This window comes from Macaca mulatta, chromosome 14, assembly GCF_049350105.2.
Source record: "Macaca mulatta isolate MMU2019108-1 chromosome 14, T2T-MMU8v2.0, whole genome shotgun sequence".
Classification (NCBI taxonomy): domain Eukaryota; kingdom Metazoa; phylum Chordata; class Mammalia; order Primates; family Cercopithecidae; genus Macaca; species Macaca mulatta.
This window is the reverse complement of record NC_133419.1, coordinates 46,230,624-46,302,712: the sequence shown is the minus strand read 5'-3', so window position 1 is coordinate 46,302,712 and position 72,089 is coordinate 46,230,624. Positions and strand designations below refer to the sequence as shown.

The window sequence follows — 72,089 nt, the reverse complement described above, 5'->3', positions numbered from 1 at the left end:
ATCCTTTTCCTAAGGCCAAGATTTTGACCCTGTCAGAGTTTTTGTTTCATTTTTGTTTTTTTTCTGTCAGATTGTCCCAGCGTTTTTGTCACTGAAGCAGAAGGCATCAAGGAAAGGCAAGAAGTGATTTTTGGTCAGGCACCGTGACATGAGCCTGTAGCCCCAGCTACTTGGGAGGCTGAAGCAGGAAGACCTCTTTTGCCTAAGAGTTTGAGTCCAGCCTGGGCAACATGGCAAGACCCCTTCTCCAAAAAGCAACAACAAAAGCCTGATTTTTGTTTCCATTTGTTTCTTTACATAAGACTTTGGACAGCTTTATTAAAATTTTAAAATTGCTTGTTATAGTTAAAAGTTGGTTTTCAACAAATATTTCTATTGTTAAGTCAAGAATGAATACTTATTTTAAAGCTTCCATGAAAGGAAAGTTATATTTGTAAAACATAAAGACATTCTTGGCATTTCGCTGCAATCTCTGTGGAATGAGAGTGATTAGAGGTACTCAGAGGAGTTCCTCTTTGTTTTGTATGGGGATTGTGGTCTGTCTGACTCATGGTCCCGACAGCTTGTGCTGTCAACTGGGAGGTGTCTATCTCTCCTCCCTTGAGAGTTAACCTGCTCCAGTCCTATACCCTCTTCCCATAGTAATCACGTGTGTTGCAATGTCTATGTGCAGACGTCACCTGACCCTCAGGATGGGGTGGAACCAAGGAGCCAAACTCATGATCACTATTAGTATGTGTAACAAAATAATCCAAACAGTGCCAGTCGTCAAGGAAAGATAGACAGTGCCTCTCCAGAGCACCCTTAAAGCATCAGCACACCATTCCTTTAATCCTGAAGTTTCTCTTTCTGTTTTCCCTTCCCCAAACGGCAATGGCTTTGTGTTTTCTGATTATAAAAGTAATAGACACACTTATTTTCTTAAAGCATATAAAGATATAGAAAAGAGAGTAAAAATCAACCAGAATCTCACTATATCCTTCCAGATATTTCACTATTATGTTTCCCTTTTCCAGACCTATAATGTATCTGTAAGTACAGAGGCCAATATTTAGCAGGTTAAGCAAAAAGTTAGTTTAAATAAGAAATGATGATAATAATAAAATAGAAGTGTACTTTAAATATTTTATTTTAACTTAAAATATGTCAATGTTTTAATACACTCTTTAATATAGACTCAGTCTGCTGAAGGGAGTTCACCTTTGTATTTCTTACAAAGATATCATAATATTTTGTTTTCAAGTTCTTGTTTTGGCTTCTTTCAATAAGAAAGAGAACTTAAAAACATTTGTGAAGCACTCTGAGAGGGGAAACTTGAATTTTTATTATCTTACCTCCATCCTTTTTAGCCACCTTACCTACTACCCACAAGATAATAGCTATTGAGTTTAGTTCTTCAAAACATTCAACTTAGTTTTTTTTTAATAGCTTTTTTGCTCTTATCTCCTTTTTTCAGTGTATATAATATTTAACTATGTAATTACAGTAGCAAGTAAATTGGCATAAGGAGAACTTCATAGAGAACTATACAACTGACTCCTACTAAGCACACAAGCTCCCTGCTGGGAGCAAAAGTGGGTAGGTGCGAAAGCTCACAGCCTTCCCTCCAGAGCCGTCCATGGGCCTAAGCATCAGGCTTTCCAGGTGGAATGGAGAAGACTGACTCAACTGTTGAGTCAACTAAGTGGTTGGAGGTCAATTAGGAGAGTTCACATCTATATAAATACATATACACCCAAAATAATTTATTTACAAAAGATGGGATTGCATGTTACATGTAGCCCATTTTTGTTTATTATGTTATTGACATACCCATGACTATAACTGACATAATCACTTTAAATGATTGCATATATTCCATTGTGTGAATATGGCATCTTTACCTAGACTCCAACTAAGATCTGTTAGACTTTTTGTTTTGTTTTGTGCTTGTTTGTATTTTTATATACTTGTTGGATTATTTCCTCAGGATAAATTTCTAGTAGTGGAGCTGCTGCATTAAAAGTTATTCATGTTACAGCCAGGCACAGTGACTCATGCCTATAACCCCAGCACTTTGGGAGGCTGAGGCGGGTGGATCACTTGAGATCAGGAGTTCGAGACCAGCCTTGTCAACATGGTGAAACCCCATCTCTGTGAAACATACAAAAATTATCCAGGCTTAGTGGTGCATACCTGTAACTGCAGATACTCAGGAGGCTGAGGCAGGATAATCACTTGAACCTAGGGGGTGGAGGTAGCAGTGAGCCGAGATCGTGCCACTGCATTCCACCCTGGGTGACAGAGCAAGACCCTGTCTCAAACAACAAAAAAGAAGTTAATCATAGTATTAAGATTTTTGTTGCACATTGCTACCAATTCCCCAAGAAAATGTGTCCTAATTTACATACCTCCAGTAATAAAACCCCCAAATTTTCCTGTTAACCTCATGGCTGTTCCCCTCCTTGCCCAGCTTCCTGGTGAGTAATAAGGACTCTCCGTGGCAAAGGTTTGGAGGGTAAAGTGAGGCCCCCCCAATAGAGGTGCTAAATGGGCTGAACTGTGCTACTTAAATGGTAAACTCATTAGAGACAGAAAATACTGGGAGTGGGGAAGGAGTGGAGTGAGACTTACCTCTTTCTTTCCTGGAATCTCAGTGCAGCATGGTGTGGCAGAGAGGGCCAAGGATGAAATTCAAAGAGACCTGGGTGTGATGGATGGCTCTGTCATTTATATATAAATTACCTTCGGGCAAGTCATTTAACTTCTTGGAGCCTCAGTTTCTTCACCTATAAAATAAAGTTATCCTCTGTTAGAGCATTTATCCCAGTTGGCCTCACATTACAGCAATACATGTTCTAGCCTGACCCTCAGCATGGAATTGTTGTCTTAATGTGGGGAAGAAGCTGACCTTGGACTTTGTTCTTACAACCTGGGTCTTGTCTAGTTCCTAACAACAAGTCCTTGATTGCTATTACAGTTTGGGTTTCTGCCTTGCGCTTGATAACCACATTGCCCAAATTGTCCTATCAAGTGGGTCTAGAATCACAGCTGGAGACTGTGCTCTTCCACCAATGGCAGGGAAAGAACAAGTGATGAACACCTGTTCTGTATCCAGCATGGTCCTAGAAACATTATATGTACCGTTTTTACTTTGCACTTAAGAGTAAGAGCTATGACAACAGACAGGGAAATGGAGAGAATCATGCCCTAGTATGAAGGTACTATGTTGACAAGATGGTGGTTAAAATTGTGTTGACAAGATGGTGATTAAAATGGAAGCACACTGTATGAAAGCATGACTGAGACACAGAGGTGTTAACCAAAGGGCAGAGCCTCTCAAAAGTGTATCTTCCTCCACAAATGATAACTCCTTTGATCATGCAGTCTCAATTCACACTGCATTCTCTGAATGCCAGTGGTTCCTTGCCACATCAGTTATGGTCCCTGGTAAGCACACAACTTCCAATCTTATCTATCCTCTTTGGTCCCTATCCCTTAGAAACTTGTGCATCAGTGGAAGTCATCTTCCTGATCTCTCAAAAACCTGGAATTTGAGGGAGTGGTTCTTGCACACTTTCTTCCTGGCCTTCCCCAGCTCCCTTCAGTATCCTTTTTCCAAATATGATAGCACTAGAGCAGGCAAGCAAGTCTGAGACCTAGTGAGTGTCCAGTCAAGGGATGGGATGTGAGTCTCCCCTTTTTAGTAGTCATCAAATATTTCTATTAGTTATTGCCTACAACCTCGAGAGGCAGAGGGGGCAAGTGTTCTACTCCCTTCTCATTTCACAGAGAAGGAAGCTGAGTCTCAGAACATGTCAAGATCACACAGCTGGTCTGTAGCAGGACCAAGCTTGCAACCAGATCCTAGTAAAAGCAGCCAAGCCAGAGTCATTTCAGGCACCAAAATGTTGAGGGAGTATCTTCTGACTTCAAAGGCAGGAATGAAAAGAGGAGACACTTTGAAATCTGGGAGGGGAATTTATAGTATTCACTTAGAGTCTTTTTGGCAAGAGTCCATAAAATACCTGTGGAAACAGGGATGGAGTTGCCCCTGTTCCTATCCTAAGTTGTCCCTGTTCCTGCACATGCATTTGAAATGCATATATAAAGTGTACTGAGGTTTAGAGTTGGGGAAATACACTTCCTATCAGGGAAGACTTTCTAGAGGGGTGCATTTTCAATAATCCTCAAAGGATCAATACAAAATTGAACAGACAGAGTTGAGGGTGCCTGGATACCTGGCAAGTGTATAGTCCTGACATCAGGTCGACACATACTAGATGGCTATTATGAGCAAGGCAAGATAGTAGTGCACAATTTACATGCTTAGTGATGTGATTTTTAAGCTATCCTTACTGAATATTTAGATTGTGTTTGCTTATGTTATTTTATTGGGTGAATAAAGGGAAGAATTACCATCTAGCAGGGGTGTCCAAGGGAGAGAATACAGTCATGGGTTCTTAGTTTCTGTTTCTGGTTGAGTCAGTAAAGCCCCTTCTTCAGTCCTCTTTTCTGCTTATCACTAGACACAGAAAATAAAAACTATGGCTTCAGGCTGCTAAAAGCCTAAAACAAAACAAAACAGAACAACAACAACAACAACAACAACAACAAAATAAGGTAGGTTGGACAAGCTTGATAAAGTTCAGACCTAGCCTCACTCACCACTCTGAACCTGACCTTCACAATCTCCTTGCAATAGAAGCCCTCTAACTTTCTAAGCAGAAGTCTCCCAGACAGTCTCCCCATGAATTCCTGTTGGGAACATAGCTTCTTTATTTAGCTGTCTGCTTTAGGATTCATAAAGTGTTTTCCATCCATTATGTCATTTGATCCTCACACTGTCCCTAAGAGATAGATGTGCTTGTACTATTCTTATTTACAAATGAGGAGACTAAGAGTTCAAGATAGGGGTGTCAAATAGGGTTAAATTCACAATTACTTCCTGAAACACTATATTAAGGATTCTGGAGTCAAGTCCAGGGGTTTAGCAAAAGTTAGTGCTGTGACCAATTAGCAATGTCTTCCTTAGGCACAGAAAAGGAGGAGAATGGCACGCATGCTGGCAAGTTAAGGGACTCAGGTTTTCTGATTCCCTGCCCAAGGTCTTTTTCTCACTGCTTGTTCCTCACAGAAGGCTTGTGGGAGGAGGCACGGCTATGTAGATCAAGGTGAGGACATGGCACAGAGTAAATGCTCAGTGTGGTGGAGTAAAAAATGGCCCTCCAAAATACATCCATGTTCTAATCCTGGAATCTGAGCATTGCTTTATATGGCAAAAGAAAGGGGATGAGTCTTTGCGGATGTGGTTAAATTAAGATTCTTGAGGTGGGGACATGATTCTGGATTAACCAAGTGGGCCCTAAATACAATCATGTGTATACATAGAAGAAGGAGGCAGAGAGGGATTTCACACACAGAAAAGCCGATTTGATTTGAAAATGGAGCAGAGGGATTTGGAGATGCATCCATATGCTAAGGAATATGGACAGCCTCTAACTAAAAGTAGGAAAAGACAAGGAACAGAGTTACTCCAGAGCTTTTGGCGGGTGCACAACCCTGCTGACACCTTGATCTTGGCCCAGTGCTACTGATATCCGACTTCTGGATGCCAGAACTGTGAGATAGTATATTTCTGTTGTTTTAAGTCACCAACTTTGTGGTCATTTGTTACAGCAGCCACAAGAAACTAATACACTCTGTAAATATTAATTTTCCCTCCTTTCACAATCTTTCTGAGTTCCATAAAACACACACTCATACACAAACATATTGTATTAGGCCATTCTTGCATTGCTACAAAGAAATACCTAAGACTGGGTGATTTGCAAAGAAAAGAGGTTTAATTGGCTTATAGTTCTGTGGGCTGTACAGGAAGCTGGCATCTGCTTGGCTTCTAGCAAGACCTCAGGAAACTTACAGTCATGGCATAGGGCAAAGGGGGAGCAGGCATATTGCACAGCAAAAATAGGAGCAAGCAAGAGAGTGGGGGCAGGGTGCACACACTTATAAATAACCAGATCTTGCAAAAACTCACTCAACACTATGAAGACAGCATTAAGCCATGAAGAATCTGTCCCCATAACCCAAACACCTTCCACCAGGCCCCATCTCCAGCACTGGGGATTACAATTCAACATGAGATTTGGGTGGGGACAAATATCTAAACTATCACACCTTATATAACAAATAATATGTATTTCCATATATATTCCATTAATGATAAGAAAAACCTCTATGATGAGTCGATATGTTTTAAGTAGAAACCAATGCTTACTAAGAATGTGCTTAGATGCTTGCTATATGAAGATGTTTACTCTACATGGGTACTAATTAAGAATCAATCTGTCTGTTCCATTTCCTCCAAGTACAGTTATTTGTCCAATGCTTTCTTCAGTTCATTTTCAAGCCAACGGATAGAATAGCAGCATCATGAACAAATGTGAGCCTTTCATTCTAAGAGAAAGGCTTTGTCTCCATATCCTGGAGGAGGTTTTTTGTTTATTCATTTGCTTGTTTTCATTTTGAAGGTGTCAGGGCTGCAGTTTTCTTCCTCTAGGAAGAAGCTGGTAAATAAGCAGAAGTTTAGTGTGCCATAAAATTAGTACACAGGCAGAACAGTCCAAGGCCAACAAACTGAAAGCAATAAATCATGTAACCTCAGCTCATTGCCTATGGAGCCTGAGTTAGAAAAGAAAATCCATTATGAAAAATGACATTCTTAATAATGATATCTTATTCATGGATGGATAGATGGATGTTGGGGAAGCTATGAAATGTGGCTTCAGAGAGGCTTGGAATGTTAATATCTGAGGATTCAGGAGATGGCTGTCGTAGATAATCACAATACAAATATTAGATTGTGAGTCACTGGGCCACTTGGAAAAAAATATTCTACACACGCATTACTCAGTAGAAAACACCCGTTGCAAAAAGTCACAGAAGACATGGAGCTGTCAGAAAAAAAATCATTGTCAGAAGAGCTTCAGTGAAGATTTTTACCAGTCTAGACATGCTCGATAGCTAGTAGTTCTTGGTGCTCTATTTGAACTGGAAGATATGTTAAAATGTATTTAACCCAACTCTTCCTCACCCCCCACCCCACTTCACAGATGAGGAGACTGAGGCTCAGAGAACCTCAGTTCAGCAGTGTATAATGAATTAGTGTGCGGTAGAAACTTTACTCCTGGACCCATGCCTCTTCCCATTCACCATGCTGCCTCCTAGAACATCCCTCAACACACACACACACACACACACACACACACACACACACACACACCTGCTCACCTTGTCAGAGCCAGTATGGGCCTTATCTCCAGCCTTCCTTGTGTACTTGCTGAATCAAGTTAATCTATACCAGGTATTTATTGTGTGGAATTGAGAAATCTAGCCACTTTACACTTGGCTGGATAAGAAAAAAGTGCCATTTAGAGTGTGTTTATCTGGTTTATTAGACTCTACCCATTACTCTTGGGAAACAAGCTTCAAGTTGAATTGGGGCACCAGGACATATGGAAATGAAAGGACTTCAGTGGTCTTTTGGTTGAACCAAGTCTTCTCTGGTCTAACGTAACTTCAAATCACTCTTGCCTTTATATACAGAAACCCTAAAGGAACCTCACTTGAGCTGAAGCATCACACACCTTCATTACTACCTCAACCTCAACATGATCAAACTCCTCAGTCCTAAGTAAATGCAATAGTATATCCAACATGTGGGTGGGTATCCTGTTTTTGAGACTGGGTGACTTATTTCAGTAACTGCAAAGTCCTGAAAACAACGATGGCTACTTTTTCAATGTGGTACTGGCAAGTCCTGGGGTAAGTACAGCCGATGAAGTCCCTCAGGTGGGTACAGAGCAAGTGCTTAGCAAGGATCTCATGTAAGCAAATTAACATTTTGGCGGGGGGGGGTGCGGTATCTCAGCAAGTGGTCACCAGTGTCCTCCCTGCACTAGGTGGTGGGCCTGGTGACGATGCTTATAGTGGAGAGCCTCTACCCTGCTGCAGCTCCAAACTCCCCAATAAATGATCAAGTGGTAGAGGAAGAATGAGCAGCGTTAGTGACTTTTTATTTGTTGTTTCATTCATTCAACCAATCCTCCTGGGAATTCTCCTTTCTCCTGGCTTTGCGTTTTTTGTGGAGGGAGTTTGAAGTAACGCTTCTCTCCTCTCCACTCTCTACTTCCCCCTCCCCGTTTTTCTCCCTCACCCCAAAAAGAGGAGAAAAGACTTATAACAGAGTTTGGGAGACAAGCTTTCATACTCAAATCAGCCTTCTGTTTTTCCCTCTGAGATCTGCCTACCTTTTGCTCCATTCCATGCACTCAGATGCTTGCAGTGGTCCAAGACTGCTGGAAAATGTGATTGGGTAAGTCTCCAATTAAGGGGGTGAAGTATTAGAAGCCTATTGGCTAGAAGACCTAAGCCCCTTCCCTGATATCAGTTTTCATCACTAATGAAGTTGGTATTTTTATCTCTTTGTGTCTGACTTGTGTGTGTGTGTATCCTAATGGGTTCTGAATTTGGGTGGAGAAAAGAAGATATTATTTCTTCACCCCCACAACTCCAAAAACAATGAAGCATGTGCTTCATGTAAGAACTGTGCAAGAACAAACATCAGATTGAGCAGAACAGGATCCCATATTTCCACCTCTCATTGAGGGACAAAGAAAAATAGGGTGACCATCTCGCTTCGGTTTTAGCATTGAAAGTCCAGTGTCCCGGCCAGGTGCAGCAGCTCATGCCTGTAATCCTAGCACTTTGGGAAGTTGAGATGGGTGGGTTGTCTGAGCCCAGGAGTTTGAGACCAGCCTGGTCAACATGGAGAAACCCCATCTCTACTAAAAATACCAAAAATTAGCTAAGCATGGTGGCGTGTGCCTGTAATCCCAGCTACTTGGGAGGCTGAGGCATGAGAATTGCTTGAATCCGGGAGGTGGAGATTGCGCCACTGCACTCCAGCCTGGGCGCCAGAGTGAGACTCTGTCTCAAAACAAACAAACAAACAAACAACAACAACAACAAAAAACCCTAGAAAGTTTGGTGTCCCCTGTTTCAGGAAAACTGTGATGGTTGGCCACCTACAAGGTGAAGAGTTCATTACAGAAAAATGCAATAATGTAATAAAGGAGCATGCAGAACCTGAAGGGGGAACAGAGAAGGAAGTCATGACTTCTTGGAGAGATCAGGGAAGCTTCCAGATGAAGTCCTAATTTACCAGGGCAGGGATGCGGGGGTCTAAGTGGGAGAACTGGATTGAGTAGAACTAGTTACTACCCTGGCTAGCTCTCTAGTATACCCAAGAGGTAAAGTTCAAAGAAGGTGGGCACTTTTTTTTTAAGGTCACATGATGAGTTAAGCAACCTGCAAACTAAATCCACACCGCCAATTCCGTAAGCCAAGCCCTATAACTCTCAAGACCCAAAGCCAGTTTTCTAATTAAAGAAATTCCTTCTAATTTGTCAATGGATGACGAAGAAATCCTACTTTATTCCTGTTACTCCTTCCAGGAGTATCTCTGACCCCTGGAATTAAAATACCGTAGCCTTGAAAAAACAGAAAAAAAGAAATTCCCCATAGTCAACGTATATAATCTGTCCCAGGGACTGACTGGTACAGATGTATGAAGCTCACCTCCTTTGCCTCAAGAACTGGCAAACTCTGTGGTTCAGCTGACACTCCAGAGCTTCCAGTGGCATCAGGCTGAGACTAGATTTGGCCTGAAATCACATCCTTGCTTTGGTTGTTTGTTCTCCCTTCCCTGTATTAGTCACGATTTTACAGAGAAACAGAACCAACGTGAAAGACAACAGATGTATTTTCAGAAATTGGTTCATGCAATTGTCAGGACTGGCAAGTCTGAAAGCCATAGGGTAAGTCAGTGGGCTGGAGGCTGAATATTCAGGTAAGAGTTGATGTTGCAGTCTTGAATATGAAGGCTGGAATTTCTATGGTGCCCTCTGAAGGCAGAATTCATTTCTCTCTGGGAAACTTCAGCCTTTGCTGTTAAAGCTGTCAACTGATTGGATAAGGCTCATCCATACCATATAAAGTATCTGCTTCACTTTAAGTCAACTGGTTTTAAATGTTGACTAAATCTCAACTAGTGTTTGACCAAGCAGCTGGTCACCATAATCTAGCCAACGTGACATAAAATTAACCATCACATTCCCTCACTTCCTAGCAGGTGTTCCTAAGAGCACTTCCTTAATAAGGCATTTGCATAATAATCCTCATCTGATGCTTGGCTTCTAGGGAGTCTGCACTGAGACAAATAGTGCTTGGTATCCTGGTTTGTACCTTGCTTGCCTATGGGCTTGCTTTTGTATTACTTCTCATTCCCTCTAGAAGCAAGCTGTTGGAGAGTGGATTTTTGTCTGTCTTGCTTACTACTATTCCTCCAGTCCCTAGAATGAGACCTAGCACATTGCACAGGGGGCTGTCTTTTGCCTGATTACTCTCAAATTTCATTTCCACTGCTTTGTTCTGCTATGGGTTTTAAGGAGGCTTGGACACTGGAATTACATTCTCTGGATTCTCTTGGCAACTGGCTTTCAGATAGAAAACCAGTGAGGCCTTCTATAAGCCTAATAAGGCACTGGTGGGAAACTGGAAGACAAGAGGAAGAGAGAAGAGGCTCTTTTCCTGCTTCAGACTTCTGTTAGCAACCTTCCGACAGGCACAGAGCACAGCGGGTGTTTTGGGCACTTCTAGCACCCACCAATGGAGCTACTTCCTCAGAGCCTAAGCAGATCTCCAGTCAACATGCACAGTGCCCACCATGGTCTTGGCGCCAGCCACCTGTGGTCAATCCACCAGCCCAGGCCTCCTAACACGGTGTAAGCACTTTCTTATGTTAAATTCCCTCTGTTTAAAATATCTAGAGAGATATATGTTCTTATGACTGGAACCTGTGAACCCTGGCTAATATTTAGGCCCTCAATAAATACTTGTTGAATAAGCAAAATTTAGCCCCAAGTTTATATTCTTAGAATTCAAAATAGTTCAAAAGAAAGAAACTTGGCTTTTACAGCATCAATAGATCAAATTATATGAAAGGACTCTTTTTGCCCCTGTTTTGGGCACATGCTCCCCCCAACCTCACCCCTACAGTCCCCCTGGACAAAATGATGGTGTACCTTGAATGGTCAGGCCTGGCTCAGGGACTCAGCCTTATGGCTCATAGCAGGCAGGGTACTGAAATTGACAGTCCCACCTAAACTACTTGGGGTAACGGAGAGGCATTTCCCCAGTGGAAGATGGGCAGACAAAAAAAGAAATTTTCCCACCACAATGAACTTTTAGTCTCGGGGGAAATAGATTAAAAAATTGTCTTAATATAATGTGGTAAAGCACCAGGTGTTCTGGGAGCAGGGGGGAGCATTTATTCTACAAAGTCCTTTCACATACATGAAACAATTTGTTCCTCACAATGCCAACCACTATGAAGTTGGCATCCTCATCCTCACTATGTAGAATCTTTGGCTTCCTATGATCTGTCTTTTCTCTTTTTGACTTCAAGTCCCTCTTCGTCAAGCTCCCTTAGCCAGGCCACCCCAGCCTCAACTTTCTTTTCATTCCCGGATATCTCAACCTCATTCCTTTTTTTTAATGTAGAATTCTTCTGAAGTGATGGCAAATAAGTTGTCCCTGGTCCCATAACAATATTGTCACCTATTAATATATAAAACACCCACCTTAAGGCTAACACCATACCATATGCTTTACACGCATTCTCTCATTTAGTCTTCTTAACAGCCTTACAAAATAGTAGTAGAAATGCAGAAAGATTGTGTGACTAAGCCAAGGCTACTTGGCAAGAGCTGGGATATAAAGCTAGCTCTGTCTGGCTCCCACAACAGCAGCATTTCCTCCACTTGGTTTCCACACAAATTGAGGGATGGTTGAAAGAGCTGGGGATGTTTAACCAGGGGGACAACACACTTAGGGGTACTGTTATCCATTCAAGTATCTAACGGGCTGTGATGTAGAAGAGAGAATTCACTGGAATTTTTGTGGCGCCATAACCAAGAAAAAAGGACGGACTATAAACATAAAAGAGGGATGGTTGGCCCGGCTCAGTGGCTCACTCCTGTAATCCCAGCACTTTGGGAGGCCAAGGTGGGCGGATCACGAGATCAGGAGATCCAGACCATCCTGGCTAACACGGTGAAACCCTATCTCTACTAAAAATACAAAAAAAAATTAGCCGGGTGTGGTGGCAGGTGCCTGTAGTCCCAGCTACTGGGGAGGCTGAGGCAGGAGAATGGCATGAACCTGGGAGGCAGAGCTTGCAGTGAGCTGAGATCGGCCACTGCACTCCAGCCTGGATGACAGAGCAAGACTCCTTCTCAAAAAAAAAAAAAAGTGAGGAATAGTTCTGTTCAATTTAACCAGTATGATAGAAGACAGTGAGTATCCCGCCACTGTGGATATTCAAGGAGATAGTGACAACAGCTTTTAAGGGATGTGGGAGAGTGAGAGAACTCTGACTCAGGGAGCATATTGGGTAGAGGATTTCTAAAGATCCTACAACTATGAAATTACTCCTTGTTTTCTGCTAACCTCATTTCCTGAAGTTAGAATCCTTGCAAGTCTGACTCAAGATTCTGAATCAATTCCAGAGGGTAAACTGATTTTTTTTTTTTTTAAGTTAAGCCCTGTCACAGTGGCTCATGCCTGTAATCCCAGCACTTTGGGAGGCAGATGTGGGAGGATTGCTTGAGCCTAGGAGTTCGAGACCAGCCTGGGCAACATAGTGAGATCCCATCTGTACAAAACGTTGAAAAATTAGCCAGACATGGTGCCTGTAATCCCAGTTACTCAGGAGGCTGAGGCTGGAGGATCACTTGAGCCCGGGAGGTCAAGGCAGCAGTGAGCTGAGACCACTCCACTGCACTCCAGCCTGGGCAACAGAGTGAGACTCTGTCGCAAAGAAAAAAAAAAGTTAAGCCAAAAGGCACATTGGTTGGAAACAAAACAAAACATGTTGATAATATGAATATACCATAGGGACATTTTGTACATTTTTATGTATCTTTAAGCATTTTAATCTGTCTCAGACATTTGCAGAGTTTTTAGTTTCATGTTTATCATTTTTAAAATACTCCGTTTTTATCCAATTAAGATGGCTCCGCTTGTTTGAAAATATTTTTACTGATTTTAATATTCTGCCTCAGACTCTAAGTGAATTACAACAGGAGCTGAGCTTGTGTTTGGCATGTGGGATCAAGCCCTAACAGCACCACCTTGTTTGCCGTATGTGGCCTTGGCCTGTGTGCAGCTCTGAGGCTGGGCTCTTATATGAAATGGGAGATAAAGCGTTCCTCCTTCCTTAGAGGTTGTCCTGGGAGAGCTTGGCCAGTGGGAGTGCTGCATGAAAGAAAGGACCCGGCTGGGGCATGACGTGAAGGGCTGACAAGAGGGCGGAGTGCCCATGCTCTGAGAGGTATCTTGTAGGTATTTCATTCTGTCTCCCTCTACCTCGCCCATGGGTCTATCACCCCTGACTTTGTGCTAAGGGAAAGATGTGGAACTGTTCCTTTCTTTCTGAGCAGGAGTTCAACTGTCCAATAGGACAATCTGCTATAAGTGTCCATAGATGTTTGGAATTGGGATCAAACTAACTTGGCCTTGGAACTGAGGACTCATTTCTTTCTCATCTGTGGTATATGAGGAGCTACTGTGTCCCAAGTTCCATTTTGCAGGTGAGGAAACCAAGACTCAGAGAGGTTCTCTGTCTCGTCAGAGGCCAGGCAGCTGGTCATGCTGTGTAAAGACTTGAAAGCTGGGCCTCCCGATGCCCAGCCCAGTGCTCCTTTCACTGGTCACACAGCTCTTCCTCCACGTGCGACCTCCCGTCAGGCTGGTAGAGGACGAAGCTGAGCCAGGGAAAGGCGGGTTCTTGCCATGGGCCTTCTGTGGGTCTGTAATGTGGCCCAGCTCTGATCACATCTGGAGGCCTGGCCTCTGGTGCCCTCGAGCCAGGTCCCTAGTGACACTGTGTCTTGAAACTCCTTTCTAATCTGCCCCATCCTGGGGACAAATAAAATGCACACCATGGACTCCTAACCCAGAGAGTAACTGTGGTTCTTAAAATATCTCATGACTAGATCTTGGTGATCTGTATATAAAATGAGTTTTTAATTTTTCATTGTTGAAGCTTTTTCATGAGTAGAAGACAAGAGATTGAGCAAGACTCCTAAGTAATCCCTGTCCATCTCCCAATCCCCAGCCCAGAGCATCTGTGAGTTGGGTTACAGTTAGAAAGCTTAGGCTGCCCAAAGGCTGGCAAGAGAGCCATAGGGGGTCAGAAGAGTTGTCCCAGCCCTATATTCACCACTACTTTGGAAAGTGCATTGTTCAAGTCATTTTCCCTCCCTGAGCCTCAGTTTCTCTTTAGGTAAATGAAGTTGGGGAAGTCCTTTTGAGCTGGTTTTATGACTTTCTGAAGAGGACTCTCTACGCCACTTATCTCCCCAGGCTAAAGTGGGTTCCTGTATTATATTCTTGGCACTTTTCCTTTTTAGCACTTGCCATTGTCTCTAGTTCTTTTTATCTATTTATTTATCTCTATCAGTATTTGCCTCCCTTGGACTGAATTCCAGAAGAGCAGAGGCTGTGGTGTTCACCACTTTACTCATATGTTTAGCCTGGACCTGGTGTATGTTCAGAGCTCAACAAACATTCACTACCTAAAGGACAGCAAGCACTCACACCACCCAGCCCTTCTGGCTTGGTACCGCAGAGCATCAGGATTTCATACCTGGTGTTTGTGAGAAGCCCTCTGCTGACAGATGTGTGGGGTTTTGGGACATTCCAAAGGGTTGTTTTGTTGCCGCCATCAAAATTATTACAACCACAAGTCCCTGGTTCAAAAACCACCCCTGTCCTTTCCAAGCGTATGGAAGAAGCGAGGCCAGAATCAAAAGTTTAGTCAGAACAAAGTCAGCTGATGCTCCTATTTTGACAGTGAGGATTAGTAAACCTTAATACGGAATTTTTTAAATCCAATAGTGGTTAAGCATTGTGAAATCAGCACATCTTAGAGTGATTTATAGAGTTGAGCTGCCTTTAATGTCATCTTATAAACCATTTATTTCAATTGGACTCATTTGTTTCTTCATTTATTTCAAAAATGCGTCTTTTTAGCCTTTACCGTGTGCCAGACCTTGTGCAAAACATAATGAGGACAAATGGATGTGCACCAGCAGCCAAGTGGAGGCTGAGTGAAGGAAAGAGGTGGCCAAGTGGAGGAAACAGGATCTACTTAAGAACTGCAAGGCTGACTATAAAAAGTAAATATTTGTGAGCCCATTTGATGAAAGTCTGTCTCTTACTGCTACACACTAGAGTAAACCCCAGGAAGCCACGAAACAGTTTTTTCTGTCTTGCTCAATACTGAATCCCCAGTGCTGAACAGTGCCTGGTCCATAGAAGGAACTCAATCCATGTTTGTAGAATGAGGGAAACAGTGTCACCTAAAAGAGACTTAAAAGTGCTGGGGGAACTGGAAAGGTAAAGTTTAGTCTCAGCTGGGAAATGACATCATCAGAGCTGAGAGGAACTGTAGAGTTTAGTGCTTCCAGCCTCTGTTCTCATCCCTATTTTACAAACAAATAAATTGTCATTAGAGAGGGAAAGTGATTTGCCCAGGGTCGCACAGTGTAATGAGCTGAATTTTGTCCCCCTTAAATTCGTATGTTGAAGTCTTAACCCCCAGTACCTCAGAATGTAACTTTATTTGGAAATAGAGTCTTTAAAGAGGTAACAATGTTAAAATGGGTCATCAGGGTGCCCGCTTATCCAGTATAACTGGTGTCCTTATAAAAAGAGGAAGTGAAGATATGGCTACACACAAAGAAGGAGACCATGTGAAGACACAGGGGAAGATGGCCATCTACAAGCCAAGGAGAGAGGCCTCAGAAAAAACCAACCCTGTCAACACCTTCATCTCAGGCTTTTAGTCTCCAGAACTGTGGAACAAATTTGTTTAAGCCACTCAGTCTGTGGTACTTTGTTATGGCAGTGCTAGGAAACTAATACACACAGAAAGTGATGGCAAATCTTGAATTAGAAGTCAGGTCTGCTGAATCTCTATCCTTGGCCCTTGGCATGACAGCACCCACCTGGTACTGTCAGTGCCCTCCCCAACACCCACTCCCAAGGATGACAATGGCAATGGTGAGAATAGCTAACATATATATTGTGCCTAGTATGTACAGACCCTCCTCTAGGTACTTCACATACATTAGCTCATTTAATTCTCTTGACAGCACCATGAAGTAAGTACTGTACTGTTATTATCTCATTGTTACAGATGAGGAAACCTAAGGAAGGAAACTGAAGGAGGAAAACTTCGTAACCTGCCGAAGGGCATGCAGATACTAAGTGCTGGAGCTGAGATTCTGGCTCAGGCAGTAGGCTCCAGGAGCCTGCTTCTTCTCCCATCATACTATTCTAGTGGGGTATGTCTACCAGCAAAGGTGTCTTCAAAGATGAGAGCTATTGCTGGCAGTTAGAGGCTATCACTGGGTTTGGTTTCATATAGCCATTAGACATGGATATGCTTGATGTGAAATAGTTCACTGGAAGCATAAAACATGAACGGAGGGAAACCAGGAGCCTGGCTAAAGAGTGGGGTGTTGGGATTTAGTTGCTCCAAAATCTTCCAATGTGTTAGGATATCAGTGCAGAGGCATTGAAACAGATTTTAAGCTTCCCTCAAGTTCTACAACATCTTTTAAATCAGTCTTTGAAAATGAAAGAAACAAACTACTTCAGCCAAAATGCTTGCAGTAAGAAACCTGGGTTTGAATACATTCTTTACTACTTTACTTGCTGAGTGACTAGGGGTTTATGGAATCAGCCTGAACCTCAGTTTCTCCTCCCAGGAGTTGGGGAAAATAACGCCCATCTCGTGGATGAGACATAATGTATGGAAACTCTAGCACAGTGACAACAGATTGTAAGTGATGAATAAAGAAAGCTCTTATTAGTTAAGCAAGATGACCAAACCCAAACATTCTTTCTTCTGTGAATCCTCACCCAATGCCTCATCCTAACCTGTTGGAATTAATTGCTTTTTCCCCTGGCTTTCGGTGGAAGTTGCTTGCACTTCTACTTGTCACTCCATTTGTCCGTGTATTAATGACACACCTGTACATCCATCCATCATTCATTAAAATTGTGCTGAGCATTTTCCATGTCCCAGTGCTGTGTTAGACACTGGGAGTTCAGAGATGGATCTGACATGGTTCCTGTCCTCAAAGAGCTTGGGCTTTTGGGGGCAAGCCAGGGCTGATGTACCCGAAGGACACAGACACTAAATCAACAGTAACACATCTACGCTTTTATTGTATCATAGCAATATTTTTCATGAGAAAACTCAGCACTTTGTTGGACTTCTAGATATTTATTTTATGATTTAGTATTATTTTTATAAAATAAGGAAGTCATAATGTTTTCAGATCGTTTTCAAATTAGCTTCCGGAAGTCTTAATCTGGTTCCACTTGGCAACAGACACATCTAAGGAACCATTACAAAGAACTGTGTTCAGTGCTGGGCTAGAAAAACCCCAGTGTTTACTCGGGGCTGAGGTAGGAGAGCCCCCACTGCCCCATTGGAGCGCCCCAGTTATCCCTAATGCTTGCTTCATAGACCTTCAAGCTGGACAGAGCTTAAAAATGCCAGCTCCTCCAGTGCCCTCCACAAAGGGTCGTGGAGGTCGGGGGAGGTGCACTTCAAGTGGGAGGCTTTCGCCCACTCCCCGTCCAGCCTGCGCCGTAGAACTCATTTTTTGTTTCATGTGAGGAAGCAGAACCCCAGCCGGTAGAGGTGACTTGCCCAAGATCACACAAATGGAATGGAAAACATTTAAATAGCTAACATCTATTGATTCCTTTTTATATGTGACGCATTGGCTGAGAGGTATTACATGAGTTTTCTCATTTAATCCTCCTGATAATTCCATGAAGTAGGTACCCTTATTTTCCTCATTTCATAGATGAGAAAACTGAGGTAAAATAAGAGACTTTCACAAGGTCATCTAGCAGTTAAGTAGCCAAGTCCAGATTTGCTCTCAATAGATGGTGGTTGACGTTGGAATAACAGTCTGATCCTGACCCCGGGCGCACATCTGGGGACCGTGGCACCTGGGGCTGGGGCGCTTGGTCCTGGGCTGGGGCTGGGGGAGCGACAGGCACTCGCGGGCTGGAGGTGGAACCTCTGGCTAACTATTCACAGCGGGTTTCCCTGGAGGTGAGAAAGTCCCGCCCCTAGGCGATGGAGCGCTGGGATTGGTTCTCCGGGACCGATTGACGGCTCAGGGCACGAGCGGGGACCGCAGCGGCGGAGGTGAGGGCGCCAGCAGGAAGTGGGAGAAGAGGCAGCCCAAGGCGGGCTGGCGGGCTGGCGGCAGTCGCTACTTGCCTAGTAACCTCAGCCGCTGTGGGTTCCTGGGGAGATGGAGGGGCCGGGGCTGGGCTCGCAGGTGAGTGCGACCGGGCGGTGGCTGTCCTGGGGGCCAGGAGAGCGACTGCAGCTGTGAAGGAAAGGACGGTGTGGGTGAGAGGCCGCTCGGTGAGGGGGTTTCGGGAGCGGCGGGGCCTGCGTCTGGGAAGCGGGAGCCTGGAAACACCAAGAATGATGCTGGAAATTCTCTCTGAGGTGACTGGGAAGGAAAGGCAAGGACTGACGGGTGAGGGCCCGAGCCGGCCCCTCCAGCCTCCATCCCTGGCCAGGGCGCCCCCTGGGGCCGGTACCCGGAGCCTGGCGGGGACTTCTGTGGGCCTGGGGAGGGGAGGATGGCCCTTCCCGGGAGAGGTGTCAGGTTACACACCTGATTCGGACCCTGAAGTCGGAGCGGTTCTGTTGATTTCTTTTTCAGCCCTGGCGCCTTGGCACCCGCCTCCACCCCACCCAGTCCAGTTTTCGCTTCTGTTTCCGTATCCTTGCTTACTCCTTGAAAGAATTAAGGCTGCTTGTTTAGGATGGAGGAAAGGGGCGTGGAGAGGGGAGGTACACATGGGGATCTGCAAAATCTCAAAGGACAATATTCCGTGGAGGAGGTGTTGTATAAAAGCCAGACGGAGTTCCAAAGAAGTGAAGCGGGCCGATCGGGGAAGTTACAGGAGGTAGATGTTGGCTCCAAGAGAACGAGATTTTTGTGCTTTTTGCTTATGGCCCTTTCCTAGTGCCTAGAGTACTGACTGGTATATTGTAGACGTTCACTTAATATTTATTGAATAAATGCAGAATTTCCAGATTCAGCCAGTTTTAGTGAGTGCATAAACCGTGCCAGATGCTTTCATATGCATTATTTTATTCCAGAATTGAAGCATCCTTAAGATATTATCCCCATGTACAGATGAGAACACTGAAGCTCTCTTCAGTCGGAACGAGTTAGGCGGTAGATTCTCAGTTTGGGATAATTGGATTAGTTGATCTGTAAAAACATTTTTCAGTCCCGAGAGTGTTCCTCATGCTCTCCCTTTCCCTTCTTTCAGCAAGGTCTTGTATAGGTTTAAGTGAGGGACAAGATGTCTGGGGAGATGTCAAGGTGTTCTTACTGGTTGTTCTTGCATTTTGACAGGAAAATAAATAGTTCTCAGGCAGACTGGATTTTACCAAAGGGTGTTGAATCTTCACATGGAAACAGCGCCTCATTCTTTTTCTCAGAGAGGCTCAAAGAAAAGTTGGTAGAAGTAACTATTATGTCTTAATTACTGCCACTTATTTACAAAAGCCTTCAAGTGCTTAAAGTTCCTCTCTCGTGCTGAAGGGAAGATTAGCCTTGTCCCAGTTCCGTGGCCTATAGAGAGAGAATGATTCGGTGGTTGAATTTAGTAGGGAAAGGTAGAGACATCATTGTTGTTGTTAATAGTAATTGCTCTTGTTAACTTTTTCAATAATGTGAAGAGCTTACCTATATATACTGCTTTGCAGTTTGCAAAATACTTCCCCATTTTTGATCCTCACTATAATCCTTTGAGGTGGGGAGAAATGATTATTCTGATTTTAAAGATGAGAACTGGATTTTAAAGCTCAGAAAACTTGAATCACTTGCTACAAGTCAAATAGCTGCTAAGTGATAGAGCCAAGACTTCAGTCATTCATTCAGCAAATGTGTTTTGAATGTCTGCCTGGCACCGTTTTAGGTGCTGTGATAAATTAGTGAACAAAACGGACAAAAACATTACTGTTCTCATTGAATTTGGTTCTTTTGATTCCAAGATCAGTGCTGTTGGATTTTTGCCAGGATTTGCCTATAGGATCAGGTCTCCAGTTTCCTTTCTGACCTCATCTTTTTTTTTTTTTTTTAAGACAGTCTCTGTCACCAGGCTGGAGTGCAGTGGCACGATCTCAGCTCGCTGCAATCTCCGCATCCCAGGTTCAAGAGATTTCCCTGCCTCAGCCTCCTGAGTAGCTGGGACTATAGGCGCGGACCACCACGCCCTACTAATATTTTGTATAGTAAAACGGGGTTTCATCATGTTGGCCAGGATGGTCTCGATCTCCTGACCTCATGATCCGCCTGCCTCAGCCTCCCAAAGTGCTGGGATTACAGGCGTGAGCCACCACGCCCGGCCTGACCTCATCTTTTACTACTTTCATGCTTGCCCCGTCATCCCCAGCCACACCAGCCTTACTATTTGCTCTGCCTGGAATGCTGTTTCCTTGTGTGCCCACTTGGTTTATTCCCCCACCTCTTTAAAGTCTTGACACAAGTGACACCTCCGTGTGGCGTTCTGTGACCCGCATATTTAAAATTGCAAACTTTTTCCATCATCAGCACTACCAGCAACGCTCCCTGGCCTCCTTCCTTGCTTTAGATTTCTCCTCAGCATTTAACACCATTTAATGTACTTATTGGTCTTGTTTATTGTTTCTTTCTCCTCCACTGAATGTTAGTGCTATAAGGACAGTGATTTTTATCTGTTATGTTCACTGTTGTGTGCCTGGCATCTGGAACAATGCCCAGCACTGGTGAGTACCTGTAAATACTTGTCAATGAATGAACTTGGAAACTAAACTCTGGAACTTCTGTTAATGAGAACTTTAATGACATGAGAACTTTTAATGACTGTCACATATTTCTCTCTCAGTCGCTCCTTCTCTCTCACTCTCTTTTTATTTGATAATCTGGCAGGATAATGACTGTCATTGGAGTTTGAGTGTGGTTTTCTAGATCTTGATTTTGGCTTAAATTAATGCCCACTGTAACTTTAACAATTCTTGTATATAATTTAGAAAAATAATCGCATTTGTGACATCTCTGTGTGAGAAGTATTACACGATCCCTCAGAACTTAAAGATGCTGTAGTTATCTATTGTGTAAGAAACCACCCCAAAACATAGTGGTATGAAACAGCCTTTGTCATGCTCATGGACTCTGTGTGTCAGGGACTTGGACAGACTGCAGCAGGGTTGGTTTGTTTCTGTTCCACCATGTCTGGAGCCTCAGCTGCAAAGACTCATAAGCTGGAGATGACTTGAGAGCCGGTGCTGGTATCTACGAGTCTTCACTTACATCTGGCAGTTAAGTTCCAGTAGAGACACCTACACGTGGCCTGTGCCTGTGCACAGTATAGTGGCTGAGTTCCATTAGTGACCATCTAATGGAAGAGCCAGGAAGAAGAAACTGCCAGTTTCTAAGGCGTGGGCCTGCAAACTGGAACAACATCACTTCAAAATATATTATTAGTGAGGTAGTCACAGAGCTCAGAGTCAAGAGGAAGGGACATAGACCTTTACCTCTTGATGGAGAAGTAGCAAATAATTTTGAGGCTATGTTGTAAAAATTACCACAAATGTATTCATATGTCTGTTAGATAATTTTCATAATATCTTGTTCTGCTTTTCACTCTTCTGTGGAGGACAGTGAGCTAGCTACATATCTCTTTCTTGTCATCCCTCTTTTTTCCCTCTTTAAATTTTTTTTCCCCTGTGTATCTTAATTAAAACAACAACAATAAAAAAAAACATATTATTCTACTATCTTGAGGCAGTTGTAGACTGGAATCCTAGGAAGACTAGAGGAAGTAAAATGGAATGGAATCATAGAATACTTGGAGCTGGAAGGCTTTTCAGTATTACCTAATTGAGAGATTCTTAAACTGGCATATAGGATAAGCTTCAGGGCATTAGTGAATATCTTGGAATTAGTGAACATCTTGAAAAGTTAGTTTACATGTGCAGTTGTGCATTTCTCTTAAGTAGAGAGGCCTTAATTTTGGAAACATTTTCAAAAAGGTCCATGACATTTGGAAGGTTTGAGAACCATTTATCTAGTCTAGCCCTTTAACTTTTCCCATGAATTCAAGACTCAAAAATAATAACTTACTTTCCAAAGGTTCATAGCAAGTTAGCAGAGCCCAGGTGTCAGGGCTCCTGATGCAGTGCATTTTCACTGCTACTCAGCCATGATAGGATCTTGTTTGATTGTTTGCTGCCACTTGGAGTCCACCCATTCTTTAGTTCAAGGTCTGAGGAGTAGTCTGTATTTTACTCTGCTCTGAAAATGGAGAAGGGAGTATATCCCTAAGTAGAATATAAGTTCCTTGAAAACCAAGGACCTTGTCTGTTGTTCATTGCCATATCGCTGTGTCTACAATAGTGCCCAGCACATAGTAGGCATTCAGTAAATGTCTAGAATGAATGAATTATGGAAGGAATTGTGTCTTATTCATCTTTTATCCCCGATTACCTACTTCTGTGATTTGTATAGGTGTGCTTTATATTTCCCTGAATGAATAATTAATGAAAACTCTTGGGAGTTGGCTGGCATTGTAAGAATTTGCTTAGTCTGTTTTGTTACCTTAACATTGTAGGCAGCTATGTAGCAGTTAAACTTCTTTATCCATATAGTGTGTTCATGCAGTACAGTCTTTACCAGTTCCCAAGTCAATAATGACTATTGTAACAGCTTGGCTTAGGACCATGTAACATGAGACTACTTAGAAGGAGCTTTATGGGTGTATTGATCTGTCTCTTTCCTTTTGCAAATGTAGAAATGAGCCAAAAATAGAGTAGATGATTCGCCACTATCATACAGCCAATGTGGCTGTACTAGGAATCTGGTTATTTGGCCTGTGTCATCAGTGCAATCAGGAGAGATTAGGCTGAGAGTATACTGTGGAAGCAGAGACTCAATGTGTCTTCCCCATCTTTTGAGACTGAAGGTTGCCTGTCTCCTTCTCTACCATGTCCTTGCCCTCCTTTTCTTGACCTTGCTTCACAGAAAACTTGACAGAAAATAAAAATTTCAGCTCTCTTCTGTTTGAACATGGGGATAGGAGCCGGCTGCCAATTTCATGTTGTCATGGATCATGTTATTGTAAGATTTGACAATGTATTTCTAAATTATATTCATTAACTAATAGCTCAGTATATGCTCATGGCAAGATTTGAATTAAAGATAGTGGTTATAAATCTGCATCAATTTAGCCTTTGACAATTTCGAATTTTTTCCGAGGGGGTACTGACTTGTCAGATAGGATTAGATCATCTTTGTTTATACTTCATGTGTCTGATGAAGAGTTCCTGATCTGCTATTTTCTTATTTGCTTGTGCTTATTATTATTATTATTATTGTTATTATCTCAATTCGTGGCTTCTTTGTAGAAATCAGCTTAAGCTACTTGCTCATTTTGGGAGACGTAATTTAGTTAAACTTTAACAATATAATTTGAAAATAATCCAATGTATTTTGTAAAATGCTGAAGGTCCTACTGTCAACTCTCTGTGGAAGCTTTCTCTGCCCCCAGGTTACCTTGTAAACAGAGTATAAGGAGTGACCTGCTTGGCATACCAGTAAATGAGACTGCCATTGTTAAAAATTAGTAAAGCTTTCCTGCCAGCAGAGGTGTGCTAAAAAGAAAAAATAAATTTGGTAAAGCTTTAAAAACTCAAATTTGTAAATTTTATTTTTCCTTTTTAAGTAAAAAGATAAAAGGTTATTATAATAGAAGCTTTAACTTTTTCTCATATTACCTAGTGGGTTACTGCATATATGGCCTTCAGTGTACCTTCCTCACTTTGTAGATGATTCAAACATAAGCTTTGAATATAGTCATTTTTAGGTTTTACTTTGATCTGGATTTGGGTAAACAATGATGACATGAACAAAATATATCTCCTGTTTTCTAGTTTCTTATAATTGCCATTTAATCATATATATCACGTATTGCTTGCTATTATTATTTTACTCTGTCTCTGACATATCTCCCTTATTAGACTTAAATTCCTGGAGGAGAGACACCCATGTCTTCTATGCCCTTAGCATAATTGTACATCATAAATACACAGTAATTAATTGCCTACTAAACAAATGCTCTTAATTGTGGATAATCTTCACATTAAAACATGTAAATCTCCTCAATTTTATACGTGAAAAATAAAGCTGATGTCCTTAATGCCTTAACACAGTATAAGAAGCAACAAATTTGTATCTAGAATGACTCCATTTTCCCTGATGAAAAATCTGTGTATAAACAAAGGGTCAGGGTCGGGTGTGGTGGCTCATGCCTGTAACCTCAGTGCTTTGGGAGGCCAAGGTGGAAGGATAACTTGAGGTCAGGAGTTTAAGACCAGTCTGGGCAACATAACGAGACCTGTCTACAGAAGAGTAAAAAAATCAGCAGGGTGTGGTGGTGCTTGCCTATAGTCCTAGCTACGAGGGTGGGTCAGGTGGTAGGATCACTTGAGCCCAGCAGATAGGGCTGTAGTGAGCTTTGATGGTGCCACTGCACTCCAGCCAGGGTGACAGGTAATACCCCGTCTTAAAAACAAAACAAAAAAGGGTTAGTCTTTCTAACCTACAAAGAGAAACAGATATGTACAATTCATTAGAAAAATAAGTAGACTATGAAAAGGCAATCCACAAAAGAGAAAATATGGAGAGCCAATATACCTAACAACAACAACAACAAACAAAGCACTCAGAGTCATTAGCAACTAGGGGAGTACAAATGAAAAATAGGATGCCATTTTTAGCCATCAGATTGTCAAGGTTGTAAAAAGATTGATAATATTCGGTTCTGGGAAGTTTTGTAGGGAGAAAGAACATGTATATACATTGCTGTTGGAACTGTGAATTGGGGAGAGTATTTGGTCAGAATCTATTTATATTTAAAATGCACGTTTTTTGACTCAACAGTCCTACTTTGGGGAATCAATCCTATAGAATTAGAATGCCCAGGGTATTGATTGGATTGCGTATAGACGTGAAAGGCTGAAATCAACCTGTGTCTCTAACCAAAGGGGAATGGTTGAATGAATTATGCTATATCCATATACAATGGAACAATAGTGAAATATTACTGAACTGTAGGACTGTACATGATATATTGTTACATGAGAAAAGCAAGTTGAAGAATAATGTATATAATGTGATCCTATTTGTTCAGTAAGTATAAGAAGGAAATGATTAAAAATGTGTGTGTATGTGTATATATAGCACAATATTATATATGTTAAAATATATATACATAATGAGGGAAGATGCACCCAACTGTTATACTGGTTATCTCTGGTGGTACAGTATTGGAGAGGAAATAGTCCAGATTGTTAACCCCGTATTCACTTCTGTATTGCTAGATCTTTAAAATTAATTTGTATCATTCTATAGTTTAAAAATCTAGTAAAAATTTTTTTTATATAAAAATACACTGATTTTTTTTTGGTCAATCTTAGCTGTACTTTTTGTTACACCTGTTACTTACTGAAATTCTAGAAATTTTGAGTATAGTTCAACTCTTTTCCTCAACCCTTTGCCTTCTTCCAATTGAATATACTTACCATGACATCAGGAAAAGCATCCTAAAGTAATGTTTTTATTTACATTTCAATCTAACTACCTACATGTTTATTTTTAACTGTGTGTGATTCTGTGTGTGTGTATGTACGGGGGTATTGATTATTTACCAGATAAATCAGAATTTACCTATTCAGAAAAGCAGGTGGACTGAAGAAGAAAAAGACCGGAATTCAAAAACCACCAAATCAGTAGCTGATTTACTTTTTTTCTCTCTGATTTGCCCCCAGCTTTGACTTGAGCCCTGGAAGTAAGCATCAGTGCAGACAGCGAGTGCTCTATGAGAAGCTATCTAGTTAAAGCTCAAGGAGCCGTAAAGGGATTTCCTGGCAGCACAAGCACCAGAAACACTGAGGGAGAACTTTCTTCTCTGAACAGAGGAATTGTGACCCCAAGACAGTAGTTTTTAGACGTGACACCAAAAGTACAATCCATAAAAGAACAAATTGATAAATTGGACTTTTTTTAAATTTAAAACTTCTGCTCTATGAAACAGACTTTTAAGAGATGGGAAGGTAAGGTACAGACCAGGAGAAAATATCTGCAAATCACGTATCTGACAAAAGACTTGTATCTAGAATATATAATATAAAGAACTCTCAAAACTTAACTGTAAGAAAACAAACAGCTCAATTGAAAAATGGACAAAAGACTTGAACAGACACTTCACCAGAGAAGATATACAGATGGCAAATAAGCACGTGAAAAGATGTTCAACTTCATTAGCTGTTAAGGATATACAAATTAAGACCATGATGAGATGCCCCTATACATCTATTAGACTGACAATCCCAAGTGCCGGTGAGAATGCAGAACAATTGTAACTCTCATAGTTGTTAGTGGCAATGCAAGGTGGCATAGCCAGTCTGGAAAATAGATTAGCAATTTCTCATAAATTTAAATATACCTAACATATGGGCAAGCAGTCTCACTCTCAGAGAAATGAAAGCATGTTCTCACAAAAGTTTGTCCATGAATATTTTTAGCAGCTCTATTTATGATTGCCAAAAGCTGGAAAACAACCCACGCAGATTGTTTGGATAGATTAACTGATGCACCGATATAGTGGGATACTACACAGCGATAAAAAAGAAGGAATTATTGATAACATACAACAACTTGAGTAAATCTCAGCACCATTGTGCTGAGTGGAGGAAGCCCCTCCTAAAAGGTTGTGTACTGTATAATTCCACTATATGACATTCTGGGAAAGACAGAATTAATGACAACAGATCAGTGGTTGCCAAGACTTGGTTGGGGTTACAGGAGGGTGTGACTATAAAGGATGATAGTGGTGGTTACATGACTCCATACATGTGTTAAAATTCATAGAGCTGTATACCAAAGTTAATTTTACTGTAAATTAACTTTTTAAAAACAGTGCCCTTCAAAATAACCCCTTGAGGGGTTATGGACTCATTTAAGTAAAACTGAAAATTTTAAAACTTTCTTTTAAAAACTTTTGTTTTAGGTTTGGGGTACATGTGCAGGTTTGTTATATACACAAACTTATGTCATGGGGGTTTGTTGTATAGATTATTTCATTACGCAAGTATTACGCCTAGTACCCAGTAGTTATTTTTTCTGCTCTTCTCCCTCCTCCCACCCTCCACCCTCAAGTATACCCCAGTGTCTGTTGTTCCCTTCTTTTTTTTTTGCAATGGAGTCTTGGTCTGTCACCCAAGCTGGAGTGCAGTGGTGTGATCTCGGCTCACTGCAACCTCCACCTCCCATGTTCAAGCGATTCTCCTGCTTCAGCCTCCCGAGTAACTGGGACTACAGGCACAAACCACCACCCTGGCTAATTTTTTTTTTTTTTTTTTAAAGTAGAGATGGGGTTTCACCATGTTGACCAGGCTGTTCTTGAACTCCTTACCTCAAGTGATCTACCTGCCTTGACCTCCCAAAGTGCTGAGATTACAGACATGAGCCACCATGCCCAGCCTGCTGTTCCCTTCTTTGTGTTCATGAGTTCTCATCATTTAGCTCCCAGTGAGAACATGCAGTATTTTGTTTTCTGTTCCTGCATACGGATAATAGCCTCTAGCTCCATTCGTATTCCTATAAAAGACATGATCTCATTCTTTTTTATGGCTGCATAGTATTCCATGGTTTATATGTACTACATTTTATTTACCCAGTTTGTCACTGATGGGCATTTATGTTGATTCCATGTCTTTGCTATTGTGAATAGTGCTACAGTCAACATTCACATACATGTGTCTTTATGGTAGAATGATTTGTAGTCCTCTGGGTATATACCCAGTAATGGAATTGCTGGGTTGAATGGTAGTTCTGCTTTTAGCTCTTTGAGGAATCGCCATACCGCTTTCCGCAATGGTTAAACTAATTTACACTCCCATCAACAGTGTATAAGCATTCCTTCGTCTCTGTAACCTTGCCAGCATCTCTTATTTTTTTGACTTTTTAATAATAGCATTCTGACTAGTGTGAAATGGTATCTCATTGTGGTTTTGATTAGCATTTCTCTAATGATCAGTGATGTGATTAAGCTTTTTTTCATATGCTTATTGGCTGCATGTATGTCTTCTTTTGAAAGTGTCTGTTCATGTTCTTTACCTACTTTTTAATGGGGTTTGTTTTTCTCTTGTAAATTTAAGTTCCTTATAGATGCTGGATGTTAGACCTTTGTCGGATGCATAGTTTGCAAATATTGTCTCCCATTTTATAGGATGTCTGTTTACTCTGTTGATAGTTTCTTTTACTGCGCAGAAACTCTTTAGTTTAATTAGATCCCACTTACCAATTTTTGCTTTTGTTGTCATTGCTTTTGGTATCTTTGTTATGAAATCTTTGCCCATTCCTATATCCAGGATAGTATGTCATAGGTTTTTTTCTAGGCTTTTTATAGTTTTGGATTTTACATTTAAATCTTTGATCCATCTTGAGTTGATTTTTGTATATGGTGTAAGGAAGGGGTCCAGCTTCGATTTTTCTGTATATGGCTAGCCAGTAATCCTAGCACCATTTATTGAATAAGGAGTCTTTTCCCCATTGCTTGTTTTTATCAACTTTGTTGAAGATCTGATGGTCATAGGTGTATAGCCTTGTATCTGGGCTCCCTATTCTATTCCATTCGTCTGTGTGTCTGTTTTTGTACCGGTATCAAACTGTTTTGGTTACTATAGCGCTATAGTATTGTTTGAAGTCAGGTAATGTAATTCCTCCAGCTTTGTTCCTTTTGCTTAGGATTGCCTTGGCTATTCAGGCTGTTTTTTGGTTCCATATGAATTTTAAAATAGTTTTTTCCTAGTTCTGTGAAGAATGTCTTTGGTAATTTGATAGGGATAACCTTAAATCTGTAAATTGCTTTGGGCAGTATAACCATTTTCATGATACTGATTCTTCCTATCCGGGAGCATGGGATGTCTTTTCCTTTGTTTGTGTCTTCTCTGATTTATTTGAGCAGTGCTTTGTAATTCTCATTGTGGAGGTCTTTCACCTCCCTGATTAGCTGTATTCCTAGGTATTTTATTCTTGTTGTGGCAGTTGTGAATGGGATTGCCTTCCTGATTTGGCTCTAGGCTTGATAATTGTTGTATAGGAATGCTAGCGATTTTTGTACGTTGATTTTGTATCCTGAAACTTTGCTGAAGTTGTTTATCAGCTGAAGGAGCTCTTGGACCAAGACTATAGGGTTTTCTAGATAGAGAATCATGTTATCTGCAAACAGGGATAGTTTGACTTCCTGTCTTCCTATTTGGATGCCCTTTATTTCTTTGTCTTGCCTGATTGTTCTGGAGAGGACTGCGAATACTGTGTTGAATAGAAGTGCTGAGAGCAGGCATCCTTGTCTTGTAAAAACTTTATTTAAAATTAAAAATTTCTAAAAGAAATTTAAAAACTGTCTTTTAAAAATGAAATTTAAGAAACTTTCATTCTTAAAACTTTTTGGAACTCTTGGAGAATTGACTTTGACACATTATTTCAAATATCTTCAGTTTTTTATTCTCAATTGTGTATTCATCCTTAGAGAATGATTTTCTTTTTAAACTGGAAACTTCACAGAAATAGGTTTGGTGATAAGGTAGGTGAAAGCTAGGTAACTTTATTGATGGTAAAAAGCAAGATGAGGTTATAAAATAATAAGTCAGTTTTCATTTGTAGCAATTTTCTACGTACAGTTATACATCCCATAATGTTTCGATCAATGCCAGACCACACATACGATGTTGATCAGAGCAGTAGTTTATACCATATAGCCTAAGTGTGTAATAGGCTATACTGCCTAGGTCTTTGTAAATATACATTGTGATATTTGCACAAGAATGAAATGGCCTAAATATTTGTTTCTCAGAATATATCCTCATTGTTAATGAAAGCATGGCTATATTTGATGTGACCCTTCCACTGAACACACCAAAAAATGCAGGATACAGTATAAAAGCATTTAAAGTATTTTACCTTTTTGATGCTAGTGTAAACTTTTTTTTAAAGATGCCTTAGGATTTTCTATGCATATGATCATGTTTTTGCAAGTAAAAATGGATTTACTTCTTTTCTAATCTGTATGCATTTTTATTATTTTTCCTACTTTATTATGCTATCTGGTACTTTAGTACAGTGTTAATTAGAAGTGGTGATAATGAGCATCTTTGCTTTGTTTCCAGTCTTGGAGTAAAAATGGTCTTGTACCATTAAATGTGATGGTAGCTGTAGATTTCTTGTAAATGTTCTTTATCAGATTGAGGAGGTTCCCTTCTTTCCCTTGTATTGAAAGATTTTACAAATTTTGTCATATGCTTTGCATAAATAATTTTCATATAAAGAATTTTGTTAAATGCTTTATTCTATGATGAATATATATTTTTTACTGTTGTATATATTTGAATATATGTTTTATTCTGTTAATATGAATATTCACCTTATTCATTAATATGGTAGGTTGCATTGATTTATTTTGAAACGTTTAAGCTAGGTTGTGATGTGTAGTCTTTTTTATATATTACTGGATTCACCTTACTAATATTTTGTTTAGGATTTTTGTATCTATGTTCATAAGGGATACTGGGCCTATAGTTTTCTTTACTTGTAATGTCTTTGTTGGTTTTGGTATGGAGTGATTCTACCTCGTAAAATGAGCTGGGAAGCATTCTCTCTTCTGTTTTCTGACGGAGTATTATTTTTTCCCTAGATATTTGATAGGGTTAACCAGTTAAGTTATATGGGCCTGGAATTTTTTATGAGAAAGGTTTTCATTATGAATGAAATTTATTTAATAGATACTATGTTATTTATTACTTTTAAGATCCATTTTGATAATGTGTGTCTTTTAAGGTGTTTGTATATTTCACTTAAGTTGCTAATTTATTGACATAAAGTTGTTCAAAATATTCCCTTTTTATCCTTTCAAAATTTGCAGGCTCTTGTAGTGATGTCTGTTTTTTAAACCTGGTATTTGTCATTGATACTTTTTCATTTTTCTTGATCAATCTGATCAAAGGTTTCTCACTTTTATTGACTTATTCTTTCTAGAGAACCAGATTTTGGCTTCAATGATTTTCTGTATTGTTTCTCTGTTTTATAGTTTCACAAATGCCTTCTATTTTTATATTCTTCTTGTTGTATCCACTTTGAGTATAATTTTCTTTCTCTAGATTATTAACATGAAAGCTTAGATAACTTACTGTAGGCTCATTTTTTTTTTTCCTAATGTAAGCATTTAAAGCTACAAATTCCCTGTAAACACTGCTTAGGCTGCATACTAAGCTCTTTAAACTGTTGTGCTTTTGCTTTCTGGCTTGCCTTATGTCTGATGAGAAGTCTGAGTGTATTCTTATCTTTGGCTCTTTGAACATATATGTCTGTTTCTTCCAGACTTTTTTTTTTTTTTTTTGAAAGGGAATCTCGCTCTGTCGCCCGGGCTGGAGTACAGTGGTGCGATATCGGCTCACTGCAACCTCAGCCTCCTGGGCTCAGTGATTCTTCTACCTCAGCCTCCCGGGTAGCTGGGACTGCAGGTGCGCGCCACCATGCCCGGCTGATTTTTTTTTTTTTTTAGAGTCTCACTCTGTCGCCCAGGCTGAAGTGCAGTGGCGCGATCTCGGCTCACTGCAAGCTCCGCCTCCCGGGTTCACACCATTCTCCCGCCTCAGCCTCTGCAGTAGCTGGGACTACAGGCGCCCACCACCTCGCCCAGCTAGTTTTTTGTATTTTTAGTAGAGATGGGGTTTCACCATATTGGCCAGGCTGGTCTCGAACTCCTTACCTTGTGAACTGCCTGCCTTGGCCTCTCAAAATGTCCAGACTGATTTTAAGATCTCTTTATTACTGGTTTTTAGTGATTTGGTCATGATATGTCTTGGTGTAGGATTTCAGGGCTTATCCTACTTGGGATCCATCAAACTTCTAGTTACTGTGAGTTTATAATTTTCACCAAATTTGGAAGATTTTTGACTATTACTTCTTCAAATATTAAAAAAAAAAACTTTTTTCCTTTTCTGGAACTCCAGTTATACATCTTCAGTCACCTTCTCTCTGTGCTGCATTTTGGATAGTTTCATTGTTGTTTCTTCAATTTAAATGGCCTTTTCTTCTATACTGTTTAATCTGCTGTTAATCTCATCTGGTGTAATTTGTATTTTAGAGATTGATTTTTTTTCTCTCTCTTTTGAGATAGAGTCTCACTCTGGTGCCAGGCTAAAGTGCAGTGGTGTGATCGTGGCTCACTGCAACTACCTCCCAGATTCAAGTGATTCTCCTGCCTCAGTCTCCTGAATATCTGGGATTACAGGCATGTGCCACCATGCCCGGCTAATTTTTGTATTTTTAATAGAGATGGGGTTTCACCATATTGGTCAGGCTGGTCTTGAACTCCTGACCTCAAGTGATCTGCCCACCTTGGCCTCCCAAAGTGCTGGGATTACAAGGAGGTTGATTTTTATCCGCAGATATTCTAATCAGATCTTTTGTCATATCTTCAATTTCTTTGCTCATTTTGTTAATGTTTTCCTTTAAATACTTATACATACTTATATTAGCTGTTTTAATGTCTTTTTCAGCTAATTTTGTCATCTTTATAGTTTCAAGGTCTGGTTTTCTTCTGGCTGGGGCTATGGATCACATTTTTCTTGCTTCTTGGCATGTTTAGTGAGTTTTGATTTGATAGTGGACTTTGTGAATGCATGTTGATGAGTATCTGGTATTTGATGCCTTTCTTTAAAGACTATTGAATATTGTTTGGCAGGCAGTAAAGTTAATGTTGCTCAATTTGAGTCCTTTGAAGTCTGATTTTAGGCTTCTCTAGAGTGGTTCTGGGGTAGCCTTTATTCCAGATACAGTTCAGCACTACTTCTAAGGTGTGGCCCTCTGATATCTCCACTGAATAACCCAAGGGGTCATCAAAGACTCTCCGCTTTGGCTGATCAGAATTTGAACATCTTCCTGCTACGTATAAACTCCAGTAATTGTTCAGTTTACAAATCTCCAGTCATTTTTTGCCTATACTTGTCAAGTTTCCCTCTATACATTGCTTGTCCTAGTACTCTGCAAAGACTCAATGGGCCTCCTATACAGATTTTTTGGAGCCCCTTGGAATGTGCCCACAACTGCCAGCTATCTCAGCCTCTCTGATCTCAAATTTCTGTCTCCTCAATTTAGCAAGGCTTCTGGGCTCTAAAACAAAGTGTTTTCGTCTCAGTGCACATGATTGCAAAATTTCTGGGATGATGGGGCTCACCTTGTGTTTTCTTTTTCCTCATATCTTGGCAATCACAGTCTTATTGTTCTCATTGTCCAATGTCTGAATACAGTTTACTTCATATATTTTGTTCACTTTTCTAGGTTTCTTTAATGATTGTAGAGCAACAGAAGCACTCATACCCCGCAGGGGAAAGTTTAACTGTTACAACCATTTTGAAGATGAGTTAAGCCTATCTTCAAAGCCAACAGTTCCACTTCTAGATATATGCTTTTCAGAATTGTTTACATGTATATATATATACCTAGAGACATGTACAAGAATGTGCATAGCAATGTATTTTTTTATAATAGCCCCAAACTGGGAACAATCCAAATATCCAGCCATAGTAAAATAGATAAATTAATTGTAGTATGTTACTGTATTGGAATGTTCTACAGCAATGAAAATGAACCTGTTGTAGCTTTCATAACAACATGGATGAGGCTTGTAAGTCTAATGTTAATGAAAACAAATGATAGAGAATACATATGATAGATTCCATTTGTACAAAGATTAAAAAAATGTAAAGCTGAACTGTACTTTTTAGAGTTGCATACATTAGAGATAAAACTATAAAGAAAAGCAAAAAGTGATTATAACTGAAGTCAGGAAACTGTTCTTTTAGTGTGGGGATATGGTGGAGCATAGCATGTGTCCAGGCAGTCTTCTAAGGTGCTGGCCCAGTTCTATATCTTGACTTAGGTAGTGGTTTCATGGAAGTTCATTTTATATTTATTCTTTACTCTTTACAAAAGAAGAAGTCCATATATATATACACATATATGTTTTATATACTTCACTCTATATAATAAATCATAATATTTTCAGATATTCAGAGTATAAAAATATGAGTCTGTTTTATATGGCTCTGAGGACGGTTTCAGAAAGGGAATTCTGAAAACATTTCAAGGTAATGCCATTGGAATAACTAATAATCTCCTGAGGAGACTAATTTGAAGATATGATTTCTGATACATTTATTTAAAAATCAACTTTTTAAAAATTGCAGATAGGTAACTAAATTTGCTTATTAAGCACTAATTCAGGTCAGGTTTGGTGGCTTACACCTGTAATCCCAGCACTTTGGGAAGCAGAGGCAAGAGGATCACTTGAGGTCAGGAGTTCAAGACCAGTCTGGGCCACATAGTAAGACCTTGTCTCTACAAAAATAAAAACTGAAAAATTAGCTGGTTATACCAAAGGATTATAAAACATTCTGCTATAAAAACACATGCACATGTATGTTTATTGCAGCACCATTCACAATAGCAAAGACTTGGAACCAACCCAAATGCCCATCAATGATAGACTGGATAAAGAAAATGTGGCACATATTCACCATGGAATACTATGCAGCCATAAAAAAGAATGAGTTTATTTCTTTTGCAGGGACATGGATGAAGCCGGAAACCATCATTCTCAGCAAAGTAACACAGGAACAGAAAACCAAACACTGCGTGTTCTCACTCATAAGTAGGAGTTGAACAGTGAGAATGTATGGACACAGGGAGGGGAACATTACACACTGAGGCCTGTTAGGGGTGGGGGGCAAGGGGAGGGATAGCATTAGGAGGAATATGTAATGTAGATAACAGGTTGATGGGTGCAGCAAACCACCATAGCACATGTATACCTATGTAACAAACCTGCACGTTCTGCACATATATCCCAGAACTTAAAGTATAATAAAAAATAAAAAGGAAACAAAATATTAGCTGGGTATGGTGACATGCGCCTGTAGTCTCAGCTACTTAGGAGGCTGAGGCAGGAGGATTGCCTGAGCCCTGGAATTCAAGGCTGCAGTGAGCTATGATCACACTGCTGCACTCTAGCGCGGGCAACAGAGGAAGACCCCCGTCCCAATAAATAAATACATTTTTTAAAAAAGTACTAATTCAGGGAGGTTTCTCTTTAAGGTGTCATTTCTTTAGAGAATGCAATATAATGTGTTTTATTAAAGTTGATTCCTTTCACATGAATCTGTTTCTACTTGGAAATCTGAGTAGCCTATGAGATTAGAAGATTGATTATTATATAAATGAGTAGTCAGAGATATAACTGTGATTAGGGTCACACCGTAGAGTCTTTTAAAAATGTATTTAGAATATATGTAAATAATGTGTACATTTGATATAGTTGTGCTTTTAGGAAACAGAAACTTTGAGCATCCCACATCTTTAGCTGAAGGAGTCCTTCTCTCAAGTAAAACTAAGTCTTTGTTTGGGGGTATTAAAGTGATTTAGTGAGCATCATTTGTGCTAAAGATTTTAACTCCCTCCGCCTGCCTGCTCATCCACCAAATATTTTAGCAAAGTTGTCAACAAGTGTCAAAATTGCTCATCTTAATTGATCATCTACCCATCTGCCCTAGAGGTGATAGTGAACCCAGAAGTCCATAGTAATGGAAAGGAGAAATAAAATGCATTCATAATCCACAGAACAGATAATTGATCTTAGATTTTTGTGGGCTTTTTTTTTTCTTTTTTTCCCCAATATTAGCGAATCCTGTATTGGTTTTCTGCTAAGGTGTAAGCTCAGTGTTTGAAATTAGAAACACTCAAATTAGTTTGAATGACAAATCTGAGATAATTGTTTAAGGAAAATTTTTTAGCTTGCCATTTGCTGCTGCTTCTAATGGGTGATCTGAATGTAACATTCGTTGATTCAGCTAATGGGACTATCTTGGCAATCAATCTTTTTACCCTCACCAAATTCTGCAGTCCTGTATTTGTTACCCATTACTGTATAACAAATTGCCACGCATTTAGTGGGTTAAAACAGCACATACTTATTAGCACTATGCTTTAACCAACTGAGCTAGCAGGCCACCATGTAACACCTATTTATTATCTCATAGTTTCTGTTTGTCAGGAATCTAGGCATGGCTTAGCTGGATCCTCTGCTAAGGGTCTCACAGTTGACATCAAGGCTGAGCTTGGGTTCCTCTTTCAAGTTCATTGGTTATTAGCAGAATTCAGTTTCTTGCGGTTGTATGATCAAAGTCTCATTTTCTTACTGGTTGTCGGGACTACTTTCACTCCTGAAGACTGCCCACAGTTCCTTGTCATGTGGCCGTCTCATATCATGGCAGCTTACTTTTTCAAGGCCAGCCGAAGAATCTCTTGCTTCAGTTGGCTAAGACAGAGACTTATATAACATGATCATGGGAGTAATTGTCTCATCACCTTTGCCATATTCCATTGCCTAGAAACAAGTCACAAGTTCTACCTGTGCTCAAGAGGAAGGGATTATATGAGAACTTGATTAATTGGGGGGTTGGGGGATATTCCTAGGGTATGTCCACCACAACTCCAAGAAGTAGAGGCCTGGCAAACTTCTTACCAAGTCAGTAGCAATGGTCCTCTACCCACTACAAGTAACAAGGTCCATCTATGCCTTTTTAGATGACCTTTGTTTTATGAACAAAATATGTAATTTGGGTTTTTGTAATAGTAAGTATCTTTTCTACTGAACAGAATTAAGATAAAGAAAATCTTCCTTAGGATACACTTTTTTTTTTCTTTAATTTTTGAGACAGAATCTCACTCTGTCACCCAGGCTGGAATGCAGTGGTGCGATCTCAGCTCGGTGCAACCTTCGCCACCTGGGTTCAAGTCATTCTCAGGATACACTTCTAAAACTCCAAAAAATTTAATTTATTAATATAGATATTGTTGATAGTAGCAAATGCTTCATTATGTAATTGAGTGTGACATTAATTCTCTCATGCATTGTCAAATGACTCTTACTCTTCAGTGCAGGAATCACAGCCATGGCCCCCACCCTCCAGGATTTGGTCGATATGGCATCTGTGCACATGAAAACAAAGAACTTGCCAATGCAAGAGAAGCTCTTCCTCTCATAGAGGACTCTAGTAACTGTGACATTGTCAAAGCTACTCAGTAAGTCTTCCAAATGCTTTGGTTTATCCTCATGTTCTCTTGAATTAATAGTAATGTATGTGTAGTTCATGGCTCTTCATATGTTTACCTCTCTTACTTTGTAATGGTAGTTAACACCAGCACCAAGTATATTTGTCATAGCAACACCACAGTACTTAGTAAAGCATACCTAAGCTGTTTATGTACCAGGACGTTCCATTAGATTGTGGACAGCTTCTTAGCAAAAGCATGTCTTCATCTTTGTAGCTCCAGTGCTTTTGCACAGTTCCTTCTTGTATGAGATACCTAATAAATGTTCCTTGAATGAATGGATGATTTTAAATGACACTAAGCCAAACTCTTTATTCGAAATACAAATCTAAGTCTTTTAAAATATACTACAACCTGAATAGGTCGATGGAATGAAAAATACCGACTTACACATTCATAGATGTTTTAAACAATCATTTATTTCTTGAGTACTTTCCATGTGCTTGTGCTGGATTAACTAGAAGAAAGACAGTAAGTGGAAATATGTTCTCTGACCACTTGAAACACATAGTGTATTGTTTTTCTTGCACTGGATATGGAAGTACATTTGGAAAGTTTCCCCTTAAAATCTCCATATGTGGGTATTTGCATTAAGTCAATTATTCCCAACATTTTCACCTTCATGGATCTTATTGATTATTAACATCTATCACACCTCTTGCCATTGAGCATATTTTGAAGTATTTTGTTCATCAGACTGCATCAAATAGTAATCCATTTTTGTAGTAATCAAACATAAATCTGCCCAGCAGATTGCCCATCAAATATAAATCATGCCAATCTAATCAGCCTGAGGGGAACTAATGTTACCATACTAATTTGATATAATTTCTATCAGAACAAAGATGTTTGGAGATTAATTAGCCTATTTGGCCTTAATATAGGCTAATGTATTGTCTATGTTAATTACAAAATATATTGACAATTATTTGAGTATTCTAATTACCAATTTATATGAACTTAAAAGACTTGGGAACCACTCTTTTAGGTGAATATTATTTGATATTGTTTATCTTTTATTTATACAATGATGAGTGTATTCTTAAGGTAAATGTTTGCTTTAATTAGGATGGAAACATTTAAATCTTTCCCTGTTGCCCATGAAACCCTTAAGATAAATGTCAGAAATTAGGCTCTTTTTAAAGGGAATCTCAGTAAAAACTCACATTTTATGTCTTTCCTAAAATTTTCTTCAGGTCCTGGACCTTCTCAGGTGGTTGTGAGGAGACCTGTAGGTAGTATTTGGGAAGGGCATAGAGAGCTAGGGTGTGTGTGTGTGTGTGTGTGTGTGTGTGTGTGTGTGTGTATGTGTGTGTGTATGTTTTCTAAACCAGCAAAATCTTTATGAATGTATATTCTTATTATGTTTCTCAAATAAAGGGAGTATTTCTTTTCCAGTAAAATGTTAAAGTTGACATTTAAAAGATGGAGAGTGGGCCGGGTGCTGTGACTCACACCTGTAATCCCAGCCCTTTGGGAGGCCGAGGTGGGTGGATCACAAGGTCAGGAGATCGAGCCCATCCTGACTAACATGGTGAAACCCCATCTCTACTAAAAGTACAAAAAATTAGCTGGGCGTGGTGGCAGACGCCTGTAGTCCCAGCTGCTTGGGAAGCTGAGGCAGGAGAATGGCATGAACCCGGGAGGCGGAGGTTGCAGTGAGCTGAGATCAAGCCACTGCACTCCAGCCTGGGCGACAGAGCGAGACTCCATCTCAAAAAGAAAAAAAAAGATGGAGAGTGTAAATGTATGTGTGTCATTCTAAAATTTACTCTTTTAAAAATGCCAAAAAGACACACACACACACAAACACACACACATGCATAGTTTGGTAAAGCAGAAATTGTTCTAATTTACAGTGTGAGAAACAGACAATTCTGCTATTTGGTTTGATTTTTTATCCTTGCGAGCTTATTGAAACTTTCAGGTACTTTTAAATAGAAATAAGTTTTAAAGAAAGTGCTAAAGGATCGGTTGGGACTTCATAGAAATATTGCTAATAAGCCAGGTGTGGTAGCTCACGCCTGTAATCCCAGCACTTTGGGAAGCCGAGGTGGGCAGATTACCTGAGGTCAGGAGTTCGAGACCAGCCTCACTAATATGGTGAAACCTCATTTCTACTAAAAATACAAAAATTAGCCTCGTGTCATGGCACACGCCTATAATCCCAGCTACCTGGGAGGATGAGGCAAACGAATCGCTTCAACCCAGGAGACAGAGGTTGCAGTGAGCTGAGATCGTGCCACTGCACTCCAGCCTGGGCAAAAGCAAGACTCCATTTCAAAAAGAAAAAAAAAAAGAAATATTGCTAATAAATGATTTATCTCTTTATTCTCTATGAAATACCTCTTTTTAATGCTATAATAATTTGTCTACGAAATACCTCTTTTCAATGCTATACTATTTAACTGATTAACTAATAGTTAAATATCTTCCAAGCCCGTCATTCCTTTTCTATTCCTATTGCTTCTCTCTTACTTTAGGCTCTCATTGTCTCTTACCCATATTTATTGCAATAACCTCTAAACTGGTATTTCACTCTCTGTCCTTACCCTGCTCTAAGCAGCTTCCATATTGCCTCCAATGCGATCTTTCTTAAAACTCAAAGTCTGAGTGCTTTCTTCTTTAAAACCCTTTATTGGTTTCCCATTGAACTGTAGATAAAGTCTAAACTTCATAGTGTAGCACAGAAGGCCCATGTGGTCTTTGCCTATTGCTTCTAACCTCATGTCTCACCATTCCCTCTCATGCTTTATGCTTTAGCAATGTTACACTGCTTTTATTTCTCTGAACATCCATGTAGTTTCACATTTCTGATTTTTGTACATGCTTCTTCCTCTGCCTGAAATGCCTTTTGTCAGCCTATAAAATATAGCTTAGTTTCATCTCCTTCAGGAAGGGCTAATCATTTGTTCCTCTGCTATACCTATATTCTTTCCATATTTTGTTGTTGAATTTATCCCATTCCAAGTTTACTTTTAGTCTGTATCCTTTGTTGTGAGATTATTGCATAGGCTTGGTTTGATTCAGCGGTAAGATTATTGTCAGGAATCGGCAGGAGGTGTTTCTGACACACAGTGGAGATCAGATGAAACTTATTGAAGGGAGGCAATGTAAGTTTAAAGTTTACTTATGGAAATCAAGTTCAACTCCAAAAAGATTAATCTGATCAGTAAGTAAACCAGGTTTTCTTTTGCTGTTTGGCTTTATACTGTGTCCTCTCTGTGCATGTCTTTGTTAATTATTATATTTCTCTATTGACTGAAAGGCAGTTTGGATAATGAAAAGATACAGTAAAATGAAGAAATTTTGATATTTGAAATGATTTTAATGGTATCAATTATGCTTTTTTTTCTTATTTGAGATACGGGATTTTTGAACGATGTAAAGAGTTGGTAGAAGCAGGATATGATGTCAGGCAACCAGATAAAGAAAATGTGTCACTTCTTCATTGGGCTGCTATTAACAACAGACTGGATCTTGTAAAGTAAGATGGGATATATGTGTGTTAATTGTGAATTTATAATTTTAGACCTCTCCATCATTTATCTTTTTCTTTAAGTACGAGTATTGAATCATGTGTAATCCTCATGTGAAAGAACACCTGAAACTTTTCCTGCCACACATGTTGGTTATTATAAAGTTGAAAAGGACCTTAGAGACCATGCCTGGTTGATCCAAAAAGGAAAATTAGAGATAAAGCCAAGGGGGCCAATCATAAAGTTTAGGAAGTAAAAGTGAATACTTTTTTAAAAAGGAAAAGCATAATAAACTTTTTCAGAATAGAATGGGAAGTCTCATCTAGTTTAGAAGAAACATTGAAATATTTTACATGTTAACACCACAAAGAATAGATAGGTAGGAAATATAACCTTTTTTAAAAAACTAAATATGGAATATACTTTTGAGTGGGCATGTATTGGATTGTATAAAATATTTCCCCTTCATAAAGCAGTAATGCCTACCCATTGTTTCTTTCAAACAGCTTAACATGTAAAATGTACATTTGTATGTGAATGTGTGTATATTTTGTGTTTTAGGATTAGATATTTAAAATCTTTAAAGTTTAAGAAATTTATTAAGGTTTAAAATGTTCTAACACACATGAATACTCACAGGCAAACTCCTCTTCTGTGGAAATAAACTGGCGTGGTATTTAGATAATACGATGTATGAAGCTCAACTTTGAAGTAATGAGACTAATTCCTATAAACCATAGAAGAAAATCAGTCTCATTACTTTATATGTCCACCTTATACAGTGCCTCTCATCTCTGTCTCCCAAATGCAGGGCAAAACACTCAAAATGTCTAACTTTTCCAAAAGGATTTTAAATTAATTCTTTACTACTTACTTTTAAAATTCAGTCCCACATAGTAATTCTACTTTTAACCTGTTGAAGGTGACATAATTTTACCTTTCTCCTTCCAGTCAAGTAAGAATATCTCCCTGATCCTAAACCTTTTGAATATAAACAATTTCAAGAGTGCTGTAGTAGTTAGACTATGCAGAGAGTAGTTATGATGTGTTTGGTATGTAAGTTATAATGGAATGCCAATTACAGCAGGACTAATTACTTACATCCTAAGAATGTTTCATCAGGGATTTGTCTGATTCTGCCATGTGAACCTTTCGTATTTCTATAGATCTGGGTGTTTTAGGGATATTACTATCATAATTTGTTCTCCAACATATTTTTACTATGAAAAAATTAGTATTTTCTTTTTCAATATGAAGCTTAAGTTTCAAATCTTATTTTCATTTGTGTCTGCTTTTAACAGGTTTTATATTTCAAAAGGTGCTGTTGTAGATCAGTTGGGTGGAGATTTAAATTCAACTCCTCTTCACTGGGCCATCCGGTAAGGTTTCTTTGAATGCTGAAATTAAATAGCCACATGTAACTAGTGGTCACCATATCGAAAATCAGTTATAGACAATTTGAAAGACTGTCTTTTCTTTTTTTTTGCTCCCTTTATTTAAAAATAAATTACAGTTTTAAAGGTTTTGCAGAAAGAATGTTTTTGATATTTAATTTAGAGCTCCATTATAATTATCCAACTCAAATATGTAATTATAGTTTATTTTTTGTAATTAGAATAAATAATTTTCATACTTGATAACATAAATAAAAGTAGTAGTTCAGTGAACTGCAGACTCAATCAGTTCAGGCTTATGACAGATGTCTATTCAGAAACCTACGATTTTATTTCACAGTCAGTTTCCTCTGAAATGTAAAGTATTTCTCTATGTCTCAGGGCCAAATGAGTCACCTCTTTTAAAAGTTGTTGCAGGATTAACAAGAAATTTCGAGTAGGTCAACTTAGAACATTTATGTTGTGTGGTCACTCTCCTCTTTTCTCTGTTGTATATTGGTCATCTGAAACTGAAGTTAATAAGTCTTGAATACTTACCAGTTTCTTTTTTTAATTTAAACTCCACTCTCGGTGGTTGGTGGGGTTGACAGGAATCTGAAACTGAAGTGAAAAATTGTTCATGTAAGTCAAGGAGTTGAATCTTTTCTCCATAGCCAAGAGTTTTGAAGCTCTAGGGTTAATTCATGCCCCTTAAGCTACTGAGGTACAGTACTTTACATGAAAAATGAACCAGAGTCAAGCTTAAGAAAAGCATATGAATATATAGCTCTTAATATTATCACAGTAAACCCACAGTTTATGAATATTATATTTCTGTATATCTGGCTTATGATTTTTTGATTTTTAAAATGACAGGGATGTCTAAGTGGTCTTAGAATCTTCATCGTTAGCATGTCATAAAAAATTATTATTTACATTTGGTAATATAAGGTTTAAGGTAGATTGGGAAGTTATCAAGTTTATCACTTGCACTCAAGAATGATTATCCAGGCTGGGCACAGTAGCTCACGCCTGTAATCCCAGCAGTTCGGGAGGCTGAGGCAGGCAGATCATGAGGTCAGGAGATCAAGACAATCCTGGCTCACATGGTGAAACCCCATCTCTACTAAAAATACAAAAAATTAGCCAGCGTGGTGGCATGCGCCTGTAGTCCCAGCTACTTGGGAAGTTGAGGCAGGAGAACCATTTGGACCTGGGCGGCAGATGTTGCAGTGAGCCGAGATCTTGCCACTGCACTCCAGCCTGGGTGACAGAGTGAGACTCCGTCTCAAAAAAAAAAAAAAACCCAAGAATGATTATTCATATAGTTCTAAGTTTGCAGCATCTAATCTAAGTAAAAAACGTTTGGACAATCACCATTGTTTCAAAAATCTTACTGTCTTACTGTTAGGAAGTATTTTTTATATGTAACCAAAATCCCTCATGTCTTAGGAATATCAGCTTCTCCCTGACTTTTTGCTTTTTCTGCATGCTACAGAATGGCTTTTTGTCTTCTATTTGCAGACAAGGACATTTACCTATGGTCATATTATTACTCCAGCATGGTGCAGACCCCACTCTCATTGATGGAGAGGGATTCAGCAGCATCCACCTGGCAGTATTGTTTCAACACATGCCTATTATAGCATATCTCATCTCAAAGAGACAGGTATATTCTCAAATATGTCTTACACTCCAGCTTTTATCATCTGAAAAGGTTGAGGAAATTATTAGTAGTAGTCTCTTCTCATTTTTAAGGTGGAGGTTAATGGATATCCAGATATTCAGATATTAGCCTGAGTACATTTAGCTATTGAATACTGCTTTCCAGCTTCGTGGGAGGGAAAAGGACAGGTCATTTAGCTCAGTAACGTATAATAGATGTTTCTGAAACTTGTAAGCTGGTAATAGTTTTTCTTACGAACCCAGTAATTTGCAGAGTTTTTCAAAAACATGACTTCAAAGCCTGTATTTTTCTTCTAGTTGAATATAAAAATGGTAGTCAAATCACTAAATTAACCCATCATTTGCTTTCATTATTTGAGCCCAAATGGGAGGCCAATTTGAATGCATGTTTCTTATTGTTTTCTAAAGTAATTCCATGAAAATTGACTTGCCTTGAGAGGCACAGGTTAAATTATAGGTTATTGTCAGTTTAAATGTCAATTATACTTGCCTGGAATATGTTTTCCGGTAGCAAAGTAGTTTATGTATTAGCAGACTTTCCTGTAAAAGGCATGAAAACGTGTTTGCACAAATGCTGTTAGAATGGTTGTACTCCCTTTAAATAAGCACTTTCTCTCAGACTTAGCTGATTGAAGTAGAATTATAACCTCCTAGGTTTCATTGTTGGAAAAATATAAATATATGAAGAAGAGTCCTGTCTGCTTCTCTTTGGGCCCCTTCCCAAGTCCTAGTCCTCCAAGGCCCATAAGAATCTTCAGAAGCTGAAACTCTTTTTCTTTGGCTTAGCTGAAACCATTGTTGTATACCTTAAACCTAGACTTGTCTTATTAAAAGGATTATATCCTCATGGAAATATGATTTCCTTTTTTTTTTTTTTCTGTATTCCAGAAAACAGAAAGGAAATTTTCACTGTTTAAAACTTAGTATGTTAAGTCCAGAAAGAAAAGTTTGCCTCAGAAGATAGGGAGTTCACTATTTACTGGAATTGTTTGAGTAGATACTGAATGACTTTGTATAAGAATTGATAATGTGAATTAATGTGTCAACTAAGGTCTCAACTAGGTGACTTTTAAGGCCTCTACCATCTCTTGTATTTAATGGTAGCTATGAATATTTTACTCTTTCCCTTAGCTGTCTGTGTTCACATCAAGTAACACTTTACATTATATATTCAGATTTTCTTTTTAAAAATATTTTGTAGAAATCCATGGATTTTTACCCTATGGAAGTAGAGCAGAGCATTCTTTTTATCAAATGATATTTGAACCCTTCATGTAGAAATAATGGTGGTACTGAATGTATTAAAGAGATATTTCTATTACGAGAACAAATAGACTTTTGAATGTATTTACAGTTATGCTAATTGTCTTCTTTTTGAATAGAGTGTGAATATGACAGATGTAAATGGCCAGACACCTCTCATGTTATCAGCTCACAAAGTAATTGGGTGAGTTTAATTTAATCACCTCAATCTGATTCTGGTTCCAACTATTTCTTTTCTGTGTGTGTAATTTTGAGTATCTCTATCTATGTGAGATGATAGTACATTGAAGAAAATAGTATTTTCCACACTGAGACTGTGATAATCGACTTTTAAGATAGTTAGAAAAGCAGCATTGAAATACATTTTCTCTTTTCTGATAGCTTTGGCAAAAAGTTTGAAAGCTACTAATAAGAAAAAAATTTCCTTACCTAACAAGTAGATATACCTTGACATATACTTGTTAACATGACTTGTATTTCTTCCTTTGCCTTTAAGAAAAATGGCTATAATTTTAAATGTTCTCGTAATTTAAAATCTGATAAGTCTGCTTTCTGGAAAATATTAAATTTTGAGATTCTCTGACATCAGTCTTGTCTGCTTTGAAAATATAACTGAAAAGAGTCTTTTTGTGTGTTCAGATTAAGCACTTACATATTTAAGTTTTTCTGTGTATTTATTTCTATAAACACATGATTAATGACACTGTATAATTCGACTTCTGGTATTTAAGCAAATACTTGTGACAGTTCTCACTTTAGCAGTTTGTTTCTATGTTGTATTGAATCTCTGATTTTGCTTGTACTTAGGACTTCTCTTCTAGGAACCATGTTAGTTCTAATGCTATTTCCTTTTTGTTCATGGTAGGATTGGAGGTAGAATTTTATTAAAAAGCATTTTGTCTTTGCTGGTAAATCTGAAGTCAGGTATAATCTCTATAAAGATGTTGATGGAATAAATAAAGTAGAATATTGTTTTATTAAAATAATCTCTTCAGTGGTCATGAAGGAAGGAAAGGTATTGGTAAAGTAAAAATATTTTACTGAATTCTGTCTTTTAGTCCATAACTTTCTAAGATTCACAAATATTATAGGACATAATTTATACCTGCTTTATTTAACAGTTGATTTGATAGTATGAAGTTAGCTCCTCAACTAAAACATATATTTAGTCTTTAATTGAATAAATAGCATAGCATTTAATATTGGCTAAAGTTAAATCTATAATTCAGAGACAAGTGTTAGCAAATAGAACAATATGAAAGGAAAAGTTTGAAAAACAGAAGCAGTTATTTCACTGCATTGTTAAAATTGTCTATATAGCATGTCATTTAATAGATGTCTTTTTTTTTTTTTTGAATCTCCTATTAGTACCTAGAATATAAGTCAGTACAAAGAAGTTTCTCAGTTCTGAATACTTAACTGAATGGTTAATTGATGGCATTATCTTAAAGGATCATAATTTGCATTTACTCCTTAAGTCATCATCTCTGTTAATGCCTCTTGGTATTTTATTATTTTGAGACAGGCCAGAACCAACTGGATTTCTTTTAAAGTTTAATCCTTCTCTCAATGTGGTTGATAAAATACACCAAAACACTCCACTTCACTGGGCAGTTGCAGCAGGAAATGTTAATGCAGTTGATAAGCTTTTGGAAGCTGGTTCTAGCCTGGATATCCAGAATGTTAAGGTATGGCCAGGTATTTATCTCCCTTAGTTTATTATATCTTGAGTTAGAAGACTGATACATTCACATAAAGATGAGCTATATATTTGTTTTCAGTTACCCCAAGATAGATACAAATGATAATAGCTGGCTATCCTTGGAATAGTGTGTTGAGTCTATGATTCTGGTAAGTTTAAAAAAAGTTTAGCACTCATAATATATTAAAAATATTTTTAAACTTTTTACCCCACTCTTTTTTAAGGGAGAAACACCTCTTGATATGGCTCTACAAAACAAAAATCAGCTCATTATTCATATGCTGAAAACGGAAGCCAAAATGAGAACCAACCAAAAGTTCAGACTTTGGAGGTGGCTGCAGAAATGCGAGGTATTTTCATTTGGGGTCTTTTCTGTGATCCGGATAGATGACTTTTTTGTTCATTTGCTTTTGTTTATTTAGGCATCAGAAGAAACCAGAGAGTTGGCTTTTTGCTGCATTATATCTGCTGACTATATCTTTGCCCTGCATCCTGTTGCCCAAAGTTGGAAATTTGGCACTTTCATTGGCTGTTTATTGTTGGTCCTCAACTAGATGCTCTAAAACTGCATGTTACCTTATGAATAGTATTACGTACTTCCACATTTATTTAATGAGTGTATTGAAATGCAAAAGGTTTTGATTTTTAGAGACACAATGGGAAAAACACCATGTTGCAAAGAGTTTTATAGAAGCTTGTAGGAACAGCTTATTCCTTACTAAATTTTTATTTCTCAAAAAGAAAATAATAACAGTTACAATGTTGCCTTAGAATCATGAGGACTTTAAAAATGATAGTGTTGCAAACTTTAGGCATATGATGTCACTTCATAAAAGAAAACACTGGAATTTTGAGAGATTAAACCCAAATTTTATTCATTTTTTTAGCTTAGCAGTTCTGAGTGGTGTTCCTCTAAACTTTAAAATGAACTGAATAATGGAAAATGTTAGAAACTTCAGCTTATTCTCATGAATAACAAAATCTAAGTCATAGAAGTGAATACTATTTAAATTGTTAAAATGGGATATTGGATTGATTCCACTGTCTCTAGTGTTTTCAAATATGATACCATCATCTTATTAATAATAATTAGTAATTATACTTTCATAGTGATTCTAAATTAGGAGATACCATATTCTTATGTAGAGGATCATCATGAATGCTATACTGCTTTTGCATTAGGCATGTGGAGTGGGGAGAGGAAGAAATATTGGTTACTCCTCAGTATCCTTTGCCAGCTCCTCCACTTCTTCCCCATCTCTTGTTGGTAGGGTGCCCCAGGATTTTGTTATTGAACTTCTTTGCTATTTATTCATTCCCTAAATGTCATCTATATGTTGATAACTCCCATATTTGTCTCTCTAGTCTAGACCTTTCCATACTCATATATCAAATTACCTACTTGATTCATCCACTTTGATGTCTAATAGGCATCTTCTGATACCCTCCCCACCCTTCCCCTGACTAAACCAAGCCTTCCCCATCTCAGTAGCTGGTAACTGCGGCATTCCTCTGTCTTCACCTTTTTTTTTTTTTGTCATACCACATATGCAGTCCATTAGAAAGATGTGTTGACCAGTTCAGCCTTCAGTTTATATCCAGAATCTGACCCCTTCTTACCACTCTACCAGTGCCATGTTGGTTCAGCAGATGAATCTAAAATGTAAGTCAAGTCATGTCACTTATCAGCTCACATTCCTATGATGTCTCCTCATTTCTCCCAGAGTAAAAGCAAAGTCTTTATGATGGCCTCTAAGGCCCTTTGTCATCCAGGTTTTTATATACTATAAAATTGACTTAGCATATTTATCTGTCTATCTTCCCCAGCTAGAATTTAAGTGAGAAAAAGATCTTAAATTCATTGATGTGTCCCAAGTGCCTAGAATAGTACCTTGTATATAATATGCCCTCAAGTATTTGTTGAATGAATAGTGCAGCTTGTCTGTAAGAGTGTTATATCTAGGATTTAGAATTTTGAGATCCATATTTAATTCTTATCTCTGTTCTGAGATTATGTTGCTAGGAGATTCTAAATTTACATTAAAAAAATCTAAACTAGCCCATTTTGTGTCATCATGCCAATTGGAATTGGAAACATTTTAAAGATTTAATGTCATTTGAAATTATCCACTCCTAGATATGACTTAGAGAAGTGAAAATGGAAGAAGAAAGAAGGAAGCCCTGCTTGCTTTCAAGGTTCTCATATCTTGTCATTAAAGACTGCATTGCACAAACACGAGGTCCAGCTTCAATTCAGTCAGACTGTTGTTTCATAGAAGGTTCATTCTTTTAACTTTGCCAAAATAAACCTGAATTAGTAGCATCACGAGGACATATTTTAATCTTTGATCTCCATGTGACATTTGACACTGAGAACATCCCCCTTCTCGAAACTCCCTTCCCTGGATTCCCTGAAACCTTTCTTTCTGCCGATTCTGATCCTGCCTTTCTGGTCGGTTATTCTTGGTTATTTTTGGCGACTTTGCTTTTTTCCCTTTAAGTGTTTGTTTTGGCTAAGATTCTGCCCCCTTTCTACCTGCACACAGTCTTTGGGATGTTATTCACTCATGGCTTTACCACCTATGTACTGATAAATTTCAAGTCTTCCAGAATGCTAAACCTACTTTTGACTGCCTGCTGGATGTCTCCTAGATGTCCATAGGCATTTAAAATTCTACATTCTCCAAACATAGCTCATCTTTTCTGCAGACCTATTGCATCTGACCTTCTCCATTAGGGATGGCATGATGCAGTGCCCAGGTTGGAGTTCTTATAGTTCCCTCATTGAGTCTTGTGTATTAATTTCTATGTAGTCCCTTGAACTTGCTTTATGCTTTCCAATATAGAATACTGTTTGCAAGAAGTTATTTTGAAAAATCTTAGCTTTCATTAACAGTTTTCTAAAAGACCACCATTTCTTCTAGAGAAGAAAAGCAAAACAAAATATGTTTAAGCAACATTTTATAAAATGTAGGGCTTTTAAAAGATTGTTTCCCACTTTGGGAGGCTGAGGCGGTGGATCGCCTGAGGTCAGAAGTTCAAGACCAGCCTGGTCAACATGGTGAAACCCCGTCTCTAATAAATATACAAAAATTAGCCAGGCATGGTGATGGGTTCCTGTAATCCCAGATACTCGGGAGGCTGAGGCAGGAGAATTGCTTGAACCGGGGAGTTGCAGTGAGCCATGATCACACCGTTGCACTCCAGCCTGGGCAACAAGAGTAAAACTTCATCTTAGGAAAAAAAAAAAAAAAGATTGTTTCCAAGATGTACAATCTCTCAAACCTCAGATTTATCAATCAGCAATTTTGGAGGAGAATTTTGTGTTAGTTCTGTTGTTGTATTAATTGTTATTCTATACTTTGGAAGTAGTTCTCATATTACACTATTATTAGATACTTAAGAGGTGAAATCCATAAAGTTCTAAAATTCTGAATCTTTTAATAGCTCTTCCTGCTGCTGATGCTTTCTGTGATTACCATGTGGGCTGTTGGATACATATTGGACTTCAATTCAGATTCTTGGCTTTTAAAAGGATGTCTTCTAGTAACATTGTTTTTTCTGACATCTTTGTTTCCAAGGTGTGTATGTTAATTTTTGCAAGGCTGGTTATTGTGTTTCTGATTTTATTTCTTATTTCTGTTGTTGGTTAGCTGGAGTCATAAATTTTTATCATGCTGTAAATATTATTCACCATATAACAGCATCCTGAGGGTGGACGGGAAGAAAGAGCTTTGGTAGCATATGATTTGGCTGAAAGCAAATTGCTCAACCCAGTAACTTGGTTGACTTGACAGTTGGTGGAAAATAAATATCCTGGGTCACATTTTAATTGTTATTTTTGGTGAATGATGGGGAGATGTTTGTAATCATTTCATAATTATTCAAGATTTTGTAATCGTCTTGAAGCATTTTTGCTCATTTTTCAGAAATTTTGTTTCCTTTTTCTAAATTTATTTTAAGCTAGTTATTTTTGCTGTCAGTCATTTTTAGTTGAATTAAATTTTGGGAGGTTATAAAATGGTAAATACGGTATGGTTTTATTTTTAGGACAATATTTATATATGATTATATATAGTTAATGGTTAAGAGTCAGACTGCTTGAATTCAAGTCAAACTTTACCACATGACAGTCTGACGTTGAACAAGTTGCTATAAAATGAGGGTTAACTGTCGTGATAATACCTGCCTCATGGTTAACACATATAAATGCATAGAGCTATAGCTGACACTTAGTACTCAATAATCATATTACCCCCCCATCTCTTCTTCTCTCTTTCCTTTCTCAATAAAATGGCATCCAGTTCCTCAAATGAATATGGGTGTCATGCTTGGATTACTGTCATCCTCTCCTCACCTCCCATGTCCAACCCATTATCACGTGTTCCCTGCCTGCCTCTCTCCATCTCCACAACTCGCATCCTAGACCAAGTCTCCTCACAGGTCTCCTGACTTCTTATCCCCCTAGAGTTTACCCCCACTTAGCAATCAAGGGAGTCTTTTAAAAAGCAGGTAAGTTCTTTCTTTTCTCCCTGCTTAACGCCCTCTAGTAACTTTTTCTTGTACTCAGAACAAAATCCACACTCCTTGCCTATGGGATATTATGTGATTTATTCCCTCCCCAGCAACTTCCTCTCTTCCCCTTCTCCTCACTGCACTGTACATTCTTTCTCACACAGCAGGCTCATTCCCACCTGGGGCCTTGGCCCGCCCTTGGGTCTTTGTCTGAAGTATTCTGACACCTTATCTTTTCATAGCTGGATATGTCATTCAGGCCTCTCAGTTCAGCTGTCACCTGCTTAGTGAGGCCGTTCCCGACTGACGCTGCTGCATCCCTGTTTTATTTTCTTCTAGCACTTAATCACTTCCCTGCAATGTAAAGCCCATAAAAGCAGGAAACTTGTCTCTGCTGTTAAGCATTTTCATTCACTGAATGAAAGAAAAATGTAATGATGTTGATCCATAGAAAAGGATCTGAAAGGAAATATAGGGTTGCTCTTTGCATGTTATGATTATGAGTATTCCTCTGTCTTTCTGTTGATTGCCAACATTCTCTGGCATAAGCATGTCCTGCTTTTGTCATAAGAGCAAATGAAGTATTAGAGGAATCTTACTACTGTATCACCCAAGAGCGGGACAATAGTCTGGAAATGAATTAGAATATAAATGTAATGTGAAAACTCAAATTTCTGAAACATAGCAAAATGCCTAAAATTGTCTGCTATTCAGACAACTTGTAACTTAGAGATATTTATTCACTTTCCACTAATTGGATTAACTCATGCTCTAAATAAATTTTAAGCCAAATCACCAATGATCAGAGTCATCACTCCTTTTTCAGAGAGGAAGCAAGGGCTGGTAATATCTACTCGCCTAGGATAGGAACATTTGAGATTGTGTTTGGTTATTCGTTTATTGTAGTTGAAGCCTACATTATAAAAATGGGCACAATTCAAATGTGAGTCAAATGTATATGACAACTTTATTCATACATCCTTTATCTCTCATATTCCTCTATAGGGTCCCAATTTCATAGAGGAAAGCAACTGTAAACTATTATTATTATAGGGCAGTTGCTTATTGATCCAGGCTGTTAACCTGACACCTGTCAGGAATGGACACACAGTGGTAGAGACTCTTGTAAATTAATAGTTCATTGTATTATGTAATTGGTCAAATACGTTTTTTGCTGTAAGATCTCCGACAGACCACACCCTGGAGGTTGCAAGGGCTTAATTTGGCCTATTTTGGCAGCATGTTGAGCATCTAAAGTTTGGACTCTTTAGTTCTTCTCAAATATGAACTTATCATAATTCTGGTTATGATCCTGGTAGCTAATTTTTTTTAACCCTTCATACCTATTGTTAACCATTGTTTTTTCCTGGAATAAATTTTAAAATATATTCAGGTAAACTATATTCATGCATAAGATGTCTGTAGTGAGTACTTAGTGTAAAAGACATTTTCTTTTGAAACTGCAGTATTTTGGGTAAATTATATGTGGACCTCAAGTTGCCTGTGACCCAAGTGAGATTGTTAATATTCTGAATGCCAGTATCATTTTTAGCCTTTGCGTATCTTTTTATATGAAGTGTCTACTTCTTAAGCTGATTATAGGATGAATGTGCTTAAGATTGTGTGCATCTGTATGCTTCACAAATATCATTCTAGTCTCTGGAAGAAAGCTTGTTAAATGTAAAGGTGAATCTCTATATAAATTTTTGCATTATAGTGTATTTAAAAATATATGCCAAAAAAGAAATAAAAGTATATGTCTCAATAGAAATACAAAAGATTCATTGAAAATATATATTAAATTGCTGTAGATTAAATATTGTATGAGTTGGTTAGAAGAACTAGAACATACACTTCTTGAGAGTCATCGTGCTTTAGTTTTCTCATGTGTAAAATGGGGGGATAATGTTGCGTAACTCTGTTACCACATGGAAAGTGACACATAGTAAGCACTCAGTACGTGAAAGCTATTACTTTTGCTGCTGATATTATTATCACTACCATTATTATGTAGGGAAATTTAGAACTAAAATTAATACAAGTCATACTAATACCTTATATTTATCTTTTTTCTTTTAGGTTCTTGGTTGGGTATAAGAACCTTATATACTTACCAACAGCCTTTCTGCTAAGTTCCATTTTTTGGATATTTATGACTTGGTTCATCTTATTTTTTCCTGATATCCTTTAAGCATCAATTTTGATGCATATCTCATTTTGCCTTTAAAAAAGAGTAATGTCACTGTTAGGAATTTAGGTACTAGAAAAGGCCCAGGGAATGCAACTTATATTTGCATTCATTTAATGGTTCTAGATGAAGATGTTTAATGTTGAAAATCTACTTAATTTGAAAAGTAGTCTCAGAGTACATTATGGAAATGGTAAGTATCTAGTATTTATTACTCATAGGAGGGGAACAGTAGAATGTATTATTGTTTTACTTGTACCATAATTTGTTGGATTGTCTTGAGATTCCTTCAAGGTCAGATGTTTCTCATAACTTGGTCAGCAGTTACAGTTAATTTTAATACATTTTCTGAGTACCAAGATGGACTGCATGAAAGGGATATTGGGGAAAATATGGCTTCCTCAGTAATGGTAAGGGTTAGTGGTATTATCTAAGGCAATGATTCTCAATCCACAGTGAAAATAAATTTACTTTGCCACTCAACATATATGTAAAACAAAGACTGTACTCCTAATGTACTTTTTACCCTATGGTGTTATTTCATCCCATTTCCTTTGTAAAAAATTTTAATCACGGCCCATTTAATTCTTTCATGACCCACTAATGAATAGCAGCCTGAGATTAAAACAAAAACAAACAAAAAAAAACTCATTCAGGAAATAGGTTTATTACTTGAGGATCAGGGCCTAGGACCAAGTCCAACTTAGGGGTTTATTGTTCTCTTAGTGTTGACCAAGTCCTGTCACCTAGAAATGGGGAGGGGGTTACTTGGGCTCTAACCATTTATGACTTCAGGTAGGTGGAAGGCATTTTCAATCTTCCCACCTCTTGCCGGACTCCCTTCTTCCCTTCCAAGGAAGCTCTGATAGCCTTGCTTTGCTTATGGAGTAGGAGAAGAAGGAATGTTGTAGATGGAAATATACCTTTTAGTATATTCTTTCAAACTTCCACGTTACTTCTCTAGCATTTCCAAAAAGAAAGAACAGAGTGTTTATGGGAGGCATGCGTAAACTGAATTCAAGAATATTTTTTCCATAGGAATAAATGTGAAATGAGTTGGCCATGTGAGTTCTCAAAGTACATATGTCTACATCCATTATAGCGTATTTTTGCTTTAATTCTCCTTTTGATTTTTGAGCATTATCTCTAATATTTTTCAGATTTCTTTAAATGAATGGCATGGTCATTTGGCTTTTTTCAGATTTTATTATCTCTTGTTTGTCTCATAATTACTGATTTGGTGGCAGTTTTTTAAGCACTAACCTTATTACCACCACTTAATGAAGGCTTGGATGATATTATTATTACGATAGAAAAATACATGATATTATAAGTAGTCATGAGTGCATCAGATAACAGCACAGGATACAACAAAATCACTTGCAGAAGACCCAAGGCTCATAAATTCTAGGGTAATTGACATGATACAGAGGAAGGAAAGACAGCTGATATTTTTATTTACCAATCCATATGGCAGTGGAATAAAACAGTTTTAAAAATGTGTTTTGTGATAAATTTTTGAAATTTGAGAAACATGTCAGATTTTGCACAAAGCTTTTTCTATTGAATTATTTCAAATTTGTAGAATCAAAATTAACAAAAGAGAACTGATTTCCATAGCTAGACAGAATCTTAAGATGTTGGAATCAACAAGTTGGACTATTTTATTTGCTTGTACAACCTAAAGCCATTTGTTCTAGGCAACCATATGAACCTGCTACTTGTGAGGGCATGTAAGTCAGTAGGTGGCATACTTCACCATCAGAACAATGTTGTTCACACTAAATTTTAAATCTTGGAACTGCCTTGTGGATGAACTGAGATGCTGCCCTGGGTTTAAACTAGCTTTGTCTCAGGCTGCCATCTGGATTGAATAAGGGCATCTGCTTCCACAGATACTGGCCTATTAGGGGAAGATGTTCTGGGGCACTATGGAATAAGACAAAAGGATTTTGAGTTTTAGCTGTTTTTCAGACTAGTTATGTACCGTTGGGGCAAGGTACATAATTTCACCAAGCCTTAGTTTTTCTGTAAATTGGAGATAACAGAAACAAACTCATGGTGTGGCTGCAAGGATTACTATAAAGTGCTCACCAGAGTCCCCATGGCAAAATTGGTGTTCTATAAATATACCTAATATTTTGTTATTAGTTATTCTTATGAATAAAATCTAGATGGAAGGCTGCATGTTGAAACTAATTTCAAGGGCAATTCTAGGTTGGCTTCTAAGATGATCAGTTTCTTTTGGTACCTTTTATAAGTTCAGCAAGTAATGTCTTTGGCTTTTATGAGGGGGGATTGAGTACAATAAAATAGGACCTGATTGATGAATTTGAAGGTAAAATTCAAATCAGGAGATAAATGGTGGATCTCTGAATATTACGTTTGTGATATTGGCTGTAACTGTGTTAAGTTTAAGAGGGATAAATACATGTAAAGTCCCATACTGAGTTTCAGAAAATCAGCTGTACAAGTGCATGTTATGGTGAGCTATGACATAGCTTCTGGTCAAGTGCAAAGGAACCAGGAGCTTTGACTAAATGCTCAGTGTGGCTAGTGATGCCGCTGTCAAGGAAGCGAGTATATTCTCACATAGTATTACAAGGATTTGAGTGTCCAAGCAAAAGACAACAGCAGCTTCTCTGTTCTCTGCACTGGTGTTTGCTCTGTTTTGAATTATATCCTTTTAAAAGAGAGAATGATAAACGGGAGCATGAACAGAGGAACATGACCAGGAAACTGTTAAATAAGGACAGTGTTGCTATTTATCTTGGAAGTATGATCACTATCTTCCAGTTTCAAGTGTTTGGAAGTCTATCATTTGGAAGCCAATGCACTATGAGGAATGGGCACTCAACAAAAATGTATTGAACAAATGAGAGGATAAGCTTATGTAGATTAGATCTAAAAGACAGCTACAGTACAGATCTAAAGGATCTAATGAATGAAAATCAGTTGGTTGAAGTTAGAGAAAGGCAAATTTTAGCTCCGTTTTGAGAGGCTTAACTGTAAAAGTGTTACCAGCTTACTGGGAAGGCTGATGTGTCCGTAAACTATAGTCCAAGGTCTGAGTGCCACAAAAGCATTCTTAAATTCAGGGAAGGGAGAGAATCATTCTCTCTAGGGAATCAGAAAAGATTCCAAGGAAGGAGGGAAAATATAAGTTAGGTTTTAATGGCAGTTAGGACTTGGACACCCTAAAAGTGTGGTTTTAGAAGAAAATGAGAGGAAGTAGGGGACATTTTAGGTCAGTGAACCACACTGACAAGGGCACCGAAGCAAGGAATGTCTTCAGCTTTTATGTGAGGTGATAGGGTGCAATTCACTTCACTTGGAGAGTGGGGATACGGTGATTCCCCTGCCATTTGTTTTGTAAGTTAACCAAAATAGGAGCCAAAAAGTCAGTTCAGCATGCAGAATCATTGCATTATGAAACTGAAGGTATTTTTGAGAACTGAATGTATGTATTTTTGAGTCATATGTGTCAATCAGGATTTCATTAAAAAATTGTGATGTGATTCTTTAACAAAGGATCTTACCCTATGTACCTTTAATAGTGTCTTTCTGCAAACATGTACCTGATGTATAGGGAAATACTTTTATTTGGAATCTCTGAATCAACAGGGTTGTTTCTTTGGATGATTTTATTAATTCATTCTAAGTAAATGTTAAAATTGAATTTTACACAACTTCCCTGGACTCAACTCTTTCTTAAAGCTAGGCCCACCTGCAGATGAACTGTGATAAATTAAGCCAACAAGATTTATTCCTGCCTGTCTTAACCAGATGTGGTTGTGCTGTCTTTGTGGGTTAGAGCAGGGCTTCTTAAAGTTTAATGTGCATGTTGAAGCCCCTGGGGATTAAAACCCAGAGTCTGGTTCTGTAGGTCTAGGGTGGGTCCTGAAGTTCTATTTTTCTAACAGGCTCCCGGGTGAAGTTGTGTCTGCAGGTCTTTGGACAACACTTTGAATAGAAAGGGTTTAGAGTATTTTGTGGTCACTTTTTCCACATTGAAGTTTGGCACAGGATAGCACGGCAGAACCTTGGAAGGTGTAGACAGTTACTTTGTCAATAATTATTTCAATTGGGCAAGGACGGTTGGTTTATTTCTGGTCTTACTTGATTTACTGCTGCGTGTTCATTTGTCATTCCTTGGAGCAAAATTTTACTTATTATACAGATAATTTATATCACCTTAAAAACATTTCAATGCAGATAACATTTATCCATGAAACGCTTTTATCATAATTTATCCATAATATGTGACTTTCAATCATTTCACAAGGAGAGCAGTTTGTCTCTAAATTAACTCAGCCTAATAAAAGGATTTGTTACTAAACTTTCAGTGGGAAACTTCTGCAAACATGTATCTAATATATAGGGAAATACTTTTATTTGGAATCTCTGAATCAAGAGGGTTGTTTCTTTGAATGATTTTGCTAAAATGATCAAAGAATATTTTTCCAGATGCTCACAGGAGAGCCACAATTACACCATTAGAGATAAATTTATTTGGTCTTAAGTGTTTGTCACTTTTCAGGATGTTCCTCATAAGTTGCAACTATTCCTATCAGTATTTAATATGAGCTTCAACTAATAAGGAAGCATTAATTATTAGCCAAGTAGGAACAAATTCCAGTAGGATTAGAACATAGGATGGGAAGAGGTTTAGGGGCGGGGACATGTGTACATAAGGAAGGTGAAGTTCTTAGGCGCCAATGATGAAATTTGCTTACATGATAATTATATTATTTTTAAAGGAAGTTTGGTTTATTCCTTAACTTGGCTTTAACATTTAGCAGGAGCCCCTTTCTATTTCAGCTTCATTTTCAGCATAGTAGCCTTTCTGTACTTTTTCTATAAGACTTGGGCAACTGATCCAGGCTTCACTAAGGCTTCTGAAGAAGAAAAGAAAGTGGTGAGATTTCTTTGTTACTGATATTTTTAATAGGAGGGTTTGTAAACTTTAGAAAGTCATGTATGCAGATGTGTTGCTTTTTGTTATGGCTGCATGACATGGGGGGTGATATAGCAAAAATTAGATTTCCACTCTTACAGTTTTTTCGTTTATGTATATGAAAGTTTTAATACATATTTTTATTTTCTGTTAAAGTAATACCCCACCAAGACTTTTTCAGATGTGATTCCTTTTAGGAATATGATCTCCTGCTTCCTTGTAATAACATTTTCATAATGGTCATTTAGCTTACATTTCCCCACTTAATAAATGGAGAGTAACTAGTCAGTGACCAGGGAGAGTCCTTCTGCTTATTGGCTGAGGAAACGCCCCTTCTCTTCCTCAAATGTGAAGTTCTCAGATGACATGGCATGTTTTCCATTGCTCATGAATGTTTAGAAGTTGGAGAATGTTGTCTGTTACCTAAAGCCCGTGTTCCTGAAAGACCCAGCCCTTGGTGCTTGTAACTTTCAGTTTTGATGTATACTGGTGGGTTTTTCTTTTTTAATGGGTGTGTATATGTGCATATTTATTTTTCTCTAGCAGATCATAACTGTGAGATGATTGCCATTCACAGAGATGAGGTGATAGGCGGGAGTGATGGGGTGGTATAATTTTTACGCATCCTAATTTATTAGCTGTTGGTTGAAAATGCAACCTTGAAGAGTCACCTCATTTCAAGCACAGAATGATTTGGTGGCAAGTATTCCAAATTGCTTTTCTAACTACTTCAGCTTGGAGCAAGAGCTGTGAGAATGGTATATAACTGTGCATAATACATTTTCCAATAAAAAGTGATAATAGGTCAAACTTCATGTCTTTCAGAATATCATCACCCTTGCAGAAACTGGCTGTCTGGACTTCAGAACATTTTGTACATCATGTCTTGTGAGTTTTTTCTTTATAATTTTTTTCCATAGTGAGAGCAAATTCTTGGTAATGTTGCTCATGTAAGCATTTGTCAGATCTTCATGGTATATTTATACACCTTTGTTTTTACCCATTTCTAATTTTACATTCCTGTCTGAACAGCTTTCTGTCTTGAATATATGAAAGAATGATGTTTATAATCTCTTGAAGTTGTCTCTGGTTACATCTCTCTGTGGATTATCCATTGTGTGTTTTATTTGCTTTTCTCTGTCATGAAGCATATATTAGAACTAACTTCAAATCAGAGGCTCATAATGACCTTAGAAACCACTTAGTGAAACCTCTCATTTTGCAATTGAGGAATCAAGGGAGGAAGTAAATTCTCCCAAATTATTGGTGCCGCTAAAAATGGAACTTGGGTTTCCTTCTCTTAGTTCTGTGCTTATTTTGCTCTGTGGTACTGCCTCATTTCCACTTAGCCAGTGTGAACAGGCTCTGGAATTCAGATCCCACTGAGTGATGTCCTAATCAAAGTAGACATATGGAAGTAAATACTAATAAGGCATTCCACAGCCTCTGTGTGAATTGATGGTCTGTTTAGGATTTGTGCCAATGCCTTTGTGACCTCAAGTTAAAATTTTGCTTGTGATTTGTTACCACTTTGAGACACTGGTTTTTGCTTAGGCCTCTCTTGATTGCCCACTTAGATAAGGAAGCCATTAAGGTCACTCCATTGCCACGTATGCAACTCCTGTGTGGCTCGATATGATCAGCACTGCCTGTGGACTGGACGGTGCATAGGTGAGAGATTTAATTTTTCAATTACTACTATGAAGTTAAGCATATGTTTAGTTATGACTCGCAGAAAAAGTGGAAGGGCATCCTAGGGCTCCATTTTCAATATTCCAATAGCAATGAGCCCATACATCATTATTATGCTACAGGTAATATAGTATTTGCACATGCATCATTCTGTTTGGTAGCCACGGGCCTGTGAAGTAGACAGAAAAGGTGTTATCTCCAAATTACTTGTAAAAACGCTAGATCATAGAAGTTAAAACACTTAACTTACAGTGACACAACTAGTAATATGTAAACCTAGGTCTCCTGATTCCAGTGGGTGTTGTTCCTTCTGCCGGGTTTTGCTGCTTCAGGAGAAGGTCAGACCATGATGTAGTAGCTGAGGAGCATTTGTGTCATTAGCACTGAAACGCTCCCATCTCCAGCATTGAGAAGGCAGCTTGTGCAAGAGAAGACTTAGTTGCCTGGCCCTTCCCGCTTCCCTTCTGTAGAAGTTTCTCAGATTGTGGGTTGCCAGTCTTCGCATGTCCAGTAGCAACGTGTAAATTTATTGCTGCTCCTCATATTCGTTTTCTGTGTTCCCCCGATTAAGTCAATCCTTGATATTCAGAAGTGGTGCTTTTACAAACGTGTTACATGGGAGGAGGAAAGATGCAGGGTATGATTAGTCCAAAATCCTGCCTGGTTCCCTTCCTTCCATCACAGGATAGGACAGCCTAGAGCAGTGTTTGCTTAGTTAACTGTATTCTATTCCAGAAGTTTTACTTTTACAAACATGTTACATGGAAGGAAGAGACTATATGATTTGTTTAAATTCCTGCCTGCTTCTCTTCCTTCCATCATAGGATAGGCCAGCCTAGAGCAGTGTTTGCTTAGTTAACTTTATTCTATTCCAAAAAAGTATCTTCTTTTAAGTAAGTAATTAATAAATAATAGTTCAGTTAACATAGACAGTTGACTGTGACATATCAGAAATGTGTGGTTTGATTTAATGGTACTTAAAAGCAAAGCAACAGCTTTATTTCTGTTTTACTTTGGTGAAGACTTTTGACAGGAAAGTGGTTAAGGAGGTCTTATGTTGAAAATCAGAAGAAACGAAAATATTAAGTATTTTTTTTTCTTTTTTCTTTAGGTTTTGGCAATCATCACTATTACATATTCTTCTTGTTTTTCCTTTCCATGGTATGTGGCTGGATTATATATGGATCTTTCATCTGTAAGTGTAAATTTTTCTTACAACAAGCACATACACCTACACCCATTTCTACTTTTCCTTGTAAACCGTTGTATATCACATTCTGGCTGGGTGACTATAAACCATACCCCTAATAAGAACAAAGCAAATGCCTCTAAGACTCCCTCAGCTGCAAGAAATACAAGATGAGGTTAGTTCTCAGTACTTTAGGAAAAAAATGTGATAAATTTGAGAAGTGGTCAAAAATAGAAATTCATTTAAGGCAAATACAGATTTGCTCCCCAGTGAAGAGGGAAAGTCAGTTGCTGAAGTAGAAAGTAGGAGGTGATAAGTAAATAAAAAAATGTTTTAAAAAAGTCAGTGGTAGAGAGGTTGGGGGATAGTTGTCCAGTCGTTAAGGAAGAAACCTCTGAAAGCACATGCCATTTGGTAAGTATCAAGTTGAAACTGAGAACTGATGGGAATACTAACAGTTAAAAGGTTGGAAATAGTAACTTGGAAGAAAACATTAGATCACTTATTCTGTGGCCCTGAGGAATGAAAAAAGCTTTCAGTAGCAGTTTAAAAGAGTATATAGGGTCTCACATAGAGAATGACAGCCAGCTGTTTTGAGGTGGTTGACTAAGAAGGACAGGGTTTAAATTGAAGCAAGAAGAATCTTGGCTATCTCTTAAGAATTGCATGATTACATTTTTCAGACCTTGGAAATAGGTTACCTAACTGGAAAAACCTATGGTGTTTGTAGTTTATTTATTTGGACTTTAACTGTTTATTATTTATTTGTTTTGAAGGCTTTGGGAGAATTGGGCTCTAAACACAGAGGCTTCGCTTCTAATCTGTTTCCATCCACCCTCCTGTTATGTTCTTGGTCAAATCTTAGACTCTACCAGTAGAGTACTGGTTTGTTGCTTGAGCTGAAGTCTGGGGTAATTCCGAAAGACATTAAGAATGTTTTTTTCCCCTAAGCATCCTAAGCCCAGTACACATACACTTTTTTCCTCTCTTTCTCTCTTCTGTGTCTCTGTCTCTCTTTAGTTTAAAATTTTTGTTAGTTTTTGAAAGGCAATTCTTTGTACACTTGCCCCCCCAGCCTCCCAGTTTCCCTCCCTAGAAATATCAAGTATTACAAATTTTGTTTTGTTTGGGGTTTCATTTTTAGAGATTATTAACTAGTATCTATGTGTAATGAGTTAATTTTTGCCTTGCCATAGGCATGGAGGGCTTCAGTTACCTTGTCAGACCCTTTCCTACCTGACCCCTTGGGTGTCTTTGATCAGTAGGCAATGCTTTTGTAGCTAAATATAACTGTCACCATGTTAAATAGGTCTAGTAGAAGGCTGTAATCTCTGAGCTCAGTTCTTGCCAAAGACCACCAGTAACCCTGAGCATTCTATTTTTATTTTAATTAATTTTAATTTTATTTGTTTGTTTTTTGCTTATTTATTTACATATTTTTTGAGACAGGGTCTCACTCTGTTGCCCAGACTGGAATGCAGCGGCACAATCATGGCTCACTGCAGCCTTAACTTTTTGTGCTCAAGTGATGATCCTCCTACCTTGGCCTCCCAAATAGCTGGGACTACAGGTGCCTGTCACGATGTCCAGTTAATTTTTAAATTTTTTGTGGAGATGGCATCTTCACCATGTTGTCCAGGCTGGTCTCAAGCTCCACGCCTCAAGTGCTTCTCCTGCCTCAGCTTCCCAAAGTGCCGGGATTACAAACATGAAGTACTGCACCTGGCCAGCATTCGATTTTTAAAACTTCTTAGATTATGTCTTATGGTGTAAAAAATAAAAGAGTTTTTGACAGTGCTTGTTTCTATTGAGAAAGCTTCCTTTCAAAGCCTGACAGTAAAGCATATTCCTGGAAAACCTTTGTAAGTTGGCACATGGACCAACTTGTCTCTTGGACTGAATCCTATGGGAGAGGAGCCAGAGTTTACACCTCTCCTGCCTCTCCTCTCTTCTCTCTCTTCACTAAAAATAGTCACCTTTGTTTGCATCTATGACCAGCATAAGACTGTATTGATAAGGACAGAAGCGATTTTTCATCACATTCAATCTTTCCAAGTTAGTTTTTTATTACACATGTTGATTCTTCCCTCCTCTTTGTCTTTTTTCTCTGGCTGTGAACCAATTTTCATATTACATTTTGTTTCATAAGAACAGTCCCACCTTATATTCACTTACAACTGTATAAACTAACTGAGTGTATTTTGTTACCTTTATTCCATTTATATTCCAGCAATATTTCTTTACACTGAATGAGGGTATTGTGTCATTTATTATTATTTCACAGACAAAACATGAACTTGTGCTCCATTTCTCTAATGAGGCCTCACTGTTATCCCACCTCCCTTGTTTACCATTAATGCTGTATTGCTAGAGCCCTGCTCTATACTCTCCTTCTCATGTGATCCAATAGCTGCTACTTCTGTACAGCCTCCATCCATTTCATCTTTTGTAAGGTCTGTTTACAAGGTGGACAGTAAGTGACTCCAAAAGTGTCCTCTTCTACAAGTTACAGAAAGAAATATTTTAGATTACCATCAGGAAGAACTCTGTAACTATCAGAGCCATCTAAAGATGAAAATGATTGACTTGGAATGATATGAGTTCCTTACCATTAGCCATTGGCCAGCTGATAAGAATGTATTAGCACAAATTAAAGTGTTACATTGCATAAGATAATGTATATGACAACTTGCTGTCATATCTTTGATGTTAAATCTGAAAACCAGTATTCTGAAAACTTCAGTGTGAGATCATGCTGTGTTATCAAAAGAATTCCCAGAAGGGAGCAGTAGAAACCCATAAACTGAAAGAAAATAGACATTCTTTCCCACTCAACAGCTGTTTTCTCCACCTACTGTTGGAAATTATATTCTTTTTTGTGATATCAGGTGCATGAGATGCATCTTTCTTTGCTGTCCTAATGAGACGCTCTAGAGAGAGTGTAATTTGCCTTAACTTGTACCTTGATTGCTACTCTGTGATGATTGGTCTTAGAATGCTTCTGGCATATATTCATGAAAGATGGTTGGGAATCAGAGACTTAAAGAGAAAAAAAAAAAGTAGATTTTTAGGATTTAAAGGTACAGTTGACAGGAAAGTCATGGACTCATTTTCTTCCCGTCCCTGGAGGTCTTCAGAGCAGCATTGGAAAAATGTCCAAAACTATTTATCAAATTGTCAGAGGCATTTATGAAACCTCGAGGTGCAAATCGACAGAATTCTCTTTTAAAAATAATTCACCTTTTATGCATGGCCAGGGTGCCTGTAAAAGTCATTGAATTTACATAACCTTGAAGATCTGTTCCCTTGTTTCTGCTGCCTCCTGTGTGTATTTCTCCTTACTGCTGCTCCTAGCTACATGGGTTAGGAGGTTAATATGAAAGGTCATAGTAAAGTTCTTTAATTGGCACACCTGGGGAGAAACTGAGCTGTGACAATCTGAGTTTTGCTCTATATTCTTTTCCCAGGAGTGTCTGTCTTGTGAGTCTCTTCATCTGGCCTTTCTTCCTCTGCAGATTTAGTTATGGTGTCAGTGCAGAAGTATACCCATGCCTAGCTCCCTGCATGCTATTAGATTGTATTCTGATGACATCTAGGTGCTTACGGGATATCTTGTGCCCACAGCAATGGCCGGTTCATCTGAACCCTTAATAAGAGTTTATATTCAGTCCTGTAATAGACCCATAGTTGCTATAAACATGAATATGGTAGGGAATGTTCTGAACAAATTGTTAACTTCAAGATAGTGTATCTTATGCTGAATGCAGATTTTAGTAAAGATTTTATGGACTCTTTTTGTTATTCCTTCACTGTCAACTACTTATACAGTGTTATCATAGCCTCAATTAACATTAAGCCACCATTTTGTCATCTTTAGTTTTTGAGCTGTCATGTGGAAAATGAAACCTTAAAATTGAATCATGATCTGTGCCATACTTTCTCTTCTCCCTACACAGAACTGCAGTGATTTTATCTTCTTGGAGACTGATAACTAGTTTATTGCCTGTTTTTTGTTTTTTTTTTTTTTGGTGAATTCACAGATTGGTCCAATCATTGTGCCACAACATTCAAAGAAGATGGATTATGGACTTACCTCAATCAGATTGTGGCCTGTTCCCCTTGGGTTTTATATATCTTGATGCTAGCAACTTTCCATTTCTCATGGTCAACATTTTTATTATTAAATCAACTCTTTCAGGTATTTATTTCTCTTCTTATAATGGCTTTGAGTAAAATTTCCAAAACTTGTAGGGAGATAGACTTGAATTTAAAATCAGAAGATGTACATTCTGTTTTTACCTCTGTCACTGACTCTGTGGGTCTAGCCATGTCATTTAACCACACTTGAATTTCAGGTATTTTGTCTGTAAAATGAGGACAATAATGCCTATCTACTACATTAAACCACAAAATGGTTTAAAGGTTAGCATAATAAATTATTGGAGTTTAACCTAGGAGTTACCTAATCTGACCTCTTTATTTTATAGATAGAAGTATAGAAAGGTAAATTGAATTGCTCAAGGTCACCCAGTGTGTGGCAAAATCAGAACTGGAAACTTGGGTCTTCTGACAGTCCCATTCGAGGGCTTTTTCCATTGTACAGTTAAATTATATGTTGTGTGTAAGCATAGTATAAGCTGTAAACCATCATGCAAACGTGAGAAGATTGTTTTCCCTCAGTTTTTCCAACCCTGTTTGTTACCTTTATTACTGTGCAGTGTTTAAATGGATGAGAGTGGAAAGAAATGAAAAATACATCACTAACCAATGGTCATAGTAATTACATTTTCAGAGAAGGCCATGGCCATTAGAAAGTTCAAGCTCCAGGGCAGTAGTCACCTTCAGCTTTCTCCAAAGCTTTAGTCCCTTCCCTGCTGCCTTCCAACCCCTATGAGCCTAACCTAATTCTCATGATTGCTGTGTCCTGCCCACGTGGAATGGGAAGCAGGTGGTCATCAGTCTGAGTCAATTACTGTAAGACCTCAAAAAATTAGAGCATTACTCAACCAAAGCAAAGTGTATTCCACTTTTATGGGAAAGTAATCAATCTCAAAATAATAATGATGATAATAATAACAAGAAGAGAAGGAAGGGAGGGAGGGAAAAAGAAAGAAATAAAAGAGAAGAAAGAAAAGAGAAAAAAGAAAAAGAAAAAAATGTTTAGGGATGAAATTGAATTAATAATATTGACTAAACTGAGGTTTCTGAACATTCCTCTCAATCTCCTATCACTCTGACATCAATAGACTCCGGCAGCAAGAATAGATACTAGCATCTGTGATAATATTATCATTTGTAATACCTAGTATTTATAATGCTTTGAGACATCATTTCTAATTATCTTTCTTTTTTTCTGGAATCTTAGAATAAGTACAAGTATATGAGGTGATAATATCCTTAATTTTTTAGAAAAAGGTCAGTAAGGCAAAAAATGGATTCAAAGTTTCAGATAATTTCAAAAGGAAGAATTCAGAACAAAGCTGTTTTCTTAATGAACAAAACAATCCAGTTCTTTGAAAACGTTTGTTTCCTGAGTGCTCCGGGTAGTCGCGGCTTTGACTGTAGCAAGTCAAGCTAAGTGTTTAGGTGTTGGTTAGGAGCATGGGCTTTATTCTCACACTGACCAAGGAGTCAGTACCAGCTCTCCCACTCTAAGCTGTGTGGCCTTGAATCAGTTACTTCATCTCTCTAATCCTCTGCATTAGGTATTTGATTTTATTTATTTATTTATTTATTTATTTATTTATTTATTTATTGAGACAGAGTTTTACTCTTTTGCCCATGCTGGAGTGCAGTGGCAGGATCTCCGCTCACTGCAACCTCCGCCTTCCCATTTCAAGTGATTCTCCTGCCTCAGCCTCCCAAGTTGCTGGGATTACAGGTGCCCGCCACTACGCCTGGCTAATTTTTGTGTTTTTAGTAGAGATGGGGTTTCACCACATTGGCCAGGCTGCTCTCGAACTCCTGACCTCATGATCCACCCGCCTCGGCCTCCCAAAGCACTGGGATTACAGGCATGAGCCACCACACCCTGCCGCGTTAGGTATTTTAAATAGATTATCTCAAATCCTTAAAAAATATGATGAGGGTGGTATGGTGAGCTGTTTTACAGATAAGGAACTTGAGGTTTAAATGAGATGACTCTGAATAGTTATGGTTTTTCATGATTTAAGAATTTTTAAGTTTCCTTAATTCTCAGTCTTCCCCACGTTTTTGGAATTAAATGTTCTTTACTTCTGATTAACTTTTTCTTTGACCCTTTTCAAGGAGATACTAAAGAGAACACACAAGTTGAGATAATTGCACTAATACCGATCTTATATTGTTTTATCTAAAAGTTGCACACTGAATGTGCTGAAAATTAAACATTACCATATGCCATAGCTTGAATTAATATAGCAATTATTTCACAACTCTAAGTCAATGTATAGTTCTTTCTTGAAGGTTAATAAAAATTAGACAATTAAACAATTACAAAATGCCCAGCTACTAGATTTATGTGGGAGAGTATAGTTTAAGGCTGCTGCATCTCTGCATCACCATGATCGTTGATTAGAAAGCTGGGGGATATTGTCTTTAGGGGACTACTGAATGTTTGCCAGTGTCCTGTGATGTACTGCTAAGAGTGATGGAGCTACGATGTGGGATTTTTCATGTACCTTCCACCCTTCTTTTTCAGATTGCCTTTCTGGGCCTGACCTCCCATGAGAGAATCAGCCTGCTGAAGCAGAGCAAGCATATGAAACAGACATTGTCCCTCAGGAAGACACCATACAAGTAAATGAGACCTGTTTTGGACACTGAGTCCTGTGGAAGATCCCTAGTCACTGGTTTCCTAAGCTGGTGCCACTGCCCATGGCCTTGTTGCTGTTCTCTAACTTGCCTTCTAGTACAGTTGATCCCCCTTTTCTTAGAGAAGATTTAGTGATGGGGTGAGTGGTAAAGTCGTGAGCCCCAAGGTGGTAAGAATTTGAGAGTTAGTTTACTGGACACAGCACAAATAGTAAGTGACTTTGAAGTTTTGCCAAAGTGGGGAATCTCTCCAGTCAAGCCACATGGTCACGAGGTTGTTTGTTGCTGGCGTGGAGTCGATGTGAGATAATTGAGTGTATGGCTGAGGGAGCCAGCCACAAGGTGCTCTAAGTGTTTGCTTGTGTGTTTGCCAGGATTTTCAGCCTGGCTTTCTATCACCAGTAATTCTTCTAGCCCTATGTTGAATGTGCCGACTTGTACCAGGGAGAAGCCAATTTTTCAGGTTTGGATTTGTTCCCCCTGGAGCATTTGGTTGTATGAAACACGTTTTCAGTTGAAAATGAGAGTATGTGTAGAAAGACCTTCGTCTTATGATATGAAAGATCGGACTTTGAAGCTTATCTCCCTGCCACTTATGGCAGGGTCTTGGAAACTGGGAGTGCTGCAGAGGTGACCCAGAGCCCTCTGGGGATTTGAACGTTCACTGCATATCTCATGAGCAGTCTATTTTAAAGCATGCTCTTGGTACAAGATGAAACTGTTAGGCTGTTAGACAAGGGGATCAGAGACTGGAATATGACTACAATGTGTATTTAGGAGATGAGAGAAATTGACTTAATTGGGAAGAGATGGCTCAAGCAGTGGGGAGTGGAGAGGAGTGTAAACTTGTGATGATAGTTTCACATTGACAGTGATAATAAAGTCCCTTTCTTTGTAGCTTAACCAGAGGAATAAATATTTACTCCACTAAACTATGGAAGCCTGTGGTAGAGTTGGAATTTGAAGCTGAGCCTTGAGAGATGTGGGGCAGGGCACAATGGAGTTGGGAGGCAGGAAGGGCATTCCAAGCCCTAGAGAAGAGTCTGAATAGAGGGACACATGAGAGCTCTAGAGCACGTTTGCTGAGTGATGGCAGCATCAACTAGAGGAACTCAACGGAAAACTGAGTCCCGCCCAAACCAAAGATTTTACTTGTTTTCCTCCCCTAAGTTACTTTTACTCCATACAGTAGTCACCCTTTCTCCACGAGGGATATGTTCCAAGAACCCCAATGGATGCCTGAAACTGCAGATAGTACTGAACTCTGTATATACCATGTTATTTAAGTCTGATAACCCAACAGGCAGGTAGTGTAGACAGAGTGGAAACACCAGACAAAGGGATGATTTCTGTTCCAGGCGGACAGAGCTGGATGGCGTGAGATTTCATCATGCTCCTCAGAACGGGAGGCAATTTAAAGCTTATTAATTGTTTATTTCTGGAATTTTTCATTTTAATATTTTTGGGCTGCTGTTGACCACAGGTAACTGAAACTGAAACCAAGGGGAAGGGGACACTAACTAGCTTTTGAGGCAGGCCCTATAAATTTCTAGCATGTGTCCCCACTGCCACCCCATCAACTCCACATAGCCCTCTTCCCAGGAAGTTGCCCTCTGAGTAGTGTTGGTCCTTTAGTGGCAGCAATACCATCATCCCCATGCAGAACACAATCTTCTAAACGCAGTCATGCCCATGGACAGGTGTGTTTTGATGTGTGTAAGGGATTGGGTTGGGCCTTAAAAGATAGAACATATGCGTAAAAATGAGCATTTCTCATAACTGGAATAGATAGTAGTACTTCCGAAATTTAAAGGAGAAAAAATGATGCCTAAGACAGTGTAGTCAGGAAAGCTCCAGTGGAAATGTGGACGTTGGCCTGGGCCTTGAGAACTGGTAGGACTTGAAAGGATAAGGGGGTTCCTGAGCTAAGTGTAGAGCAGTGTTCGTTCCAGGCCCACACAGCTATGATCGTGGGAAAAACAGAACCAGAGTGCACAGGGAGCTAGAACTTGAGGGATACACTGTATAGAGCCTTGAATACAAAGAGGAGGAATGTTTTTTGAGCCTCTAGGCAGAGGAATGTCTTTAAAGGGTTTTGATTGGGAAGTGAGGCGCTATGACTATATCAGGGTTTTTGGAGGACAACAGTCTGCAATATGCAAGATGAATTAAAAGGAATTGAGACAGAGAATTCATTTAGAGAGTTACTTACAAGGTTTAGGGAAAATCCCATCTTGTTGATTAAGTTGTTCTGGCCTATGTGGCCTTTGAGGTAATCAGGTCTGAATTAGGGAAGTAGGAATAGAAAGAAAGAAACTTATTGATGTCAGTGGCCAGTCCATTAAGTGGGGAATCCAAAATGAAGTGATGACGAAAAGCCCAATTAAGTTACTGAGCAGAAGCCAGGAATCTCAAAATACAGATTAAGGTCCAGAAATAGGTTTCAGTTTTAAGGTCCCAGAAGCCCAGGAACTATCTGATTTACCCCTGGATTTCTGCAAGATGTTCAAAGGACATTGTACCTTATAGATTCTCCATGAATGTTTGTCAAGCTACACAGGAAATATAGTAAGACATATTCTCTTTTTTTTTTTTTTCTTGGCAGCCTTGGATTCATGCAGAACCTGGCAGATTTCTTTCAGTGTGGCTGCTTTGGCTTGGTGAAGCCCTGTGTGGTAGATTGGACGTCGCAGTACACCATGGTCTTTCACCCAGCCAGGGAGAAGGTTCTTCGCTCAGTATGAAGAAAAGCAACCCAAAACTCTCAATCTGATTTGTTTTTGTTTATGTTGATGCCCTATAGTTTGAAAGTAATGTAAAGATTTAGAGTTCACCTAAGTCCAAAGGAAAACACTGGTGGTTTTTTAAAGCCATTGGGTAAAAAAAGTTCTCAATAAAGGCACTACAATTTTTTAGATTTAGAAAGATGGACTTTTCTGATAAATCTTGGCAGACATCTAAAAAAAAAACATTTTTCACAAGAAAACGCAAGTTACTTTTTTTGGAAATAATACTCACTGATTATGGATAAAATGGAGTATTTTCAGATGCTATATTGGCTGTTTCAAAATAGTACTATTCTTTAAACTTGTAATTGTTGCTAAGTTATTTGTCTTTGTTGTATCTATAAATATGTAAAAAATATTTAAATAGATGTACCTGTTTTGCTTTCACACTTAATAAAAAAAAAATTTTTTTTGTAGTTGAGACTTGGTTTCTGACACTTAACACTTCTAGAGTCTTAAATTAAGATGTACATAGGACACAAAGAAATTAGTTCACAATTCCAGGAATAAGTTGAGATTATGATTAATACCAGTAAGCAAGATTTAATTTGATTTTTCATCTTACTTAGAAAAGAGAACATAGAAAGTCTTAAATTTTAATTACAACTTAGTAACCTCAAAATATTAGACTGGTATGACTATAATTACTAGTTCTACAGGAACTGTAGAATCCCTTGTTCTACAGGAAATGCTAATTCAACTTTAACTCTAGTATAGTAACTCTAGTATAGTATTTATACACCCCTGGGCATGCCACCTTCCTGCTGAACAACCTCCCTTGAGTTTCTGTTGCTCTTGGGGTAAAAGCAGAAATTCTCATTGTGCCCGACAAAGCCTTGAAGCATATGATCCTGTTTTGTTTAGCATTGTCAGTGGATCACGTTGTACTCTAATCATGTTGGCCTTTCATTTCAAAGATCCATTCTTTCTTCTACCAGAGATAAGAGATGCAGATAAGGAAACTAAAGCCAAAGAAGTTTTTATCTTCTCCAGGGTCACAGAGATACTAAGTGGGGCTGCCACTCTACAGT

At 38.6% G+C, this 72,089-nt stretch overlaps 1 protein-coding gene across 4 annotated transcripts; it reads left to right on the top strand.

The window, feature by feature from the left end:
• Nucleotides 1-18,295: 18,295 nt before the first annotated feature.
• Nucleotides 18,296-71,474, top strand: ZDHHC13 (zinc finger DHHC-type palmitoyltransferase 13). 4 transcript variants are annotated; one of them, XM_077964843.1, is made up of 18 exons: nt 18,369-18,479; nt 26,033-26,603; nt 37,261-37,406; nt 40,801-40,923; nt 42,217-42,294; nt 43,813-43,957; nt 45,357-45,421; nt 46,763-46,925; nt 47,164-47,289; nt 50,387-50,520; nt 53,534-53,636; nt 58,438-58,560; nt 59,425-59,487; nt 60,177-60,270; nt 61,403-61,486; nt 65,521-65,678; nt 68,160-68,257; nt 70,878-71,474. In XM_077964843.1, exons 6-18 carry the CDS (start codon nt 43,829-43,831, stop codon nt 71,014-71,016), a joined length of 1,479 nt encoding a protein of 492 aa, XP_077820969.1. In that variant the 5' UTR covers nt 18,369-18,479; nt 26,033-26,603; nt 37,261-37,406; nt 40,801-40,923; nt 42,217-42,294; nt 43,813-43,828; the 3' UTR covers nt 71,017-71,474. The 4 variants fall into 4 exon arrangements, with proteins under 4 accessions (XP_077820970.1, XP_077820969.1, XP_077820968.1 ...); XM_077964844.1 differs by lacking the exons at nt 18,369-18,479; nt 26,033-26,603 and adding an exon at nt 18,296-18,343; XM_077964842.1 differs by lacking the exon at nt 26,033-26,603 and having other exon boundaries at nt 37,266-37,406.
• Nucleotides 71,475-72,089: the final 615 nt, after the last annotated feature.

What these genes read in the sequence shown, in the direction of transcription:
- ZDHHC13 (XM_077964840.1), top strand. Translation starts at nt 18,453, where the DNA reads ATGGAGGGGCCGGGGCTGGGCTCGCAG. An exon ending in GGCCGGGGCTGGGCTCGCAG is followed by an intron (nt 18,480 to 37,260) that starts GTGAGTGCGACC and finishes CTTACTCTTCAG; the next exon opens with TGCAGGAATCACAGCCATGG. An exon ending in CTCAGGAAGACACCATACAA is followed by an intron (nt 68,258 to 70,877) that starts GTAAATGAGACC and finishes TTTTCTTGGCAG; the next exon opens with CCTTGGATTCATGCAGAACC.